Source organism: Pinus tabuliformis, chromosome 3_2 (assembly GCF_031772625.1).
Source record: "Pinus tabuliformis cultivar Carrire ecotype Pingquan chromosome 3_2, CPIR1, whole genome shotgun sequence".
NCBI classification, from domain to species: Eukaryota; Viridiplantae; Streptophyta; class Pinopsida; order Pinales; family Pinaceae; genus Pinus; species Pinus tabuliformis.
The window spans coordinates 107,883,458-107,955,546 of record NC_142302.1 but is presented as its reverse complement, the minus strand read 5'-3'; the positions used below and the strand labels follow the sequence as shown (position 1 = coordinate 107,955,546).

The 72,089-nt window shown below is 36.9% G+C and overlaps 1 protein-coding gene across 2 annotated transcripts; it reads right to left on the bottom strand.

Moving 5' to 3' along the window:
- Nucleotides 1-24,708: 24,708 nt before the first annotated feature.
- LOC149180069 (uncharacterized) lies at nt 24,709-46,459 on the bottom strand. 2 transcript variants are annotated; one of them, XR_016256893.1, is made up of 5 exons: nt 45,331-46,458; nt 36,984-37,451; nt 36,301-36,678; nt 36,125-36,192; nt 24,709-25,325 (listed from the first exon to the last, which is right to left on the bottom strand). XR_016256893.1 is itself a non-coding variant. In XM_089415883.1 (4 exons), exons 1-3 carry the CDS (start codon nt 45,901-45,903, stop codon nt 36,331-36,333), a joined length of 1,389 nt encoding a protein of 462 aa, XP_089272009.1. In that variant the 5' UTR covers nt 45,904-46,459; the 3' UTR covers nt 36,127-36,192; nt 36,301-36,330. The 2 variants fall into 2 exon arrangements, 1 of the variants encoding a protein (XP_089272009.1); XM_089415883.1 differs by lacking the exon at nt 24,709-25,325 and having other exon boundaries at nt 36,127-36,192; nt 45,331-46,459.
- Between the last annotated feature and the right edge of the window lie 25,630 nt (nt 46,460-72,089).

Genomic DNA, 72,089 nt, shown 5'->3' with positions numbered 1-72,089 from the left:
AAGAGTCTCAGCAGAAGCTTCAAGAATGTCTGAACATGAAGGAGAAATTCCTGTAGACATGGATCCAAAAGAAGAAGAAAGAGTCTTCAGAAAGGATTTCTTGGACCTCACTGAAATGGTGAGGATATTGTACCAAGAAATAAATGAGAAATTGGCTGGAGAAGGGTCCAAACATCCACATGAAGGAGAGGGCTCTTCAGGAGGTAAGAAGGATGATGATCATTCCAAGAAAGGACATGGAGGTAATGATGATCCACCACCCCCATCGTCACCTTCTTCCTCTTCATCCTTGTCTTCTTCTTCTGTGCATAAGCATAGATCCCCTGGAAAAAGTCCTTTTTTGAATCTTGATGTAAAATTCGAATTACCTATGTTTAATGGTGAAGTGAATGCAGAAAAGCTTGACAACTGGATTAGGCAGTTGGAAGTTTACTTGAGGATCTAGAATATGCATGATGATGCCACCAAGATTTAGTTGGCTTCTTTGAGAATAGATGGAGCAACATTGGTCTGGTGGGAGGCCAATACTAAAGAGGAGATCAAGAAATTTGGTAAGGTTACCTTAACATGGCTTGAATTTCTGTTAGCCATTAAAAAACAGTTTTATCCTCTTGCTCACATGCAGAAATCCATTATGAACTGGCAAAATTTCAAACAACTTAAGGGTCAGAGTGTCCAAGACTATACCCAAGAATTCAGGAGAAGAGCTCTCTTGTTAGGGGTAGATTTACAGACCCAGAAAACCTTGCTGAAATACATTGGTGGCTTGCATAGCTACCTTAGACACACCATCTTGATGTTTAACCCTACTAGCCTGGACGAGGTTTGTGTCCAAGCTACCCATTTAGAGGCAAGGGGAAAAAACACATTTGAAGAGGGTAGAAACAAGCCCCCCAAGGGGAAAAACAAAGAAAAAGCCTCCAAGGGAAAGGGCAAAAAGAATGCATCTGTCAAACAGGAGAGTGAGAAAGTGATTAGTAAACACTGTTCTAAACCAGGCCATGAGGAGAAAAACTGTTGGAAATTACATCCTGAAAAAAGACCTCAATTTAACAAATCCAAAGGGAAACAAAAAACTGCTGCTACTACATCTACACCACAGGATTTAGGGGATGATTCAGGTGATAAAACCAAAATTGTAGCCATGGGTTTGAAAAACTTGAAGGGAAAAGAAATTGAAACTCAAGCCAGCACTAGTACCTCAAACTGCCATGTACAAGCTCCTAATGAGGAAGAAAGAATTGAACTGTTTCATGTGAGGGTGATTTCAAAACATACTAAAATTGACACACTTTTTGATAGTGGGTCACAAGCAAACCTTATATCAGAGGACTTGGTCAAGCAGCTTAAACTTGAGACTATTCCACATCTGAAACCATATCCACTTGGATGGATTTGCAAGGATGCAAATTTACAAGTTTCAAGAAAGTGCACATTGCGCTTTGCAATTACTGCACATTTTATTGACACAGTTGAACTTGATGTGGTACCTTTTGATATAGCAGGAATTGTTTTGGGAAGTCCTTACTTGTTTGACAGGAAAGCTATCTTTCATCGCCATGAAAACAAATATCATCTTTTCAAAGATGGCAAGGAGTTCATTGTTAGAGCTCATCGCAAGAAGACAAATATAGCGACGGTGAATGCAGGACAGGTAAAAAGGCTGGTCAATTCAAGTAAGAATTTTGTTCTTCTTATGATTAAGCCCAAGGTTGATGTGAATCATGAGTCATTTGACAATTGTGATCCAAAACTTAAATCAGATCTATATGATGTAGTTGATGCATATCATGAGATGTTTCAGGAGCCAACAGGTTTGCCTCCTAAGAGGGAGATTCAGCATGAAATCCATTTGCATCCAAATTGTCCTCTTCCAAACATAGGCATGTACCGCATGTCTATTATGGAGAATGCTAAAATAAAGAAGCAAATCAAGGACTTGTTGGACAAGGGTTTCATAAGGCCAAATACTTCGCCATGTGGGTCACCGATTGTATTGATTCCAAAGAAAGATGGCACTTGGCGTATGTGTGTTGATTTCAGGGCCTTGAACAAGATAACGGTAAAGAATCGTTACCCACTCCCAAGGATAGATGATTTGCTAGACCAGCTGAAAGATGCTCGATATTTCACTAAGTTAGACTTGCACAGTGGATATCATCAAGTAAGAATTGAAGAAAGTGACATTTGGAAGACAGCCTTTAAAACCAAACAAGGACTCTTTGAGTGGCTTGTGATGTCGTTTGGTTTGTGCAATGCACCTGCAACTTTCATGCGGGTAATGGATGATGTCTTGCATCCTTTTCTTGATGATTTCATTATTGTCTACTTAGATGACATATTAATTTTCAGCAAGTCTAGAGAAGATCATGTCATGCATGTTAGGAAAGTACTTGATGTTTTGAAGAAGAATCAGTTATTTCTTAAAATGTCATAGTGTGAATTTGGAAAGACTTCTTTGGTTTATTTGGGACACATAGTAGGAGGAGGTGCTTTGAGAATAGATCCTGCTAAAATAGAGGTTATTGTGAATTGGCCTACTCCCAAATCCATAACAGAGGTAAGAATTTTTTTGGGTGCAACTCAATATTGGAGGAAGTTCATCTCTAACTTCTCTTCTATAGCAGCTCCTATGCAAGCAGTGACAAGTGTGAAGCATGCTTTCCAATGGGGAGGAAAGCAGCAAAAAGCTTTAGAATCTTTGAAAGAGAAGATTAGTTCAGCTCTTGTCCTTGCATTACCAGATTTGAGACAGCCATTTGAGATACAAACTGATGCTAGTGATTATGCCATGGGTGCAATTCTTCTACAGCATGGTAAGCCTATTGCTTTTCATTCTGAAACTTTTAATGGTGTTGTTGTAAATTATCCTACATATGATAAGGAGTTGTATGCATTGGTACAAAGCGTCAAAAAGTGGAAACACTATTTGATGGGCAAAGAAACTGTTATACATACCGACCATCAGCCCTTACGGTATTTGCAATCACAAAGCAAGTTACAACAGTCATGACACTTCAGATGGATGGGCTTCTTGCAACAGTTCCATTTGGTAATAAGGTACAAGAAAGGTACTTTGAATAAAGTTGTTGATATGATTTCAAGGCCTATTATTGGTGTTTTTACTTTACTTAAGAATGATTCCATTGTACATGATAGTTACATAAAACAATATGCATCTGATGATGACTGTAAAGATGTGTATGCTAACTTGAGTAAAGGGAATCATGTAGAGGAAAATGACTATCACATGCATAACAATTTGCTGTTTCATTTCGGAAAGTTGTGTATACCACAGGGGGAGAGAATAAATGTCATAAGAGAAGCTCATTCTTCTCTTATTGCTAGCCATTTTGGTGTAAGCAAAACAGTTGCACATCTACAGAGGTATTGCTATTGGCCTCGCATAGTAGATTCTGTTTCAAGATTCATAAGAGGTTGTTCATTATGTGCTACAAGCAAGCCTAGTAATAGAAAGCTTGGTTTGTATACTCCTTTTCTGGTACCTTCTAGACCATGGGAGAGCATCTCTATGGATTTTGTAGGAGGTTTTCCAAAATCTAGAAAGCAGCATGATTATTTATATGTAGTAGTTGATCGTTTCAGCAAAATGTGTATACTTATGCCTTGTAAGAAAACTATAACTGTTGAACAAACTGCTGAATTATTTTTTCATCATGTATGGATTCACTTTGGTCTGCCTACTTCCATTATTAGTGACAGGGATTCCAGATTTGTGGGGAATTTTTGGTCCAACATATGGGAGATGATGGACACAAAGTTGAAGAAAAGTACTGCTTTCCATCCGCAAACAGATGGACAAACCGAAGTTGTGAACAGAACCATTGTGCACCTCTTGAGAGGATATTGCAGCAAGCATCCCAAGCTTTGGGATGAACATTTGCACTACATACAGCATGCTTACAATCGTGCCAAGCACTCTTCCACAAACACCTCACCATTTGAAGCTTGTTTTGGTTACTTGCCAAAATCACCTCTTGATTTCATTCTTGAGAAAGATGACGCCATTGAGGGACATAGTGATATTGACAAAGCTCGTTCATTCATTGAAAGAATTCATCAAATACATCAGCAAATTCAAGAACAGCTTGAGAAGAGTCAAGGCAAGTACAAGGAAAGACACGACAAGCATAGAGTCGATCACAAGTTTCAAGAGGGGGATGAGGTATGGCTGTACATTAGTAAGGAAAGGATGCAAGGAGAAGGTAAAAAGCTGAAGCCTATTCGTTATGGTCCATTCAAAATCCTCAAGAAGGTTGGAAATAATGCTTTTCAATTAGATTTGCCTTCCTACATGCAAATGTATTCTGTTGTCAATGTGGAGAACTTACGTTTGTATGAACCTCCTTTGATTGCTGATCATGAAAGTGTTGTTCAGCTGCCATCTATAGAAGATTTCTCGCCAAAATTCTTAGATGAGCTGAAAGAAGATACAATCCTTGACAGAAAGACACGCACTTCAAGGAGGGGCAATGTAGATTATGTGTGGGTTGTTTTCAAAGGCAGCAAACTGAATAAGGCAAAGTGGATGGAGGTCGACAGAGTGAGGGAGTTGTACCCTCACCTCTTTAACAGGTAGTTGAAGGCTTTTGGGGTCCAAAAGCTTCCAATGAGGAGGCGTGATCAGGTGCTCATGTCCCAAGTGTCGTAAAATGCTCAAAAATGAAAGTGCTCAGAACTGGTTCAAAATTGAATGACTCGAAAGTGCTCGTCCTCCTGATTCCGGCGCCGCAACGGTTCGAAAAACGGTCACTGTATGAGAAAGTTATGCCAAAAACAAAATCGCCCAATAACCCTTAATTTTTGAATTTTTCAAAAAAAAAAAAAAAAAAAAAAAAAAAAAAAAAAAAAAAAAAAAAAATATATTCCACAAAATATTCCTTGGAATATTCCACAAAATATTCCTTGGAATATTCCACAGAATATTCCTTGGAATATTCCAGGGAATATTCCTTTTTGGGGAGCCAATCACAGGTTGCCACGTGGCAGGTCCGGAGGCTGCCACGTGGCCTGGGTGACGTCAGCAAAGGTATGCGGGCGCATATGTTTAAAATTTTGGTGTGGTTGTGAATCTAACGCACGACCTGTCAAACACAATTACAACGCTTTACCAATGCACCACACAGGCAACACTTGTTTAACGTGTGGAACAAACTTGTATTAAAGTTTCAATTGGTTAAGGGCGGGGCCCAAGGGGGCCAGCCCCCACACATATGACCATAGTGCGCAGAACCGGGAGCTTGTTCATAACCCACCAGCACATAACGGTTATGTGTTAAATATGTGGTCACATATATGTTGAAATCAATGGTAAACGGATAGTTAGCCCGAACAGTTTGGCTCAAACTCCGAGGTAAACCCAAAACCGTCGGGACCGTTCACATGTTATTTATTATAACTGTAGTTCATCCAAACCATTACGGTTAGTCTGGCAGAAAATTTTGGCGGAGCGCCAAATTTGGGCGGTCCCGCCATAATTGGAGGAGCTAACTGGCCCCAACTACAGTTAGTTGGAGTTTTTTAAGGCCAAACAGGAGGGAATCTTTAATGAGCCATAACTTTGGCTAGGAAAGTCCGTTTTGAACGAATTTTTTTTTTTATTTTGGGTATCTTCGACCTTCTAAAGCCATTGGTACAGGTTTGACAGCCATCTGAGGTCATTTGCAGAGGTTTTGGAGCCGTGGAATTTCTAGGAGCCACTAGGGCCCAGTATTGGGAGAACTGTATAGGGTTGCAGGTATCCATTGGAGGTGAACCAGTAGTCAATCCTGAAGGATTCAAGTGTTCTGAATCCGTTTTTACAGTCTATTCCACCTATAGAGACTTTTATTCAGCTGTATATTCATTTTGATCATTTAATTAAAATGAGGACAGGCCCATTTGGGAACCTTGGACCCAGCAGACGTAGCCCAGGAGGGGTGAACTGCTTCATCAACTTCTTTTGCATCTGTGGTTGATTTATTTTGCAAAACAAATTCGTTTTAGTGTGTTAAATAGTAAAAGGATATAAATCTGCTATACTTAAATGGGTCATGAACAGTTGAAAATTTCATTTGTTTCTTTTCTGCAAGACATGGACATATTTTAAACATGTATATTATTGAGTTGAATACCTTGCAAACCATTTACAAGTAGTTTCAAATTCAAATCAGGATGTACCAACACTTGATTGTATCCTGAAAATCCATCCAAGAAAGACATTAATTATGGGCCCGCCACTGCCTATAGTGTCTGTTCCATAGGTGGTAGAGGAAAATTATCTTTTTGGCAGGCCTTGTTAAGGTTTCGAAAGTCAATGCAAATCCTAATATCTCTGTTTTTCTTTCTAACGGGTAGCATATTGGAGATCCATTTGGAATGTCTGACGGGAAAGATTATTCTGGCTTTCAATAACTTATTGAGCTCAGTTTTTATCTGATTTTCTAAATTGGGGTGGATCTTTCTCAGCTTTTGTTGGACAGGTTTTTCATTATCGATCATGGGAATAGTATGTTGGATGATGGAAGTGTTGTATGTTTTCAGCTCATCATAGTTCCAGGCAAAAACATTTTTATATTGCCTCAAAAGACGAATATACGCTGATTTTTCTTCAGGGGTTAGGCCGAGGCCTAGATTAATGTTTTGTGGTTTGGCATCGGTTCTTAGGTTTACTAATTCGTAGTTCAAGGTTGAACTTTGGAGTTTTGAATTGGTAGACCTTTTAAACCGATCTTTCAAATCGTACAAGTCTTCTAACTTGACCACCGACTTAGGTATAGCATTGTTAGTGCTATGTTGTTGCAATTATCGATCATGTTGGTCTTTGTCAATTATTTGATTGGAGTAAGATCCTTCAGATGTGAGGAAATTTACAATATCAGGATCATCATTGAATACTCTCCAATTTGTGATGTTATCAGGAATGGATGGTCTAAAGATTAATTCTACTGAGAACCTATCTGGACTAAAATCTTTGGAAGGAATAAGCTTAGAAGCTACGTTAGCCAAAAGGTCTGCACTTGCGTTTTGGAGTCTGGGGATTGAAGAAATATTAAACGATATGAAATGCTCAGTCAGATCTTGAACTAAGGATTGATAATGTTTTAAATGACCTGATAAGCAATGTATTGTGTTACGTACTTGTTTAACCACAATCTCAGAGTCTCTGAAAACTTGAAGATACTTGATGTCTAACCCGATTGCTTTGTACAAGCCTTGGACCAAAGCCTCATATTCTGCTGTATTGTTGGTGCAATCAAATTCGAGTCTGCATGTAAGCATGATTTTATCTCCTTCTGGACTAATCAAAACGCATCCTGCTCCTGCTCCTTCGTTAGATCTAGAACCATCAAAAAATAATTTCCAAAACAAAGATTTATTTACAGGTTTATCTAAAAAATTGATACATTTCGAACTATCAGTTCGAGAAAAAATTTCGACTTGGGACAAAACGGAGTGTTCTAAATAGGGTGACGCATGAGCATTGAAATTGCTGAGGAAAGAATCTACCGAGTAATTGCCAATAATGCTGTTGTTATACGCTACTGGTTCATTCTCCCCCTCTAGCTCTGTTACTATGTACTTCTGGTGTAGCTCTCGTTCAACTTTTATTTGATTCGGTTTACCATTGTAGGGCAGCCACATGTGTGACCAGTCGGTTGCGAAGTATCCATGAAGTTTTTCTGACCAATCCCTGCTAAGGATTAAGCCATAGAATTCTGGAATATCAGCAACTAGAATGTCAATAACTTGACATACCTTCGGGTTGGATGACAACCTTATGGTTACTTGATTTAGTTCGCCGATCACTTCGACTTGAGATCGATCTAGCTGAACTATGCGCACAGCGGATTTCTGTGGTTGAACGTTTAACTTGGCACATATGGATTTGGGTAAAATATTCGATGAAGCACCAGAATCTACCAAACAATTGTGCACATTTTTATTGAAGATTTCATAAGTAAGGAGAAACGGGGGAGTGTGAGATCTTGATCTTCCTCCAATTAGAGCGATGTCATTTGGATCAATCTTATTGATCGCGTTAGTTGGAGGTCTTCCCATATTATGAGAAGCTTGAGAAAGTACAGCGGCAGGCAAAGGTGCTACTGGCACGGCATGTAATTCTTTCATCATTATCTTCTGTTGATGCTTTAACTTGCTCAGTTCGTAAAGGGTGATGTTGGCCCTAGTCTTCTTCATGTCTTCTATAATATTGTACTCCATTTCATCCGACACGATCAGTGTTTTAGATGGAGTTGTTTCGTCTGTTTGGACTGGGCTGGTTTGAGTCACTTTAGATGTTGTTTTCTTTGATGCGACTTTATCCTTTATTGCAGAGCTTGCGCTCTTCGGCTTAGGGATAGTTTGGGGAGGATCACGCTAATTTTTGCTTCATGTGCTAACTAGGAATACTTCTTGATCTTCTTCTTGTGGGAGGATGAAATCCCACATTCCTTGTAATTCCACAACTTCTTCGTCATCAGTCTTCCCTTCAGTGGCCATTTCCTCTTCCTCTTCCTCGGATTCAGCATTTGAAATGGCATTGGGTCGCTTTGAATCCGTAGAAGGACCTCTTTTAAAAGCTCTGTAGGGCTTTTTTGAAGAAGTTTCTGCTACTTGCTTTTTGATGTCAACCATTTCATTGGACATGGTCTTTAGAACTTTCTGCAATCCTTCCAAATCGAATGGATCCTTTGCTTGTTTCTTCTTGGAGTCTTCCTTGAAGGTGAATTTTTTGGATTTACGTTCCTCTATCGCGGATTTCTTTTCCAGAGCTATTATTCGTTTCTCTACTGTTATTGCTTATTTCATGTTATCGGCTAAGGTTGTTTTATTGGCCCTGTCCACGAATATTGCTATGTTCGATGGTAGAGCGGTGATATACCATTCACATCGTACTTCTTCGCTGGGCTAGGAAGCAGTAGGAATTTTGTTGAAAATTTTATTAAAACGTAAATTGAAATCCTTGATAGGCTCTCTAGTTTCGGCTCTAAGGTTGGATAGGTCATTGATTAACGTTGCCGTAGATCTGTCATCACCAAACTTGGTCAGGAATTGCTCCTGGAAGATGTCCCAACTTGTGATGGATCCGGAGGGTAATGAAAAATACCATGACCCGGCTGTTCCTTGCAGAGTATAAGGAAAAAGCCGAACAACAACATCTTCATTAGTAACCCCATTGAGATTAATGGAAAGCATGAAGTTGTTTATGTGCTCTTCTGCTAGCATCCCTGCCTCGGGATTAAATTTAGGCAGCCATTTCTCAGGATGGGCCGGTATTTGACTCAAGGGTGCAAGCATTAAGACTGCCCCAGGGTTATTCCATGGAGACTAGGCCATTGTTGAACTGCTAACAGAGGAAAGTGCAGAAGATGATCCATGTGGCTAGGAGGATGAGGATACTACGATTATAGATGATTGAAGAGGGGTTGTGGGGGTTCCAGTGGACGAATGGACGATGATCTGGAGTGGTGGATTGGATGGTTGACTTCGAGGTGAAGAAGTTGAGATGGACGATGTTGACGAAAGAGTCTCGCTGTCGGACTCTTTGGGTGATTTCCTCGCTCTTTTCCTGGTGGGGAGAGGTAATTCGGTTGGCTGAATGCCAAACTTTTCACTCTTTAGCCTGGTCAGGGGATGAGCAGGATTGTAATGTGAAGTCATGCTGCCTTGAGATTTATCAGACCTTTGAGGAGAAATGGAAAATCGTTGAAGTTTGTGAATCAGAGATTTGACTTCAGGAGGTTCGGCGGTAGATTGTTCTGAAATGTCAGGGTGGGTAGCGGTTGATACTCGAGCGACTTCTAACTCTGGATTTAAGTGTAATGGAGAAGTCGGGGGAGATGGTGAAGGCGATTTACTCTCATAATGGTATTCAGATTTGGATTTACTTGCCATTCATAGTTCAGGCCCTCCTTCTAGCGCCAAATATGTTGAAGCCCCGAAAATCGGGTCGACATCAAGGGGGATACCTGCCCGGTCCGAACCTTGGTTGGTAGCTCTTTATCGGTTTGGTATAGCGGGTCTGACTGGGGATAATGGGACCAGTTTCCCAATCTATGAGTGTGTGTGTGTAGAATTTGATGTTGCTGATCTAACAATTCCTATTTAAGATGTTATAATTCTAATTTTAATCTAATTCTATGCTATTGTAATCTAATAAACAGCACATCTAAATCTATACTAACCAGGGATGTAATTTTTCTATTATGCGATCTAAAGATATTTCAAATAACAATTGGTAATAAAGATCATTCAGCGATTATAAGAAAGGAAATCAATAAAGATGAACCACTTCGCATAAAAAGTTAGACGAAACAGTTGCGAAAAACATATCACATAATGAGCTATTCATACATTAAGCATAAATAAATAGTTATCACCGTACAAAAGTGCCAAATGATAACTCAGGCATTCATGCAATAATACATAAACAACTAAAAACTGTATATCACTTTAACATATAAGCAGAAATGGTCAAAAGATAAAAGTACCATTTATGACTAGTCCTACTCATAAGCTTCAAGCAACAATGATTTATCTCTCCTTGCTCTAACATCCACTAAGAGTACAGAAGTGCAACATCAGTAGCAGATATCAAATGCAAACATCAACAAATCTTGATCCATTCATTCACCAAAACCTCCTCTGAGCGTGCAAAAGTGCATGTTCTGAGGACAAGTTTTTGATAAATTTCTGGACCCTTCTCTAAATGCATGAGAAGGGTTTAAATACTACTAACTAAATAACTTAATTACACATATTCAGGATACGGTTTAAATGACCACCCTTTTTCTAAGCAAAACTATTTCTAAAAATTAAATCTAATATCTAACTATTTCTGCATTTGCTCCTTAATGTTGCAAGCATTCGGTATTTGCCTGGGTAGAGTCGGCTGACTGTCTTCCGCTTTTGGTTGAGCTAAGAAAACAGAAATGGTAAGAGCTAGCACCATCTTTTCAGCAAAATCGATGATATACTCGAGATTCATACTCTGACTATGTGGATTTACTGTGTATGCCCAGTAATAATCCAAGTTCAACTTGGTTAACCCTTGAATTGCTTCTGCCTTTTTCTCTAGCTTTTTATTTCCAGATTGTTCTTTACCATTGCTTTCTTGCATTTTTCGGGCTTACAAATGTGTGAGCAGTTAGAGGCTTTGCTTTTTGAGCAATTTTCTCAGCGCGCTAATCGCGCATCGGAAACTGCCTCCGTTCTTTGATCCAGGCTCTTCTGATGCGTTTTCCGCTTTTAGCACCTTTTTTTTCACTGGGTATAAAGCTTCAAAATTTGCAAAAATAATGCTTTCGTGAGCTCTTGACCTTGAGTCATTAAACTGCCTGTTGATATCAGCATCATTCAATACTCATTCAACCATGGTTGTAAATGAAAGATATGTAATGGATGGCTCAGCAGCATTCTGTGAATCTGCGGCTCTGTTGCATGCGGTATCTGTTTATGAGGGCGTCTTTTCTCTGTCTTTGAACATTGGGGCGTTACCCTTTTTCCTCATAGCTTCCTGCACATCGCTTTGGGTAACTTCTATTTTTCGTTCCTGCAGTTCACAAGTGAGGAAAGAGTAATGACAATAAAAATCGACAAGAAAGCCTTAAACTCTACGGATGTACAAAAACATGCCACCTGACGTGAATTGACTCTTCAAAAAACAAAAAACCATCTTTCATTAACAACTGTCATATAATTCATTAATTATCATTAAAGTGCGTATCTAGTTCTTGGTTTATGGAAAAATTTTCTTGAATATTGAGCCGGGAAAATTTGCGACGGAATGTTTCTGCGATCTGTATCGCATTTCACTGTTATCGCATTTCGCAATTTCATCGTGTTGTGCTATCGCAAGGTCGCGGATCGCAGTATCACAATATCGCGGGTCGCAGTATTGTTATAATCGTTATGTGTCTTTCCTGCAATTTTGCGATATGCGATATCGCATATCGGCGATTTTTAAGGTTTTCCAATGTGAGTGTTTATTAATGCATGCGATGCGATGGGGTTCGCGTCGCAATCTCGCAGTTTATCATTTTTACTCATAAGGAAATGTCCTATCCTTCTTTGCGCGATGCGATGTTTCTTTAAGGAGTAAAATACATGAGCCTTAATTGATTTTTTGAATTTTTTACTAAGGGTCCCCACTTACCTAGTGTTATTGCTAATACTAAATAAGGAGGGGGGTTGTTGGTGGCCACAACACTAGTTTAGGTCTTCATAATTGTCATTATGTATATCTTATGTAACAAGAAAAAAGAAGAAAGAAAAATATTATTTTCAAGCATGGGTTTCATGCTTATTTTAAATGGTCAACTAGGTCAATCATGCATTTCATGCTCCTAGGGTTTCATGCTTATTTTCAAGCATGGGAAAGAAAAATATTATTTCCATTCGCATGCATGCACTAATTATCGTTAAATATACATATCTTAAAGTTTAATAAAACCCTAGGAGCATGAAATGCATGATTGACCTAGTTGACCATTTAAAATAAGCATGAAATACATGATTGACCTAGTTGACCATTTAAAATAAGCATGAAATCCATGCTTGAAATTAATATTTTTCTTTCTTCTTTTTTATTGTTACATAAGATATACATAATGACAATTATGAAGACCTAAACTAGTTACATTTTCATCACATGCATGGTGGTGATTGACCTAGGAGCATGAAATGCATGATTGACTCGCATTTGTCTCCACTTCAAAGGGTCGCTACAAGTTTGGTAATGCCAGAACTGGTACTTGGATAATATTCTTCTTTAGTTCTTCGAAATCCATTTGTTGACCTTTTCCCCACTAGAAAATCTTACCACTTGTTGTTATGGCATGGAGCAATGTTGCTATTGCTATAAATGAGACTATGAACTTCCCAGGCACTGTGCTGCTCCAATGAAACTCTTGACCTCAGAAACATTAGTAGGCACCAGTCATTTCATGATGGCCTCCATCTTGGAAGGATTTATCTTTAGTACCCCTCAACCGATCACATACCCTAGATACATCGAAGAATGTTGTGCAAACTCGCACTTCTTAAGATTTGCTCGCAGTCAGTGCTTCTTCAATGTTTCCAGCACTTGCGTCAAATGTGACATATGTTTCTACTAAGTAGAATTATATACCATTATATCATCCAAATAGACTATCACAAATGAATCTATAAAATGGTGCATTACATCATTCATTAATCTCATAAATGTAGTTGGTGCATTACATAGGCCAAATGGCATGACTAACCACTTGTAATTTTTTCCTAGTTTTAAAGGTGATCTTCCATGTATCTTCTTCTTTGACTCGAACCTGGTGATATCCAAACTTCAATTCCAACTTGGTGAAGTACTTTTCATGCTACAATTGATCTAACAGATCATCTATCCTAGGCAAGGGGTATATGTCCTTGAGCATGATTTTTTTCAACGCCCTGTAATTTATACACATCCGCAAAGTCCCATCCTTCTTTGGCACAATGATGATGGGTGACCCACATGGTGATGTACTCGGTCCAATGACACCATGTTCCAGAATTTATTGCAATTGTTTCTTCAACGCACTTTCTTCTATAAAAAACTATTTGTACAGTCCAATATTTTGGCATTGGGGAGTCTGGCAATAGTTGCATCTAATGCTCCACTTCTCCCTTAGGTGGTAACCCTTTAGGCTCTCGGAACACATCCTTGTATACCTGTAATAACTCCTCCAATTTTTGTTTATGTTTCTTCGTACACCCCTCTAAGAATGCCTTGCCTCGTATTAATTCCTCTTTAGACTTTCTCTTAAAAATAATAAACATACTTTTCGTTGGAACTGTTCAAGTTCTTGGCATGGTTCGCACTTACCAGTGATATTTTCGACTTGCCTTTATGCATGTTGATGATGAAGGATTTTCCATCCTTGACAAGTCGATACTGATTGGATCTCCTCATCAATATTGCATCGCACATGTACATGCATGGACTCCCAAACTTGACTCCACATACATCAAGGGGAACCACATCTAGGTCTACTTCATCAATAAAATCAACATTGATATCAGATCTAATTTTACACTATTTTGTTACCTTCAACTTTGCATCCTTATTTACCCATCCCAATGGATATGGGTTTGGATGATCACAAAATTTCAACCCCAACTTCTTGACCAGCTCTATTGCAATGAGATTCACCTGCAATCCTGACTCAAATAGAGAATCAATCTATGTCTTATTGACCTGTATCTTTATATGGAAGAGTCTGGTCATTTCTCTCTCTTCTTGTTGTTGAAGGGTACTCAGATTCACCTCCTTCTATACTAATGTACAAATGATCTTCTCATCCACATCCGAGTTGCTTTCAACTTGGTTTCTTGAATCAATGGCCATCATATTCTACTTCTTCTTTTTGGGTTTTAGCTCTGGATGCAACTTCCAACATTTTTCCTCTGTATGGCCATCGATGTTGCAGTGGTTTCTAGGATCTTTGCACTAGTGTGTTGTGGTTGTCGTCTTCTTATATTTTCCCCACACTTTTCTTCTTTTTCCCCTCCTTAGAAGCTTCTTGTTTCTCCTTATGCTTCGATCCACTTGATTGCACTCTCTTCAAACCTATGTTATCCAGGTATTATGCCTATACATAAGCCTCATCCACCAATTTGGACTTGAAAAGCATCACTTGCTCATGCATGTGGCATTGAAGACCCCCCAAATATTTGAGTAGTGCATATGGGTTCTTTGGAGAAATACCCAACATTGTAACCATCTTCTTGAATTCCGTGGTGTACTCCTACATGCTTTAGCCCAGCTTTTCCCTGAAGTAATGCCACCGGATCCACTGGTCCTCCATGTACCCAATGGGATAAAACTATGACTTAATGAGGGTTTTTAAATCCTCTCATTTAGTCACTGGAGGTTCTCCCTCCAAACTCAGGGTTTCTGTGTGGCTCTCCCACCAAGTCAGTGTATGGCCCTCTAATTTCAGTCGCGTGAATGATATCTTTTTCCCTTCCTAGAACGGATGGGCATTGAAATAAACTTTCAGTTGCTGCAACCAGTGGTTCATCTTTAGAGCGTCGATCTCGCCATGGTACAGCTTGATATCAATTTTGGCTTCCATTTTAAATAGGGACTGTGATTGGTTCATGACACTCAAACTGGGTTGATATTTTTTGGGTCCTTTCTTTAACTAGTTCTCTGTTTCTCCTTGATCTTTTGATACTTGTTCTGATTTGTCCTCTGCATTTGAACACCCATCTTCTCCAAATATCCCCAGCTTGTTATTCAAGGCCGCCATGAGGAGGCTTACATTGCGGTTGATTTCTGCAACTTGTTGTTCTAATCGCGTAAACCTCACCTTTGCAGGATCACGAGGTTTGTTTACGAAATTTGTTAGTCATGATTAGGGTTTTATGATTTTTGACTCCGTCGATCTAGATCCCTGCAATATCCACAAAATACCCAAACAAAATTTCTCTGATACCAAATGATTCGTAAAGTGTGGTGGATATTCCACTGGACAATTCATCACAATAGATCTAATAATATTATATTAAAATTTTGATACTTTACACTATTAATGTTTTATTAAACTTTAAGATATGTAGATTTAACTATAATTAGTGCATGCATGCGAATGGAAATTATGTAGAAAAACAGAGAATGAAAAAAGAAGCTCACGCACACACATAAGACACAAGATATGTTTTGTGGGAAGTCCTTTCGGGAGAAAAACCCCGCTGGAAGGTGAGGTCGCTTTGCGCTCTTTCTCTTTCTGGAAATATGGTTGCGGGTACAAAAAAGTATTGTTAGTGGCCCATGGGCTACTACAGTGCATAAATCATCTCTATGTGTTCTACCTCCTATCTCTCTTGACTATCTTTGCTCAGCTATGGAACAAAATACTCTTGAAATAATAGAATGTCTCTTCCTCCTAGTGCCTCAGTTATAACATAGCCTGATAGCCTACTAGTCGTTAATTTTGACTACATCAACTCTTAACTAGAGTTACAATATAAATTCTTCTAGAGTCTTTTACATCATAATCACGTGGCTAGCCCATTTTTCATGAATAATGGGGGTTGACGCGGCATCCTCTCGAACTATAAGTGTGAAAACAGGAAGGTCAACTTCTGAGTGTCATAACTTTTGCATACAAACTTTGATTGACACGCTTCTTGCATCGTTGGAAATATCTATGTGTGTAGAATAGCATGAAATGGTGTTGCACTAAAGCGAAAAAGTTTTACCCCCAAAAAAACATCGTTTTATGCCTCAAATTCTCCCAGAAGGTTCCAGACCTCGTTTCGCCAAACTGGGTCCCACTGATAAAAACAGTGCCATGAGCTGATTTCTCCACTTTTTCCACTCCAAATGCATCGATATGGATGACAAACAATATAATGATCCAACCTGGATCAATTGTAGACCTGAATTGAGGGTCGAAACTTTGATTGGAGCGTACCTTAAAGAAGTTGACCTTTGTTGACTTGGTAGACTTTGTTTTGTTTTGAAGGGGATCCTTTGGAGCACTAACTTGGTGCTTAGATGAAGTCTTGGTCTAGATGTTTGAGTCTTGTATTTATCATTTGAATTGATTCTATAAGAAGAGAAGAAATGATTTCTCGATTTTCACCTTAGAGGGGTTTTGCCCTAGCTTGGAGCCTATATTTTGTGTCCATTGTCTTTTTTGATTTTCATGGTTTATGTTATTGATGATTGTTTGATGAAAGGAATCTAATAAAGAAAAATAAGAAGTTAACATAATTTCACAAGCTTTTATCAAGGATAAAGATAATTGTATTAATAGTTGCCCTACTTTATTCTCCAACATGGTATCAAAGCTAAGGTAAAGAGAAGGCAGCTTGGAGATCATCTTGTTGGCATAAAAGAAGGTTACTTATCAAAAGGAATCATTTTCTAAGGACACAAGGGCATAAGGAAGAATACCTCATCATATTAAGAAAGGATCAAGGTCTCATTAAAGGGAGGAAGGTTACTACGTCAATCTCTCATTGAAGGTCTCATCATATTAAGAAAGGACATCTATATTTCTCTCTCTTGAAGGCTCTTTGTTATTGAAGGATATCTTTGAAGACTCTTGAATATTCTTGAAGGAATCAAGATAGTTGAAGGAAGTATCATATTGTTCTCCATGTCTCAACCTACAAATCAAATGACTTCGTTTTGTAAGGAAAGCGACAAGCTCATTGGATCAGCAAACTTCCTAGCATGGAAGAAAAGAATTGATTTGGTGCTCACAGAAAATGAAGTCATGGAGTATGTTTTTGGAGAAGTTACTCAATCAGACAAAGAGAAGACTCAAGAATTACATATATATAAGAAGGGAGAGGTGAGGGCACAAAGGATTCTTATTGAATCCATAAAGGATCATACCATTCCGTTTTTTGTTGATTTGAGTACATCTCAAGAAATATATGATAAGTTGGTGAAATTGTAATCTATAAGTACATCAGGTTAGAAAATATCCTTCAAGAATCAACTACATAGAACAAGGATGTCAAAATATGAAGATATGTCTACATATTTTATGAGGATCTCACAATTGAAGGACCAGTTGCAAGGGCTTGAGGAAGTCATTTCTGATTCAAAGATGACGACTTGTGTACTAAATGTTTTGCCCCCTGAATGGCGTAGTTTTGCAACCAGTGTTTACTCAAGAAAGGATACTACTCCCTTTGATTAACTATGGGCTCAATGTATTTTGGAAGAAACAAGGATAAAGGAAAAGTATGACATCGAATAAAATGAAAAGTCTCAAGCCTTTGTTGTAAAATCCAAGAAGAAGAAGGGGACATTTGTAAAGTCCAAAGGAAAACAAGATATATCCAAGATACAATGTTATGGATGCAATGCATATGAGAATTAAGATGGATTGTCCAAACAATCTTCAAAACAAGAAAAACAACAAAAGGAAAGAGAGAAGTGGAGCTCACACAACTAAAGAAAAGGAAGAACTTGAGAAAAAATTGAAAGGTGAAGATCCCGACAATCTATACTATTGAAGGGAGTTCCATCTCTATCAGGTTCATTTGTAGTTTATCTTTCTTTTATTAGAAAGTAGTAGTTAGAGTAAGCATGCATCGTTGCATTCTTTATAAGAGTCTTTGTTTTATAAAGCATGGAATTATAGAAGGAAGCATATGATAGTAGAGGTATTAGAGTCTACATGATCAAATTTCTTTTGAAGAAGACATCTAGCTAGCAAGAATCAGAAGATTGGGACCATCTTGCACATCATAATTCATCCAAACATTTTCTAACATAATGTTAGAGGTAGTCATTTTGCAAAAAGGATCATCGAGATCCTCCAATGAGAACCATCATTTAGGAAATGTTCTTTAATATTTGGTAGAAACATTATGGCATGACTAGTATATTCTACTTAGTATGGAAATAGTAGTCTTGAAGGATGAAGGCATGTAGATGGTCGAGTTGCAATATGAAAGGAATAATTGAAGTCTTTCTCCTCTTAGAGAAGGAAATGTATCTTCTATAAGGTGAAAAGCAAGTTCATTTAGAGGATGGCTAGATGGTCATATGAAAGAAAAATTATGCATATCTTTAGTAAATCTTATCTAGAAGGTAGAATTCAGGTCTACAAGAATCTCGCAGAAAGAGTTGGTCGTATGGATATGTTTCGAAATCTTACATGTGATTACTTTATGCTTGGAAAAAGAAGTTTTGTATGCTTTGGAATGGCTAAAGATCAAGACTCTTGCACAAGTTGGCATGATTTAGACATGATGATATTGTTCAACATCAAATATGGTCTCCTAAAGAAAGAAAGAGAGTTGACAATGACAACTCCAAGGAAGAAGATATTGTAGCTTGCTCCATGGGCACTCTGATTAAAATCGAAAGCATGGAAAAAGACTCTTGTGCAAAATGGAGATAGACAAGGCAAAAGGATGTTGATCTCAAAGAAAACAAGTAGATAAAATATGATACTTTGACGAAAGGCCATCTTGTTGAGGTAATTATGATATTGATGTTTTGGTATTGGTTATCTTGTTGGTATATGGTTTTTCTACATGGAAGAATGTTGCATAAATGCATCATGGTTGTTAAGGCAAGTACAATTGTTTTTTTTCAACTCAATTCAATGAATACATGGATTCAGTGGATGACTTTCGTAAACCTTGGAGGCTTATGTGGTCAAGATTTCTATATCATCTTGGGATTAAAAGGTAGCAGTACAAAGAAATAATTTGATGTTTATGTTTCGATGATAATGAAGATCACTTTCATGATTTGTAGGAGCTATGATTAAGCTCTACTTTGCCATTGGCTCAATATAATGTCTTTGTTGATGATGATAAGAGGAAAGTGATATGAAAGGTTGATGCCCTGAACCCTGTCACCGATTTGGCTCCATTACATCTAAAAGATAATATGATGAGATGCAAAGAAAAAGGAGCAACCGTGCAACTACATGAAGATCTCCATAAAGAAATGGTAGTCGATGTATTGATGAAGGCACACTAAGAGCTAACTTCCCAATTAAAAGGAATTAAGGAATCTCCTCTATGCTTAGGAAGGAATAAGAAGTATGTTTGGTGAGGAGCAAGGATGAATTCCCCGATCAAGAGGGAATGAAGATCTCCTCTTTGGTCGAGAGAGTGATGTTAGGCGTTGAATTCTCCATGTGTCATGCACTAGACTAGGACTAATAGTGATAAGTCTAAGTGAAAGCACTGGGAAGGAGAATGGAGGATCGGATAAGCTTCTAAGATTAATACTCCTTGAGGATAGAGAATTCAAGATAGGAGGTTGACCAACACTCTCAGGAATGGACAAGTATCCAAGACGAGTGATCAAAGAAGACTAATATTCTTTGAGGATGGCTAATCCAAGATAAGAATGGTCATAAAAGGACATACCTAATGAACATCTGGATGGGATATGTGCCATAAGAGGTAGTGTGGTGTCTCACGTAAAGCCTCCCAACATTATGCTCTAAATAAATAGAGCTTGTCATGTTAAAGTCTTACTATGATGACAATGTCAGTTATGATGTTGATGCTTAAAGATAGCATATCAATCTAGCTCTTCTTATAAGAACTCTTCAGTTTGAGAATATCTTTGCACTGGTTGTACAATTATGAATACCTCCCTAATTAAGGAGTGTTCGAAAATGTAACTAGTTTCAATTTTCATAATTGTCATTATGTATATCTTATGTAACAAGGAAAAAAAGAAAGAAAAATATTATTTTCAAACATGGGTTTCATGCTTCTTTTAAATGGTCAACTAAGTCAAACATGCATTTCATGCTCCAAGGGTTTGTCAAGTCATAAGAATAATTGTCATGAGTCAAGACAGTCGGTTAATTATATAAGACCCATTTGGCCAAGTTGTAACATGTAAAAGTAATTATTTGAGTTTAGAAAGTCAAAACAACCTCCAAGACCAAGTCGGCCTAAGAGGGGTATTCAAACTCATGAGAAGCATATATATAGAAGCTTCGACCTCATTGGCACACACTGCACAAGTTCAATATGCAACAAGAAAAGAAGACAATCTAGAGCGAGAAAGTGAAGGAGCTAGAGAAGAAAGTCAAAGCAAAGAAGGAAGACCAAAAATGTAAATTGTGTGATCATTTTCTCTCACACATGCGAAGATTCTAGGGATTTTGCAGTTGTTGCGACGCTAAGCGTTATGGGTCAAAGTTGCAAACCTGAACAGAGGGTCGAAACTTTTATTGGAGCAAACCTTAAAGAAGTTGACATTCATTGATTTGGTGCTTAGAAGAGGTTTTGTCTTGAATTTCTCATTTGAATTAATTCTATAAGAAGAAAAGAAGTTATTTCTTGGTTTCCCCCTTTGAGGGGTTTTGCCCTGGCTTGGAGCCTATATTTTTCTGCCTATTGTCTTTTATGATCTTCATTGTTCATGCTCTTGATAATTGTTTGATGAAAGGAATCTAATAAAAAACGATAAGAAGTTAACATAAGTTCACAAGTTTTTATCAAGGATAAGGAGAATTGTATTAATAATTGTCCTACTTGATTTTGCAACAATGATTACATCTAGATCTTATGTTATGGGGGCGGCGTGGTTTAAATGCAAAGTAGTCTTCTAATACATTGTTAAGGATCAATTGAAGCTCTACGAGGTCTGGAGCATTAACATTCCCGTGTGCTCTCTTTACGCGAGGACATACAAGGTGGCCAAAAAAAATACTTCGAGACACCACTTGCAGGTAGAATTAATGCTTTCTCAAGGATAGACTCCACCATGGAGTGTTGGCTTTGTTAAATAGGGTTAGCCGAGGAGCATTTTTGTTGGGTTGTGTTATATTTTTTCCACGGCTAGCTTCCCTAGCTAACCGAAGGGTTAGAAGGGGGGCAAAGCCCCCCTTTCATTGCGATGATTGCGCAACGAGGGGGCCACGGGGGGGCAGTGACCCCCTTGTCCAAGGGGTTTGAGTGGGGCGAGTAGCCCCCCTCTACGGAGTCTGGGGAACACCCCAGAGAAAGTTTTTTGGACCCTATAGGTGGACCTACCTATGGTTTTGTGCACAGTTTTCACACATGGTTTTGGGCTTGATGGTTTTCGGGCCATGGTATTGGATGCTTCGGCATGTATAAATATGTATTGTAACATTGAAAGAAATAAAATGAAAAAAACACTCCCAGTTTTTAGATCCAGGGGAAAATCTCTGTGTATATTTGTTTTATGTGCTATGCTCTCGCTATTATTTATTTTCTGTTTTTAGAATTCAAATGCAAGTAATTTCCATACAGGGTTAAAACCTACAGCATTTGCATCCGTATTTGTTCTTCCCCGCTAGAATTTTCAGTGGAATATTTGGACAATTGTGGTAATGGAGAGTCAAGACGTTGCAAGTGAAATGGCTCAATGGAATAGGTCTATGGCGATACAATTCAAAATTATAATGGTCATCTATGATCTAACCAATAGGAAGTTGGAATTTATGGAAAAGGAAGGGGACAAAAGGTCCAAAATGGTGAATCACAAGCTAGAACGAATGCAAACTCACATGGAGAGGAGGCTCAGTGGGATGGAGAAAGAAATTCTCTTGTTGAAGAGCAAGACCCAAGATGCAGTGTGAAGCTCAGAGGAAAATCATGTTGACGACCCTCTAATTTTGACATCGAATTTGCTAATTGTTGCTTAAGGAGAAATTGAGGGAGCTTGTACAAACCATGCTAAACAAGGGATATTTGGAAACAATTCAGACCCAAGCCCCTCTGGAGCAACTTAATAAAACGTGATGAATGTTCTACAAATTTGAGTTATTTTTGGAAAAGTTTTATAAAATTAACAAGCGGCGTAATATTGTGGTCCAAAAACTCTATGTTAGTAAGAAAACTATCTTATGGATATATTGGAATTTTAAAGCAACAATGTTACAAAAGAATGTAAATGGTTCTAGCCATAAAAACCCAACTTTAATAAAATGAATAGCCGTTATGTTTAAAAACCAAATTATTTGAAAATATAAGATTATCATATTTTTTAACCCAATGTTACTAATAGTCCAACAAATTAATTTTTTTAGACATTGAACTTTTTTAATTTATTGTATCAAAAATATGATTTGCAAATTATATAAAATAGAGATTGAATTTCTCTGATTTATGTCAATACATCATACTACGTCAACTCCGACAATTTTGCAAATTATAGAAAATAGAGATTGAACTTCCGACAATTTTGCAAATTATAGAAAATAGAGATTGAACTTCTCAGATTTACTGATTTACTTCTATACATCATGCTATGTCAATACATCATGCTAGGTGGCAAATTATAGAAAATAGAGATTGAACTTCTCAGATTTACTGATTTACTTCTATACATCATGCTATGTCAATACATCATACTAGGTCAACTCCGACCATTTTCTTAATTTTTTAGTTGAAATTAACCAAAACTAAATATTGAACAATGTATAAGCCCTAATACATAAGGTTATAACTCGAAATTTTCTTTAATTTACATTATGGTATACCTCGCAATTTCGGTAGATTTTTCTTAAATTTTATCGAAAGTAACCAAAACAAAATGTTGAACAGTGTGACTTAGGCATGTGACACAATAACTTTCAATTTAAAAAGATAAAGGTAACCTTTCATTGTCAATTTAAATAACGAATTAAAAAATGAAAGGAAAGCACAAAAAAGGAACCACGTATCAAGAACCAAAAAAAAATTCAAAGTCTTAAAAGAACAAGGTAAGTTTTTTCATTATTGTTAGATATTAATATTTAATTCTTAAAAGAACAAGGTAAGTTTTTTCATTATTGTTAGATATTAATATTCAAGTCTTAAAAGAACAAGGTAAGTTTTTTCATTATTGTTAGATATTAATATTTAATTCTTAAAAGAACAAGGTAAGTTTTTTCATTATTGTTAGATATTAATATTTAAGTCTTAAAAGAACAAGGCAAGTTTTTTCATTATTGTTAGATATTAATATTTAAGTCTTAAAAGAACAAGGTAAGTTTTTTCATTATTGTCGGAGGAGAACCGTGTAATGGATTTTCGATCCATGCAACGTCTAGTTTCGGATGGTAGGATGACTGAGTAAATAAGTTCTTATTTCATCTCCTCAATAGGATCAACGCTGGGATATTTGATGCGAAGAATATCATACTTCGTCTTGTCAAACACCACCAACCTAGAGCTAAGGACAAAGTCAGCTGGATATTCTTCAGAAGCTATACACTTGACTTCACGGCTGAGGATGAAAAGGCCAGTGTTACCTCTGATCATTTCTAAAAATAATGTCAGTAACCAAAAATATATTTGGAGCAACCAGAATTTGCATTGATCACACGAGTAAAATGAAAATCGCCTTAAACAGGACTCTGAGTTGCAAACATTAATATCCATTAAACTGCCTTCACATGAGGCGTAGCCATAAAAATTTTGCAGACTGAGAATTCTGGATCCGGTCATCATTACAGGAATGGAAAATTCATATAAAAAAATTATGCAAGCCAGACATTTACATCAGAAATTATAAATAATCACATCTAGTTCACACCATCAGAAATCAATCTGCAACAGAATCGCTAGGTAACAAATTTCATCGACTTTTGAAGTTATGAATCAAAAGGTCAAAGCCAATAATTAAATCATTTTATTATGACGTCGAATTTCTGTTAATTTGAAGACAGAAATTTGCCAATTTTTAAAATTAGATGTATAAAACTCGCATATCAACATATTTGTCTAACTGCATTGCTGCATGCAGGAAACATTAGTTTTGTCATAGATATATGTATGGTTGGAGATGGGAATATGGAAATATTGGAAAGATCTGTGAATAATAGACAAGTAGCAAATTGCATGTGCAGCGCATTCGCGGCAGTAGTCCTTTCCTTCAGGTCCAAGGCCCTCCTAAATGAGGGCATCCCAAAAAGAAATCGGTATTGGTAGTGATATTAAGACACTATCCAAATTTAATATTAATCCTTTTTGCGTAGCACCTCTTGGGTCTTGGTACGGTTTATATATAGACGGTATTCCATCTATTTTACACACGGTCCCCGCAGTGTCCATATCTCCTGAGGCTGTTGTTCCAGCCATCTTTTCTTTGTAAATCTACCACAAAAGCCAACCAAGATAATATGCATGAAGATGTCAACTATGGAGCAAAGTAGTCTCTAAAGTGAAACGCATAACCCATTGAAACCAGTGACAGCACAACTAGTCATCATCAAATATGCACAACACTGAAGTTTTGAACTCGTACATGAATAAAATGGATAAAACGACGACTTTACAAAAATATGCATGCAAGTTGTTGATGCTCTTTCATCCGAAAAGTGCATAACAATAAGCATTACAAATTTCAAAATATGAATATGTATGCAAGTTGCGAATTGATGCTATTCTGCCGAAGGGTGCATAAAAAGCATTAATCCCTACCTTCCAAACACCCTATAAAGACCTGTTACCCTTGTTTTTCTTCCTTGGCATAGCTATGCCAGCGTGAGCCTTCTTACAGTAGCAATATTTTACATACACCACTCATAATTACCAATCAGACTGGCATCACGCTTCCATGAGAAAAGCTTCCACAAAAAAAGGCTTCCATCAAAACATTTATCAAGTCTCAAGTTCTTGAGTGAGCAATGGAATAAAACAAGTCTAGTCAGAAAGAAGAAATGGCCTGGCGAAAGTTTAAAGGATTAAGCTGCGATGCTCGTAAAAAGTTGCCATCGGGACCTAGTAAACCACCCTTTTGAGGCAGTATCAATTTTTTAGAGTTCCTGGTATCTTGATCTGGAGTCTGCATTTCTTTCATTCTTTTCACAAATTCAAAAAATTCAGCAACCTGACGAGCATATCTGTGACAATAAAAGACATTCTATAGTCATAACCAACAACCCAATAGGGAGAAAACATGATGGACAAAAATGCCCAAAGCAAAACAAAATTTACAACACTTGAACAGGAATCAAACAAGCTACATATTTTCTTCTGCTAATGTCCCATGAAAACATGTACTATGGCACCACAGACAATTATCTAAGAGATTATCCCTCAATAGGAAACCTGGAATGGAAACACGGTATCCAAAACATTCGAGGAAAAGATAAGAGGCAAAATGGAACCTGCACCTGACCTTGAGGAACCAAAACACAAAAGGGCATTTTTATACTAATTTTGAATATATGTTAAAATAACAGCAATTCCCATTTATTACAAAATTGAACGGAAGTTTAACACAGGTTTGACCCAATGCTTGTGTCTGTCAATAGTTGCATATATTTGGTTATAATAGAGCAGATGGGCCTGCTGAAAGCAATGTGCAGCAAAAATAAAAAAAGAATTAGTCAAGAATATAGAGAGTTCAGTCGTCTCACTGGCACCATACAATGGTAAACCACATGGTTCAAAATGGCCCAACATATCCAATTTAATGTGTTTGAACTCGGTTTTAACATAAGCTACTAATGTATGTCAGTGAATGATCTCCCACAATGTTCAGTTGCCTCTATCTAATTCGCTTTGGTATTCAATTTGTGGTTTGGTGAATTTTAAAAATTCTAGCACCATTACAACTACAGGTAGCACAAAATGAACTTCCTACTTAATGCACAAATGGGCTTCTGACAAATTCTCATTCTGAAAGGGCCTAGATGGCAAATGGCTAATGAAGATGACAGAATAAAGACAATTTATTCAAACGTTTGAAGGCTTTTTCTTCCACTAGCCATGGCACTGGTCGACTTGTAGCTAAACAGCTTAGCAGTCAAATTCTTCTAACTTCCTACCAGAAATTCATGTGTCCGGGGCAATCTTCTTTGTCCAAACCTACAGAAAAAGTTAAGAAGCTTCAAGTTTTACAAGACGTGGCAAAGGAAAATTCACCAAGCCTGGATTGGTTGCGCCCTGTGAATTTTATTTGGCTCTTTGGCCAGTACTTTCCTGGATGTGCCAAGTGACTCTTAAAAAAAGCCAGATAGGGGAGCAAATAAATGCAAAGTTGATCTCTAAAGGGACATGAAAAGAAACTGTAAGTGGTCAGCAGTCTTTATCACTTTGCTTAATGTGGCTACTTGCATCAATCATACAGCTGCCTTAAGTGTTCAACCTCTAAGCAAACAGGTTTTGTTAACGGCCATTTCATCCTCGATGATCTTGTTACCTCCCGAGAGAGTCTTCAGTGGGAAAAGGAAGAATAGGTAAAAGGTCCTGTTTTGACGAGGCATAAAACAAATTTTAGTGTGATTCCATTCTTGATATGACATAATGGCTAAAGCAGTCAGAACACGTTCTTCAAATGCCTCTACTACTTTGTGTTAGTGGACAGTTGTCAGCAGTGGCTCTGCTTCACCAGTCCAGTGGATAGGGTTTCCTTTGGCCTCTTGTTTATATTTCGTTGCAGTCAATGCTCTAGGATATCTTCTTGCAGTTGCTGAGCTCAAGAAGAAATTTGAGGAACTCACTTCTCAGTTATGAGCAGTTACTAAGTGTCCATTTTGTTGATGGCTCGGTTATCACTACCAATCTACCTTGTAACTCTGTTAAAGGCAACCTATCTTATGGTTTTGTTGAAAGTGCAGAGCTATTTGATGACTTTACATTTTTGCAAAAGTTGCTAGAGCTATTGTGAGGAAGGAAAAGATGGGCATTCATCAGAGAGCAAAACGGTTTTCCAGTGTAGCTTAACATCAAATGGAAACTCATCCAACTGTGGTATATGGAAATCCCTGTTGGAAAGAAAGCTTCAACGTTGGGCAGCCCAAGACGTTCCCTTTTAAAGCTGAATCACTATCATGGTTAGAAACCTGGCTGCAAGTCATGTTTTTACTCTTCCTGTCTAATTCCTAATGCAGGATAACAGCAATGGATGATGCTTCTTTGACCCTTTCTCTGGGAGAAGCAGAAAGGCATGAAAAGGGATCTATAGTTGGTTTTCTTGAACCTCTAATTGCTGTCTAGAAAGGATGGAAGGATTGGACTGACAGATATTTGTATTCAAGGGATCGTGTCAGTGGCAAAACGTGACCTGAGAGATACTTGTATAGAATTGCGTATGGTATCACACTTGTAGAAGATATACCAGAGCAATATGAACGTTGCACTGTGAGCTCAAAGATTTTAAGATATCCAGTTCATTTATTCTTAAGTAGATATGGCAAGCATGTCAGTTGGTTTCCCAACAATTTTGTTATGATGACTACAATCAATACTAGAATATTTTAGTGTTTCTTTGTGGCCTAAACAACTACCTTGTCGAGCAAGTCTTGGTGATCTCATGACCACAGTTTGGGCAGGCCATAAAATTAGTGACCGGTTTCTTGTATTGATTTGTATATATAGGGGAGACTCTCCCCTCATTTGTGCATCGTTCAAGAAGTTAAAACCATCTCTTGGGTACTAATTATCTACCTTATATCTCCATTGTGCTTTAACCATGGTATCAAAATGAGGGTTTTGACTGCTCAACTGTATCAACATGCACATTGGCGTCTGTGATAGTGAAGACTATACTACCTGTAACTGAAAAGAAGCTCTTCATTTTGCATGCGCTTTGTGCATGACAGGTGACAGTTGGCCAATTCACTCTATCCGGTTATTTTACATATAAAGGCATCATCAAATAGATATGTGAAGATCATGAATGCAATTTTAACACCCATGTACATTGTCATTTTATCTTAGACTCTGCTGATGACCAGCAGAAGTGTGATTGTTGTGGGAGGCCAACATAAGACACAATACCTATGAACTGCACAAAGAAGATCTATGTAAAGACTGCCACTAAATGCAACAACCTTGTAGGCTGTCACACTTGGGGAGCCTATTTTGGCTCTATTGCACCACGAAAATAATGGGGTGAAGATACAGAGAGGTCACCCCACCTCCTTATACCCATTAAGTTCATTTCCTCTTTACTACAAAGTCCCTGTGTTGTGTAGAAAAGTATTGACCAACCTAGGAGAAATTGTTGAACCAAAGGTACAACCATATACAAATGAGGGAGGAATCCCCTAATATTTGTAAGAACCACTCACTAAACCCAGCATTCACTCAATTACTGTGCATGCCAAACCACCTACACTCGGCCCAAGAGGTTAAGCCCACAGTTAAAACATTGATTTATTCTAACATTCCCATTGATGTTTATTTGGTGAAAATACATCATTACATTTGAAAAAAAATATATTGCATCACTTTCGGCTCATATAGAAGTTGACATTACACCACCAGACAAGGAAGGTATCATGGTACTTGTTTGTAAAATCACTTTGTACTTTCTCGACAAAAGAGGGTGACTTGGGTTGAATCATATCATTGCAATAAAGTGGTCAGGTGAAGAAATGATTTGATACCTGGCAAGAATTGTGGGACACAGACACAGGTATGTGGTTAACCTAGGCAACTCTTAATCAGCCTCAACAACTTCAGGTGGTTGATCTACCTACTTTTACTGTAATTTGCCAGATGGTCCTCAATGAATAATCATTTTAGTTAAATTTGAATAACCGAGGCCCTGAGTTGCAGGAAACTCTCACCTCCCCACTCCCCCCCGCACCAACAATGTTTTGGTACTAAAACTGTTTCAGAATTTAGAAGCACTCCAGAAAGGGTCAGAAATGCCTATAGATATTTCAGAGTGATTTATTGGCTGTCTCTAATTTCTAAAATCTAAAAATAAAAACACACATTGCTGAAGAAAATTCAAAAAAGAGAATACGAACAACAGAAGAGAAAAAAGATACAATTTGGTAATTTCCTGCATTCTTAGCATCTCTCTTTCATTTCTGAACACAACAATAACTACAACCTAAATAGCTACCCCCATACCCTGCATACAAGGACAAGCTGCATACTTTGGCAGAAATCAGCACCTGACAATGCCCAAATGTTGATACTGAGGTGGGTAATTTGCCAATTTGGCCTAGGACGTTTGAGATATTTTCAATAGGATTTGAACTTAAATTGTAGCAAACTCCTAATGGTTATAACCCTAATTTTATTGTCTCGAATTTCTAATAGCTAAGTAAATTTTGCATAATTCATTTTACATTTTGCATATATAGCCTAATCAATAAGTCTAATTTTGGGCACAGCATTATGACATGCTATATGCATAATATATTAATGAGATTCTTTATTAATCTGTTCCCCATGTTTATTATTTTACTTTTCTTGATATATATATATATATATATATATATATATATAATCTGTTCACTGTGTTTATTATTTTTATTTTTCTTAATCAATTGTAATTTTAAAATACACCATATACACACACACACATTTATATAATTGTATAGTTTTTAAATTTGTCATTTCCTAGTTTCCTATGATATTGGGGGATCAGTTTTCGACACTGTTCTTGTTTTGAAAACTCTACCTAATACCAAGTTTTGTAGGACCTATTTTGAAGAATTGGAGATCCGAGATGGCCTTATCAAAATCCATTTATAAACTACCAAACCAACGAGTAGTATAATAAGATTTAGCTAACTTGTTCTATGGCATACCATCCTCACACAAATGGGTTGTGCAAGACTGATGCAACCAGAGGTGTGATGTCCCAAATCTCACCAACTCTGGGTGGCAACCTGCAACTTAGTGGTCTCACAGAATGTTGCTAAAATTCCTTCATAATAAACCAGCACACAATCATGGGGCAATGATATGGTCATGTATCAATTGTCAAAATACATAGATTACAAATTACACCTCAGGAGATCATGCTCTCTACTGTCTATAAGTGGATTTTTATAACACTCTTTTCTGTCCACAAGTGGACTCTCTAACACTCTAACCTTTTTCTACACTCTCACTACTAACCTACACCTAATGTCCATCCTGCTATTTATGCCTCTTAATTCAGCTTCCAATTTGACTCTCTAGATTTTTATCTTACTCCATCTCCATCTTCTTTTGTCTTCTTGCATCTCCATCTTCCCTTCATACTTCTACATTCCATGTTGTCTTCTTTTACACTAATCTGTGTGTTCCTCATCACATTGCTTTGGATGTGTACAACACCTCTCTACGACATGCCCTTGTACCTTGTCATCGTCAACACAATCATTGTGACATCATCTACACATTCCATCATCAAGTCTTGCATGCTTCCCTCCTCATCAAAGTTCTCCATGACTCCAAACTGCCTTTGCATGTACACCTCTTGTCGCACCCATGCCATTTCAACTACACTTGCTTCCAATTTATTTTCATCTCCTTCTAGTGCATGCTATTTGCACCCAAACAATTCATGAATGATCCTACATCAACTTCCCCATGCGAGAAAAAGACAACAAGTCCCCAAACTAACTCAATATCATTTGTGTTGCCATTCCCTTTACAATATTTTTGCTACCGTAGTTAGAAATCCATGTGTTGTCCTCATCTAGTTGTTCATTCCAATTCATCAAACATTATCTGGACTCAACACTCCTCACCCTGAATGTCTTCACTTCAAGAACTCGCTCAATCTCCTATTGCTTCTTTTTCGACAACTGCTTCCTTTATTCCATCTTTGTTCTCTCTTTTACATCATCACATGCAACAATTTATCCTTGTACATACTCAACAATATTGATGTTGGACACCTAATCCATTAGGGTTATGGTGTGGAATGTGAGGGGAGTCCAAGGGACCTTGGAAGTTGAATCTAATGGTCATGGACATTGTATTTATATGTCTATCAACTTAATGAAAAGAAATTGACATCTATTCTTTCATTATGGTTTGCACAGTTCAACAATGGTATCAAAGCAAGCTAAGCCTAATCATTTTCCAAACCCTGTTAGCTTTTTGTTCTTTCCAGAGCTTGTCAACATTGCATCTATCATTGCTCTGCTCTGCATGGAGTATAGAAATGCTCCCCTTCTAAGCATTGTTGAGCGCTTCACTTCGAACCAAATATTCAACGTCTTAAATATTTGTACCCGGACTGAACAAGCAAAATTTCGTGCAATAAGCCCATACTTTGCGCTGCCCTAGATGTGATCTTTACTCTAGAAGGCCAATCCAGGGACAACTTATTAAAAGTCCTTTCATATAACAATTGGTCCAGGTTGTCATTGTGCATATTGGCATCAACCACCAACTACTCCTACGAGAGTTTCAGGTTTGAATCTAGGGCCAAGATGTAGACATAGAAGCCCAAAACATCGCAAAGATGTGCATGTCATAGTGCACCATGGATTTCAACACCACGATCCATTTTCTTACACTCTTCAGAGGCTCAAGAGTGATCCAAGCAATGTCAACATCTATTATGCTACCCAAGCAGCATCTGTAAACAAGTTCAGTAACTACCTCTTAACAAATCTAGCAAGAAGCTTTGGTAGGCTCCAGTGAGCTCTTCCTACAAAATGTATGGGACATGGTGAGCTAGCTCTTGGGTGGTTAGTAACAGCCTCAACTCCGAAGCATACAGTGTCCACAAACAAGCTTTGCTTCTTGAAATGGTCGAGACGTTGATGTGAAGGCAACAAATCAACTCGCATTCTCTAGGTTAGCTGATAGAGGAGGCAACTATGGCCCACCGAAAAGCCACACCATTTGCTCTGCCAAATTAGGTCGAAGAGACCGAAATCCCACTTCTGAGGCTATGAATATGTTCTTGCAGGCAGGGTAGCCAAATGGTTAAGGAAACCCTATGGCTCCTTAAGAGGGGTTCCAACTCTTAAAAGCGTTCAACTTGGAAAATCATCTCCCATGGGTGCGATCGCTAGACCCTCTAAAATCCATTATCATTGCACCCGCCTTGTGCCACATGTAACAACTTTCGTTAGAAATATCATCAAAGAACACCATCGGGAAGAGCAGCCTAGAGAAAGTGGCAATCACTCTAATTTTGTTGACATTATGTTGTTGTTGCGAGAAGAGGATAAGTTTGATGAGGAGGATATGATCGTTATTATCTGGGAGGATTTTTTCACAGCACAAACATGATGGCTTTGTTGACAGAGTGCACCATGGCAAAATTGGCGTTGAACCTTGAAGCTCGGAAGAAAGCTTAGGAAATGTTGGATGACGTAGTGGGGCACCACTTTAGCATGAAGGATTCAGACATCCCAAAGTTGTCGTACCTCCAAGCAGTGGTGAAGGAAGTGTTGCGAATGCATCCCATCTGGATCACTCCTACTATGGGCCTATCTTTCCAATGAACATGTCAACATGGTTGACAGAATGTGTGTTCAAGCAAACACTTGGTCGAGAACATAATATACATGGGCTAGTTCACAACATTCTCTCTCTCTAGCTTTGTCCAAGCACAAGGGTATGCTAACAATGTGATTGATAGGCTCTGGCATAAGATGAAAGTAAAACTTGATTTTTCCATAAATATTTACCAAAGTCCAAATTATGCCAATGTCTCATAAAATTACGTGGCAAGAAAATGTGTTTATAACGCTACATCAGGGGACACTTATCAGGGAATTTTATCCTCCCTTTGTTGCATCAATGTTTTTTAACATCAGTCACTTAAGTTAAACAAAAACACTAGTGTATTTTTTCACTGTAAGGGTCCATGGGCTTATGGAATCACAAGGTGACAATTGACTTGCGACAAAACAACATAATAATGGTAAATAGAAAATAGTGATTTTTGTAAGTTTCCTTGTTAAATTGCTTTGTAAAATAGTGCATTTTTGATAGAAGCCAACACCCTCATGTAGTTGGCCTATGAAGGATCATAGTTTTTTATCATCTTTGTGAGCATTGTAGAAATATTATTGTCCTTTCACAATGAGGCTTCTAGTTTTGAAGCCCTATTAATGCAAGCATGTACAAGCGAGCCTGAGCAACGGATAAAACCAAAGCCTCAACACTGAACTAGAATTAAATTTGTAGCCAAAATCAAAGCCACGAGTGTGATTCAATTTGTGGTCATCTTCAAACCTCAGTCAATTTGCAGTCATCTTCAAATTGCCATCTGTGACCACTTCCAATCAACAAAAGACAATAGCTTCGCCAAATTTGGAAATGTTCTGGGAACCATTGAGCCAAGTTCCAACAATTTGTCGTCAACTTCAAACCACCATTTTGTCAATTTATGGCCATCTTTAAACCATCACTAGAGAGCACTTCCACTTCGCAGAAAACTTTTGTATTTCAACTCTCTTCTTAGACTCACATGGCACCCCTTTGGACTGGGGGGAGGGGGGGTTGTTGTTGAAAAGTAGCTAGTGAAGGTCTTCTTTGACTTATGACTTAGTCAAAGAGACCACAACGAATTCTTCTTTAGCATGCTCGAGTTCATAAAAATTAGGACGAGTTATGACTTATGCATGGGAGTGGAAGGCTCAGTTTGGTGTCTTTTAGTGTGCGTTATCTTTGGAAAAGGACAAGCGAGTCTTAAGTTCTAAATTGAGGCAAGACGAGTTACATGAGTCAATTAGACCCAGTTAACTCATCAATCACTAGTTTGAGTTCCAAAAATAGAACTTGCCTGAATTAGCTAATTTGATTTGCTTATAAGGAAGACGAAGGCACAATTTGTATCATTATTCTTGAGCATGAGTTTGTGTGTGGAGCTTGTGGGAGGAAGAACAAGCCAAGGAGAGGCTTGTGCGAGTTTGATAGAAGGCAATTTTTCCTTGTGGAATGCGCTAGAATTTAGGAGGTAATTCCTAAGAAATAGAATCTGCTCATACACTAGAAAATAGGAACTAATTTCCTGGACTGGCGCAAGGAATTCAGAGGTCAGCCAAGCAAGGAAAGAGAGGAGCAGCATCACAATTCTTGCAAGGGTTTCAAGCTTAGAACAAGCAGGGAAGACAAGAGTGTTTTCTATTGATACAAGATTATATTGTAAGAGATCTATTGCTCAAAATTTCTATCAATAAAATTCTCAAACAAGCAAAGGGTTTTCCCAGTTGTGTTCCCTATAAAAATATTTTGTTTTGCTATTGTGTGATTGTGTTTTATTTCTGTTCTATTCTGCTACAAATAAGTAGAGAAATTCTGTCTTTATGAATAGAAACTAGTTTCAAAATTATTCATTGAAGCAGTTGCGGAATTTCAACGAAATTCCACATTGGACACCTGATCCGTTAAGGTTATGGTGTGGGATGTGAACCATCACGGAAAGTCCAAGGGACATTCGAAATTGAATCCAACTGTCATGGGCATTGTATTTATATGTCTATCAACTCAATGAAAAGAAATCTACGCCTATTCTTTCATTCTAGTTTGCACAATTCAACGATTGAAAATGGGTGATATGTTCTGGTCACCCGGCATTTCAACTTCAAATGCATTATCTCCAATTTTTCTTCAAACTTGGAACTGCTCCTCAGGTTCAACCTAATGTAGGTTCCTTTGGGATAGTTTCTTTCCTCAGATGCACCATCTCTTGATCACCATCTACAAATAACATAAATCATTTTGTGGGCATCCAGATTCTATGCTTTCCTGATATTTCATGTCATTCTCCTATAATTTTTTTTCGATTTGTGCAAGGTTGCAAACCCCTCTGTAAATACTTCCACATCACAGCTCCTTGTCTTGTCCACTGCAAAATAAAGTTTGCAACTCTCTTTGGATTCCTCCCATACATAATTTAAATGGAGAAAACCTTGTCAACCTGTTAACAGAGTTGTTACATGAGCACTGTTTCTGCATAAAAACCTGATCCTACTGCTTTGGCTTATCTTCAACAAGACATCTCAAAATATTTCCCCAAGTTTGGTTCAATGCCTCTGTTTTTTTATCAATCTAAGGATGATATGTTGAACTAAATTGCAACTCTGCCTCCATATTTTGCCACAATGTTCACTAAAATGACTTTAAAATCACCTAACACAGTGGTTTAGGAGGTGTCATCGTATCTACAAGTCGTGCTCTTATTTTAAAACTCAGTACTTGGGTGGTTGGTGACCCTTAGTCATTAGTAAAATTAAAGATAGGTGTTCTGTGTTTTGTCATAAAATTGAAAATGCTGATCATGTAAAGTGGAAATGCAAAGTTACCAAATCATTTAAGGCTTGGATTGTGTTGTTCTTTCTGTTTCTCCCCTTCAACAGAATGGGCTATGAGGATATATGGATGATGCGGCAGCTAAGTTGGAATATGTGGGATGTGCTCATATTGGCAATCATGTCTTTCTTATGGAGATGATGTTGCAGAGCAACTTTTCATAAGGCAAAATAATCAGTTCAACCTGGATATGAAAATATTAATGTACATGTATATATTGATTTATTATGAAAAATGTGATGCTTTGAATATAGAACTAAGGGTGTCACATATAACAAATTAAGTGAATCATTGAATTCCATCAGGGCCCTCATCTAAGACCTTCCTTAGCAACTTCCTCTACTTCTCATCATCAGATGAAGCTTAATTTTACAATGACTAAGGGCTTGCTACTTCATCAAATCAGGATATACTAATCCTGCCCATGCATATGGCACTCCACTGTGTCCGCTAGTTGTGAATACAGACAAACATAACAGGGAAAGAGATATTCTATCTTCCCCCCTAACTATTTATCTTAGGGATCAAGAAACCCAATATGCAAGAAAAAGCATAATTAAATATATTTAGTATCAAGCAATTCCATTCCTCGAGAGGTCAAAATACTGTGCTTTTTTCTTTATATCAAATTTGTTATTCCACAATGTATGAGTAAACACCAAATCGATGAAAGATTTCTTACCCTTGCTTTGCTTCAATGTCTCTGCTGAAGTCAATATTGGGCTCACAATCCAGCACTAATGTTGGAACCTGAAGTTGACATGTTTGCATTAGAAGCAGCCAATTAGCATCATAAAATATATAGCAACATTAGCATGCAAGTTGATTATAAATATAACAGATCAGTATTTGGCTTACCTTCTGAATACTGGCATGTACATGATCTCCTTACAAAAGAAACGTGCGATCTCTGATCTCAGGATGTAGAGACCTATCAATATCAAGAGGTAATTGGCTCACAGACAACAACCCATGACTACCACATTGAGCAGGGAAGAGCCAGTTCTCATGCTTTTCATGCAAACCTCTCAAATAATCTAATGACACACTATTTTCTTCTTCTCTCTTTCGTAACTGCAAACGTCTATGGCATGTGTCTGGACTGGCCCTCAAGTAAATAAATCCATCAGGAACAAGCCCAGGTAAAACAGAAACAACTGGATCAAACCATGAATCATAGATGCTAAGCTCCATCCCATTCATCCACTTTGCCTCATGAACAACTCGCACAAACACCTGGTATATTCAAGACCAGTAAATTTGTTTCTAACTTCTTGTTTCCAATGCTAAAATGTCAACAACTGCACTAAAAGCAGGCACTAGAACACAAAGTAGATATGCAAAAACAAAGAAAGCAATTAGACTGACTCAGGACAGATACACTACAACATCGATTTACTTGTAAATTTCTTTATCTATGACAGTAATAAAATTAGACCTGAACAAAATAGAGTATGAAAACTAAGACTCTCAAGTTACTACACTGCATAAATGTATGAGAGCCTATTGACCTTTCTACCAAAATGAACCTCAAAACATACCATCCGATCACTGAAAACACTTCTTTCCATGAGTCGTAGAGGCTTTAAGCTACCTGCAGACTCTCGCTCTTGCATCACCCTCGTTACAAAAACATAATTCTGAAATGTGTAGGCATATCGTTGAGGTTCAACATAGAAAGCATCCAATATATTGAAATGATCAGGCCCAATATCTTGAAACTTAGAAATAAGCTCAGGAACCACCTCTACAAGGTCACGTAACTCAAGTGTCTCATTCGCAATCCTCTGTAGAAATGTGGTTTTCCCAACACTAATATTACCTTCCACACAAAATGTGAGCCTCTTTTTCTGCATTTTTCTCTCTCCATCCTGCAGGGTTTCTTCTTCCAGCTCTTCATCCACACTCTCCTTGATGTAAGATGTTATACTCTCCGCATGGTTCTTGTGGATGATCCCAATGGAACTACGTAGAAATTCAACCATCTTTTCACTGCCATCTCCAAGGAACTGTACAAATAGTAAGAGGAGAAGAATGTCAAGCCAATCTGAAATTGACTGGAGTTCAAGAAACAATTTCATCTGCTAATCATCTGCAGTTTAATGTGCAAAAATAAGGTAAATAGTAAGAAATGAATTCATAACAACCCACTCCAAATTTATGCTGACAGGACAAACCTGTGTTCGTTAGGGAAAATGAACTTTAGAAAAATATCATTCTACATCTTGGTTCCCTCACATTCACTTTACAACTTATGCTCCTGCTGGCTCTGCTAATCATAAGAATTTCCAGATATAAACTGGAAGAAAACAAGAACATACAATTTCATTCCATGTAACTGAAATGCCATGTTTTGCAGCTATTTTCCCATAACATTTCCAAATGTACGCTGAACAACTGAACACACCTACTTTGTTAAGGAAAATGAAATGAGAAGAAAAATATCAATCTACATCTTGATTTCATCACATTTGCTTTACCACCAATGCCCTATATGGTTCTAACTTCTAGATAATCATAAGAATTTCCAAAAATAAACTGGAGGCAAACAATAACATACAGTTTTATTCAATGTAACTAAAATTCCATTTTTGCAGTCATTCCCATAGCATTTCCTATATGGAAGCTGCTTGAAATCTCTGGAGATCTATGTTGCAAGGGGACCCATCCACACCCCTACCCCCCACCGAAAATAAAAAGACCTGTACTGCCATTCTAGTGTTTTGGGTATTTGGGGAACCCTGGGGAGGTAGCATCCCCAAACTGCTGAGGAACTCATAGGGACTTGGGGACTTGCTGGCCATCCCCAACACATTCTAGCCAGATTTGTAGGATGTTCAGAACAGATTCCAGGAATATTCTGAGCACATTTCAGCTATAGTCGGGCCATGTATCTTCACTTTTGACAATAGGCACCGATGATTGAACAATATTATAATTTTCCCATCAATTTTTTGTATTACACCGAATCTAAATTTGCTGTACAAGTTGTAGCTCAAACCACGGGTTTTGTATGGCAGATTTTGATTCGAGTTTCCGGTGATTTAACTATTGTCTTTTCAGCAAAAGACATTACAGCAAGCAAATCTGCTATGTCAAAAGGCCAGGAAATGCAACATTTCAAAGAGCTGATCCTTGGGGTTATTGCTCTTATTCTTCTCATTTTTTGAGTCATCTCAGCTTTTCCACATTGTAAATGGATTTCCAAAAGTCATTTAAGTCCAGTTCATCCACCATCCCAACCTCAAGCATTGTGAAAAGTTCAAAAATTTGTGAAAAGTTGAATAAATCAGATAGTAGTGACCCAGATTGGTTACTAAATGTTTGAATAAATTCCTAACAATCACATTCTTAATCTGAAACGTGAATCTAATCTCTTTACAGAACCATAGTGGTTTTCAACACAGCTGTAAAAACCATAGGAGGGACTGCCTTTTAAGTTTTAGGCATTATCATCATTGACAAGAAATTTGAGGAAGAAAAATCGCTATAGAGACAGTTCTTTGTCTTATAGATCCTCCATGGATCTTATTGCAAATTGAAAATAGATATATTTAAGTTTCCTAAAACTAAACTGCATTTTGCTTATGTCTATGGGGCCTGGGCCAATAATGGAAAATGCTCCAGAATTGGCAAGTGTGAGGGATGTGCATAGTACTATAGTATATGCCTGTTATGCTTACAAGAAACTATGAATGTTTATGGTAAATTCTAAATTTATTATTATTATTGACATCCCCAACCCAACATCCTTTGAAAAATTTAACGGTGCACTCTATCCATCCCAGGGACACATCCCCCTGTCCCTGCCATTTCCCCATCCCAAAAACAGTGCAACGTAACTGAAGATAGTTTGCCAGTTTTTTCCCACCAAGTTCCAGAAACTGAATTTATTTTTCTATACTGTTTTAATGTTTTCTCTTTATTTTCAGTATGGGTGCACCCTACAACTTGTAACATTGATAAGGTGAGAAACAAATAATGAAAGAAAAAAGCAAATGTATCTGTACTGTTTTCAAAAAATATGCTATTCCTATAGTCCTACGTCAAGCTAGTTAGTTTGCAATGCATTTATAGCAGTTTTTCCCTTAAGCATTAATTATTGTGTCATGCCATTTCCCAGTTTCCTAGAAATTTGTAAGTGACATTTTTTAAACCTGTACCATTTCCCAATACCATATGCACTTCTTGATTCCAGGTGGCAAGAATCACATTAAGTGGCAATGCTTTGCTGTTGAATGGTTGAGTTTGCATGGTGAAGTGCAGATCTTAAAAGAGTATGGATGGTAGCTATCCAATCGTCCTAGCCCAAACTGCCCTGTAATGATATTGTACCACAACTTGATTCTATAAAGATTTACAATCAATCCAGTACCACAAAGATGACACCATAGTTCATGGTTTTACCATACAGCAGATGACACAACAACTCATATTCTAACTGAACTTATATCAAATGACTGAACCTAGTGATAGGTTGAAGTACTTTGTCCACTTAAAAAGCATCTGATACTGGCCAACAGGATGATAATTCACTGGTGAAGTCGATGGAATGTTAAGCGACCACCAGTGTTCCATTCCTTTTATGCTCTCAATATATTTCTATCTGATTTGTTGGAGGAGAGCCATTTCAGAGGAAAGGGGTAAGCAGAATTCAGGAAAGATTATCAGATTATGGAGCACATATTCTGATCTTAACTCTCTAAACAATAATTCAATGATCTAGGCAGCAATATTTTAACATCTATTGTTGTTTTGTTGACTTCAAGAAGGTCTTTAGCTCTGTCCCCAAGGCAATGGTTCTCTAAGAGCTCTTTGTAACATCAGAGTTTCCAAGATTCTTATCACTTCTATTGTGACAACTCTATGAGACACTGACACAGTAGTTGGCCCTTCACAGAACATGCATGATCTCTTAGGATTCATCTAGATAACTATTGTAGTCAAGCAGGGGTGCCCCTTCCCCCAACTTTATTCAGAGCTTGTATTGATGAGGTTGAGGAATTCCTTAAGAAGAGTAACCTTCCATAAGACAGCTCCCTTCTACACATTGTCCTAGTCTCATTGCTTCTCTTTGCCAATGATGTAGTCCTCATAGCCTCCTCTCTTGAGGGGGTTGTAAACACAGTTAAAGGGTCTTGCATCATTTTGTAATTGTCACCAGCTTGTGGTTAACATCAGTAAAGCTAAAGTCACAGTCTTCAATGCTACAAAAGATGCAATATCTAGGTTTCTTTTCTTCTTTAGAGAGACCACGTTGAGACCACTATGCCTACAATTATTTAGGTGCTCAGTTGACAGGTCCCACTTTCAATTTGAGCCCAGTATACCGTTTGTGTCTATGTTAGAGTTACACATCCCTAGCAATACTTGAGTGTCATTGTTTCCAGACCATTTTTGGGGCACTCTGTTCAAGATGCATGTCTTGAGACAATCATTAATAAAACTGCTTTCTATGGTTTAGAGATTTGGGAACCCAGCCTTAGGTCAGACAGTTGGGCTTTTGTTGAGAGAGCCCATACCCTATACTCCAAAGTATAATATCACTGTCAGTGGACTATTCCCAATGCATTGTCAAGGTTAAATTTGTGGCTCACACCCTTTGTATGAACCATCCCAAGCAGAATTTTTCTTTGGGATATTAGCATGCTTTACTAAATTGTGGTATTTCTAGAGGACCCTGGTGCCATGGCTATAAGCACAACATAGAACATACAATTTTGTGTTACCTAAATCAGATACATGCCTTGGTGTTTTCAAATTGCAATTCTTAGCACTCTATTTTAAGAGAAAGAAAAAAAAAGTTGTCAAGCTAAAGCCAGCTTTTGCCATATTTGTAATTTCCTACAAGCAGATGGTTTTTCTTTAACTTACATTATTTTTATGAATTTGAACACGCGGAATATTACGTGCACATTGATTAACTGCATACATTAAAAACTCCTACTAGAGGAGCAGATTGACTCAGCTCAGTGAGAAAAGGACTTGAGATGGCTTATTGACTTGCCATGAGCTCAGTGAGAAAAGGGATTGAGTTGGTTCATTGCCATTGATCAGATCAAGTCACTCAGCCAAGTAGTCAAACCCTAGGTTGCTCACTCAACCAAGTCGGCACCAAGCGTGATCCCCATTTCAAAAAAGAAAAAACAAATCTAAACCTATCTCACCTCTTCAAATGTCTCCCTCACTTCATTTACTCAGTGATTGCTTAGATGTGATTCGTTAAAGGTTTTAATTTGACTGATGAGAAGACACAATCTGCTGTTGGATACAATTTCACTGTTCAGAAAGTAACCATTTGCGATCATTGCCTACCCATTGGTTTGCAGATTGAAGAAGGCATTTGTGAATGCTTGCACCCATTCGGATTTGAGTTGTTGCCCATTTTGTCTCATTCTAACAGAAGTTTCTCAAAAAAACTGTTCTTGATGTAATTTTGCCTATTTGCAACCTTCGACACAATTGAAATCAGCAAACTTGTGAATTTGGACAACTACGGTTTTTTTTTTTTTTCTCGGTAAAAACTAATTCTATTAAGAGAAAATATGGTACAAAATGACATTACAGCCAAGAGAAGCAAGAGAACGGGCAGCCGGAAAGGAATGACGATCCACCTCGGCCCCTGAGAGAAACTAGGAAGAGAACATTGCTAAACAAGAAGTAACAAGAGGAACAGAGAAACAGGCGCAGAAACAGAGGATTCTACCCAACGTGGGTAGGATCAACTATTCGACATTTTTTCCCTTTCTTTTTTCCAACTTTGACCCAATCAAGATGACTCTGCTGAATTGGCATGATTTGCAAACTAAGCTGGGCTGACGGAGAGGACTCCTTGTCTGAATCCGAGGGAGAGGACTCATGAGTTCTTTTCTGTGAGTTTGGAGGGACCGAAGAATCCTCACAACCAGTCGAAGGCGGATCTTGAGCCTGCTTTGTTTCCATTCCTTCTGCATCCCCTGCCTCTTCATCTGAGCTGGAATCCAAATCATCCATAGGAGGAGGATCATGAGGCTTCCAACTTTTGGATTTCGACTTAGGATTGGCTTTCTTCTTCTGGGCAGGCCGCGAGGGACAAGAGTTCTGAAGGTGCCCTGTGTTATGGCAATTTCGGCATCGAAAGGCTGTGTTCTCGTAGTCTAGGGACTGGGTCCAATGGAAGTCTCCAATTTTGAGATTAATCTGATCCGGTAGACCTTTGCTCATGTCTATTTCTGCACAAATTCTGGCGAAGGTGTATATGCCTTTTTCCCCCCTAGAGGTGTCTGTTGTTAGAAAGCGGCCTAGAGAGTCGTCGATTCCTTGGAATACAGCAAAGTGCCATAGATGCGCCAGGAGGTTAGGAAGTCTGACCCAGATGGGAAGCTTTGTGATGATCGCTGAAGAAGGATCGAAATCGGGGAACCAAGGGGTGAGGAATAGTCCTGCTGAGCCCCAAAACCATGGGCCTTCAGTTAATGCTTTTTGGTAATCTTCGCTGAAAGCAAAAACTACAATGAAGAAACCCTTTGAGCAAAGAAGAACCTTGCAGTTGTTGGTCCAGTGTGAGTGGATCCATTGGTAGAGATCCGCTGTGCGAGGCCATAGTCCATTGAACCTGCAAATAATGCCATGCTCTGCATATTTTTGGATTTGATCATCCAGCGAAGGATGCGTTATTTCAATGGAGGGGGTTTCCTCCAGCTTGTCCACCAAGAACGGTTTAGGAGCCTGAGCTGGTGGAGCAGCTTTCTTGGGCTTCTGAGCATGGACTGCATCCTTGTAAGAAAAAGCCGCAGCTGAAGATGACTGTCCCACAGCTCCCCCTCTCAAACGGAGGGTAAGAATGATGGAGGCATTTCTTCTAATGTTGTAAAAAGAAAGGGGATACAGATCCTCAAGATGTTTACCTTCGCAGAGGAGTCGTTGAGAAGCGGAGGGAATCCCCAGCCTAAATTCCAGAGATTGCTTGAGGTTTTGCACTAGATCTGAAGCGCTTACCCATTGTAGCAGAGTTTTTCCAGAAAGGAGCCTGATCTGGATCTGGAACGAGGCTGAGAGATCCGACTGCTGCTTTCCATCGCTTATCTTCTCCATAGAAAAGCGGGCTGTCTCGATTTCTTGCTCCGGAGCTGCTAAGTTGGCATAGGCCGGGAGCATATTGGGGTATGTCTTCGTGACTGGCTTCCTTCCAGCTACTTGCATTTGGATAAAGATCTTCATTGCCTCCGCAGCTTGCCCAGTCTGTGCAGATCCTGAAATCACTGCCTCCTTGCCATGCCCATTCTGCATGAACCCCGAAATCATTGCGTTCCACGAAGCCATTTTCTTGACATCTCGTTCAGGCATTTCGTCAAGCAGTTCGCATGCAATCTTAACCCTTCCACATTTTATGAACAAATCCAGAAGGGCATTCGCCACAGGCTCAATGCGACCTTTGGGGAAGGAAGCGAGGAGACGGGGTCCATGGCCAAGCCTGGAAATGAAAACAAACGCCCGAATCTCATATTCCAGATCGAAAACCACATTCGCGCTCTCTTCTTCGTGGATTCGAACGAGTACCTTCCTGGGCTTCTCGTCCTCTCTGTTCTTACAACTGTACCGGAAAATCTCATTCTTCATGCCCCCGCTGAGATGCGCGGTTTCCATCTTGTTTGCGCCGAGGGATTGCAGAGCCATTGGACAACTACGGTTTTATTCCATGCCCAAGTACAATTTGATAAGGCCTATCCTCTTTGATACTTATAGCAGTTATTAAGGTGTATTTAGGGTAGTATAATTTCACTTGTGGTGACAGCCCATTTTTGGGGTCAAAATGGCCTAATATGTACATTACTGTTCAGTGTTTATATTAATAGTTAAACGAGGCATTTTCTAAAGAAGAAAGAAATGAATAATATTTATATAATAGGGTTAACCAAAAAAAAAAAAAAGACAAAACAAAACAAAATTAGGATAACAGTCTCCTCAGGTCATCAATGCTAATAAAAAGTAGCCCAGGGCATCACGTGTGCATTCGTACTTCAATTATAGCGGAAATAATGGAATCTTCTCCATAAAAACAGAGTAGGAGAGCTTTGCACAGCAGCTCAGTTCCAGCACCCAGTGAAAGGGAGAGGCTGTGAAACCTTCTTACTGTTTATCAACTCTTGTCTCTTGATAACACAGACACGTGGTGCAGGCCATCGTATGTGCATTCTTGTTTCACCTGTAGGAGAAATAATAAAATCTTTTTTCCCTAGAGCTAGAAAACTTTGCAGAGCTCGGTTCCAGCAACTAAGATGGAGGAAATGTGAAGCCTTCTTACTGTTTATCAACCCTAGATAACACAGACACAAATTGACTGGGAATTAACGAGATGAAGTTTTACGATGTCTGAAGTTGGCTGAACATTTTTCATGATGAATGACATGCACCTAATGATTCTAACTGGTGAATGAAGCTCTTCCCTCTTTGTTCCGGATAGGCCATTCCAGCAAACAGAAGTAAGCGGCACTTTCCAATTTGGATTATTACAATGAAGCAAATTCGACTCACAATTTACTGAAGCTACCCTTCCGCTAAGTTGCCGCGGCTGGGGAAATGGTCCGCTTGCTTGGGCAAAGAAAACTACGAAGGGTGAAAACATCCCTTTTGGGGAGGGGAATGTTAATGGGGAATAAAAACACCTCGATTTTGCCGACCAGCCAAGACCTTTCGTGTTGACAATTGTAAAGAGGTCAAGAGCGGTTTTTCTTTTCTTCTTGGGCTGGCAGAAGGCTCTGAGAAAAGGAAGCCGGAGTAAACCTGGCGTGAGTAGGCCGAGAGCATAGAGACTTTGAAAGAGCACCTCAGAACTTCACCTTTAAAGAATTTTGGGAAAAAGAAAAGAACAGGGGAAAAAACAGGGTTACAGATATTAAGCCGCCTCACCTTGTCTCGGTAGAGCTGCTTGAGGTCTGAAACTCGGCCAATACCCTTCTGTACCAGTTTTTGCATATTACGAGGCCCAATGCCGGGAACCATTTGAAGGTCTACCGTTTTTTGCCCTGTTGTCCCTCTCCGCCTCTGCAGACGAACTTTGTCACTATGCAACCCGCCACCACCCGCAGCAAAAGACATATTATCCTCCTCATCCTCGTCATCCTCCTCGTCTTCTTGCTCTTGCGGGGCTTGAGAAGTCTGGCATTCTTTTTTGAGGCCATGGGACTCTTCTATTTCAGAAGCATTGCTAGCAGGTCCCTTATTCGAGCCCCTTGCAGAGCAAGTGCAAAGCATGCGAAATGGGTATACCCTTTTGCTGCTACTGTTATGAAGTAGAAGAACCCGTTGCTTTTGAAAACTGGTCTTCTGAAACTGCAAGTACGAGCCGGAAGGGGACAATCTGTACTCAGAGGGTTGCTGCCACAGATATTTCCAGTAGCGGTTTCTGGCATTCAGTGGCTTTGAGCAGGCCAGGTTGTAGCCTTGCTGCAACATTCGGGCTGCACGTATGGTATCTCGCATTGAAGCACAAGAATAACAAACCGACGAATTCTCCGGTCGCTTCCAAGATGAATAGGCAGTTGTGGTGAGAGTAGTGGCGGCGTTAGTAAAAAGACTGGTTAAGCCCGTTGATCGTTAACTAATAATTTGCATCATTCAGCTTATTTTTCCCTTGCTGCTGCTTCTTCTGACCATAATTCACACCTGCCTGCCTATCATTCATTTGTCCATCATCAAAGTTTCTACAGAAATAACCCCAGAATTTCGCTTGAGAAGGCGCACATTGTTTTTACCCATACTGGCGGACTGACATGGCGGGAGCAGAGTTGATAAAAAAACTGAAGATAACGGCGCTGGGGAACGCAAGTTGGTTAAAGAAGATGTTGCTGCTCCAGGCTTCTATAGGGTAACGTGAGGTAGGGTAGGGTTTCTAGGGTTTTTGACTCCCAATTCTCGCAATTCTTGGAGGGATGGTCCCTCCCTGTTCTTTGGGTCATGTTGCAGATATCTTGTAACATCGCGTTAAAAGTATGAATCTTTATGTATGAGGTTGAACCACCCGTGAGTCATGCTTGGAAGTAAGGTGTCTTACCCACTAAAAGGCCTTGGTATAGTAAATTATCTCCTTGGAGAGAGGTCTGTTAAAAAAAGGAGTTTACATATGGGGTAAAGTGAGATGTCTCACTAGTGTTCTTGAAGATCTTGATCGTGAAGATCTCATGTCTCACTTGTGTTCTCAAATAGGAAGTAGAATTAGCCATCGACAATGTTAACAATGGAGTGATATTCTAATGCACCTCATTCCATTGAGAAGTATTTGTTAGTATTGAAGTGAGTGGTTCATTTCACTCGATTTACCATGTTAATATTGAAATGAGACATATTTCATGGATTTACCATGTTAATATTGGAATGAGATATAGGGAAGTGAGGTAGTTCACTCTGTTGTTAAATGTTTTTAATGAATAGATTTACCATATTGACAGTGGAGTGAGTAGCTCACTTCACTGATAAATGTCTTGAGTGAATAGACTTGCTATGTTAACAATGGAGTGAAGTGGTTTACTCCATTGGTAAAAGTGAATAGATTTACCAGAGTGGCTCCCTCCATTGATAAATGTCTTCAATGAATAGACGTACCATGTTAATCACCCCACTGATAAATGTCTTGAGTAAATAGACTTGCTATGTTAACAGTGGAGTGAAGTGGTTTACTCCATTGGTAAAAGTGAATAGATTTACCAGAGTGGCTCACTCCATTGATAAATGTCTTTAGTGAATAGACTTACCATGTTAACAGTGGAGCTCACTCCATTGATAAATGTCTTCAGTGAATAGACGTACCATGTTAACAGTGGAGTGAAGTAGTTCACTCCACTGATAAAAGTGAATAGATCTACCATGTTAGTACTGAGCTAGGCATACTGAAGCGAGGTGAAGTGAGATGTAGCACTGGAGTGAGGCATATTGAAGTGAGGTGTAGCACTGGAGTGAGGCATATTGAAGTGAGGTGCCTCACTCCACTAGATTTACCATGGTAGCCCTCGCGTGATGCAGATTGAAGGGAGTTGCCTCACACCATTGATCAATGTAAGTGAAAATTCTACTCGAGCAAATGGTGTCACATAAGTGTCTCACTCTAGGGTTTTGAATTGAGAAAAAATTTAATATAAATAATTATTTACAACATAAAAATACAATTAGAACATGAATATTGAGATTTTTAATAAAATATGAACGAAAATATCATATCCATTAGAATAATTATATTTACAAATCAATATAAAATTAGATAAGTTTTTGCTTTCTATAACTAATTACAGCTTCACGAAAATTTAAAATATCACTTATAAAAATTCAAATTTATAAGAGTATAGTATGGCACATAAACAGATTTGACATGTTAGTATTGGAGTGAGGTGCTCACTCCACTCATCATTAATAGTGAAGATCTCATTCCACAACAAAAATACAATTAGAAAAATAGTTAAGATTTAATAAAGTATATACAAGGTATAAATTTACATAATTATACTTCCCAGCCAATTTAAAATTAGTTAAATTTTGTGTTTTCATAATTGATTACACTTTCATGAAATTTAAAATATCAACTCTCATAAAAGATCAAAATTTATGGGTAGAGTATGACACAGAGACATCCATAAAAACATAAGGGGTATTGAAGGAAAATGCTATTAAAATTAAAAGGATAGTAGACATGTGTTGAAGTTGAAAGCAAGGGAAGATGCCATTAAAATTAAAAGAGGTGTGCCACTTGCATAGGGATATATTAATGTGTAACTAAATTAAAAGTAGTATTAATGCGTTACTAAATCTTTGACATGGAATATGTTAACGATAAAGGTAAATAAAATGAGAGTATTAGTGTGAAATAAATATGAAATGAAACCTTGAGATAGGATAGTCCAGAGTAAAGGATACTAGTGTAAATCGAAATCTTGACATAGGAATCTACTAGAAGTGAAGGTGGACATTACTAAAAAATAAAAGGGATAAGTAATTTATAATAAAATTTAAAATAGCATTAACATTGAAATGAAACAAAGAGATACAATGAAAATCAATTGAAATTACAGTTCCAAGCTTTGAAGTTTCATTCTTATAAAAAAAATATTCTAAAGAAAAGAAGATAAAAACAATGGCAAAAATCTGGTTGAAATATTTAAGAGAAGGTTTTCTCTCAAAATTTGAGGTTAATTATGGGGCAAGGTCTTCTATCCAACCGTTGGGCTATTGGAACATTCTTTTTTTGGTGCTCAAATTGTCATGATGTAGGGCATTTTTTGACTTCCAACATGGAGCCGCCTATTAAAAGGACTTCATCCATAATATGGGTAAAAAAATCCAAAGTTTCAAAAGGAATAAAAGACCATGCTTCAACTAAATTTGATAAGGATCTATCACCAACAAATCAAGGGAAATTTTGCGTTGGATGTCTCTAAAGTTGGAAAAGAGAGGGATCTTGATTCGCATGTCATTTAAGAAACAAAGAACTTAGATATTGGAAGAGAAGGTGCTTGATTCTCCAAGTAAGTATGCTCATGATTTCATATCTTCTTTATATAGGTCATGTGGATAAAATAATAGGTGTAAAACAATAGGGGTTGAGGAGAGTGGTATAAATAATTCTCCTATGTTAGAAAGCACTAGAGCCACACATTTTCCATTAGGGCGCTTTGATATATCGAAGGCCCATGAGAACTCTAACCCTTTAGGGCGTATCCCTTCGTTAGCAAATGAAGAAACTCAAGAGGTCTTGAAACCTCAAAAGCCTATCAATATTCTAGGTCTCTTTATGCTTTAAGGCCTAGGAAAGCTCGAATCTTGGAAGATAAAGAAGAACCTGAGGGGGGTTTGGCATTGGATGTAGAACAACACTCAAAGGTGGGGAGAAAGTCTCATTGTTTAGCCAATCCTCGAATGCAAAGTCTTTGCAGACTTCTTTATAATAAAGGAATGTAGGGTAAACAATGAGGTGGGAATATATAAAGGAATGCATGACTGAAGAACGGTTAAGGTTGGATAAAAATATATAAAAAAAAAAGCACCCTATGTTTAGAAATATTTAGTCAAAGCCTTTGAGTAGTTGGAAAATGGATGGCATGGAAAATTAGAAATGGAAATAAGGTAAGAGTGGGTGAAGACCCTTGGGTGGGGTGTGGTGGAAATTTTAGGTTGTCTAACCCCATGCTAGAGGATTTGCATGCTTTAGGGATACATTAAAAATTAAAAGATGCCACAGGTTTAGATGTTGGGTAGGTCTAGCAGTGGAAAACAAGAGCAGATTAAATCTGCTGGATGAAAAGCTTATCAAGTGGAAACAATTTATTGATAAGATAAAGCATAGTGGTGTATCTCAAGGATGAACTAAAATGGAAAAAAGAAGAAAACTTCAGATAATTACACAACAAAAATAGTTTATGAGGTAAAAGTGGCAAAAGAGAAAAAGGGTGAAAAAGTTTGGCGGTGGGAGGTGGTCTTCAAAGTCGAAAATCCACTGAAAACCATAGTCTTTCCATGGTTTCCTCTAATGAAAAAGATACTTATATGGGATAATGAGTAGAATATAAATTGGAATGGCCCAAGACGGTGCGTTTTATGTAAGGTTCATAATGAAACTGTGGACCATCTATTTGTTCTATCCCTTAGATATTTATGTTGAGAAGTGCAGCAAGAAAGTCTCAATTTGATTTTGCCAAAAAAATGAATTTCCATGTCAACAGACAACTTGGATGCAGTTAACTTGTGTGACATGGCTCTTGTCACTCAATTAGCTCAGTAAATTTGAGTTAGAGGACTTGGAGTTCAGTTAAGCATGTGTGATTGCTAAATTTTAGTAATCTAATTCAATTATATCCACTTGAGTTTAGTTAAACTAGTTCTAACAATTGGGGGAACTAGTGGAAGGTCAGTTGTGCAATGGGATAGTAGTCTAACTTAGTGATCATCTAGTTAACTGATCAATCAGCCTAAAATAACTAGTGCATGCAGAGAATTCGAGTTCCCAACTATGGTGGAGATTTCAAGGCAGTGTCAAAGTAGTTGTAAACTAGTTTGATTGTACATGTGTTGCATGTAGTCAGATGATCAACCCTTGGGAATTGCGAAAACAATTGGAGGAAAATTCCTAAAAAATAAGGGCTGATTCTCTAGGATTTGTGCAAGGAAATAGGGGCTCAAGCAGAGGCAAAAACTGACTAAGTTTGGGTGAGAGCTTCTCATTGAGTAGAGAGACAAGTTATTCATTTGTAGTTTGAGCTTACACTGAGCTAGCAATTGTAATACATCTATATTCATTTGATTAATTCAAAGAGTCTTAAGGGGTTTTTTCTAGTTGGATTCCCCAAGAAAAAATATTTGTGCATGTATGTTATTTCTTATTGCATGTCTGAGATTGTTGTTCTAGATTGTGAGTTGAATTCTGCAGATTAGTAGAGTAGAATTCTGTCTCTTCATTTAGATTGAAATTTCTTGAATAGTTGCAATTCTATCACCAAATTTTTACATGGTATCAAAGCAGGATTCACATTAGAGCAGGAATTTCGAAGTTGTTTATCAGGAGGTTCGAATTTGCAGGTTCAGTGTAGCAAGATCTCTTCAGATTTGGGAAGATGACCTTCAACAAGTTTAGATTAGAGTATGCCTTGGAAAGCAACTTGAATTTCATTGTATGGACGGATGGCATGGAGGCAGTGCTTTATTACAACAAATTGTTGGAATATGTCAAGACAGACATTTCAAAACCAACATCACGGATGCCCAGAACCTAGCCCAATGGAAAAAAGATGTAGCCAAGGCAACGAGAATGATCTTGGAGGGAGTGTGAGACCACATTGTCTCAAATCTCCATAGAAAAGAAACACCTTTCGCAATGTGGAAGGCACTGACAAATCTATTCCAGAATAGTAGTGACCATAGGAAACTGGCCCTCAAAGACAAACTTTGAAATATTAAGATGCAGAAGAATGACACTATTTCGTAGTATCTTAGCATATTTACCCAAGTTTTTGATGAGCTTGGAGGGGTTGGTGTGAATGTTGTAGAAGGTGACCTGGTGAGCCTAGTTCTTCTAGGCCTTCCCAAAAGTTGGCATAGCTTCCAGGAATCGGTGAATGGGAGACAAAAATTACTAAATTGGGAACACTTGTGGCCTGCTTTGGTACAAGAAAAGATCAGACAAAATACCAGAGATGGAACTTCATCCAAGGGAAAAGATGAAGAAAATTTTGCATTAGTTGGAAAGGGAAAGAAGGGCGAAGGCAAGAAGTCTCAAACCAAACCAAAATCTAGCTAAGGGGCCAAGAAGAAAGACTTGTCCAAAATAAAATGCTTCAATTGTCATGAATTCGGGCACTATGCTACAAAGTGTCCACACAAAATGTCTGGCAAGAAGAACTCTAGAGGAGCAGCAGGTGAGGCATTGGCTTCACAATTTGAGCTAGACTTCACCCTTATCACATGCATGGCCAAAACTATGATGGGGAGTGTGTGGTACTTGGACTCTGGTGCCTCGTTCCACATGAAAAGTTGTAGAAATTTTTTCAGTGACCTAGAGGAGAAATATCTCCATATGCATATTGAGCTTATGGACGGTGAAAAGTACAATGCTACTAGGATTGGTACATTAACCTTTCAGAGGGAGTTAGGATCTCCTCTTTGCCTCAAATATGTCATGTTTGTTCCAGGCCTAAAGAAGAATCTCATCTTTGTAGTAGTTTTGGAAGACCGTGGTTATGATGTGATCTTTAGCAAAGGGAAAGCATTCTTGAGACACATAACCACTGGATAGGTGAAGCAGATCGAGGTTCGGGTGAAGAAACTGTACAAGTTGGATGTGGAATATTATGATGCATTAAACAGTAAGGTAGAGGAAGTGCAGAGCCACGATGTCGTTGAACTTTGGCACATGAGATTGGGCCATTTGCATCATGGCGCCTTGAATATTATGTAGCAAATAACCCCTGGCCTCTTGATAGGAGCACTTGAGCAGCAACATGTCTGCATAGGTTGTACCTTGGGTAAGTATGTGAAATCCACATTCCATGAGCGAGACAACAAAGCACATGTAGTCTTGGAAAGAGTCCATTTTGATGTTTGTGGACCTTTCTCAACAACCTCCACTGCCAGACACAAATATTTTGTTATTTTTATAGTTGATTTATCAAGGAAGCGTTAGATCTTCTTCATGCAGAAGAAGGACGAGATGTTCTCAAAGCTTGTAGAATTCAAGGCACTAGTTGAGAAATAGACCAACAAGAAGGTGAAGGCTCTCAAGAGCAACAATGGAGGTGAGTATGTTTCGAATGACTTCAAGGAGTTCTGTGTGAAAGAAGGCATTCGAAGATAGCTAACAACACCCCACAATAGAATGGGGTAGCTGAAAGAAAGAATCAGAGTATTGTTGGAGCAGTGAGAGCTATGCTACATGACCAAGGCCTACCACTACATTTGTGGGTAGAGGTATGCAACACAACAACCTAATTACAAAACCAGTGTCCTCATCGAATTCTTGGTATGATTACACCAAAGGAGGCTTTCTCAGGGAGAAAGTCGGATGTGTCTCACATTAGGATTTTAGAGCCTTTGTTTATTGCCATGTCTCTAAGTATTCGAGGAAGAAGCTTAAGACGACAACAAAGTTGGGAGTTTTTGTGGGTTACACCGAAACTCCACAAAATTATCGTGTGTACTTACCTTCCCTCACAATGACAGTTGTGCGAATGGATGTAAATTTTGATGAGGAGAAAGTGATGTGGTGCTCTCTTGAGAGGAAGTTTCATATCCCACCAAAAGAGGAGCCTCGGGAAGTTGTGGAGTAGCCACAAATAGAGGAGTAGAGAGTGGAGTCATCCACTCAAGCATAACCATATAGAGAAGGGAGAAAAAGAACCAGGGAAATTGATAGACTTGTGTAGGATGCAAGGGAGAATGTGGGAGGTCCTTCAAATTTGCGCAAGTAAAGGAGGTCAGTTGATAGGTACACTAGCTACATGGCTCTAATGAATAAGCTTGTAGAGACTGAGCCATCCTCTTTTGAGGAAGCAATAGAGCAACTTGTTTGGGTTGATGCAATGGTGGAAGAATAAGAATCCATCATGAAGAACAATGATTGGGAAGTGGTCCCAAGACCAACAATAAATCAATTGTGGGTTCGAGATGGATTTTCAAGTTAAGCTTGCAACAGACAAAAGAATAGAGAAGTCTAAGGCCAAATTTGTGGCCAAATGATTCTCTCAAGTCGAGGGAATTGACTATGAGGAAACCTTCGCTCTTGTAGCAAGTTCTTCATCAATTAGATCAATTCTTGCACTGGTTGCACAGATGGGGTGGAAGATCCACCAAATGGATGTAAAAACAACATTTCTCAATGGTGTTATTGAGGATGAGGTGTACATAGAACAACCATAAGATTTTGAGACATTTGATCTGGAGTCTCATGTGTGCAAACTCAAGTGAGCATTGTATGATCTCAAACAGGCACCCCGTCTTGGTACACCATGATCGACAGTTATCTCACTAGTTTGGGCTTCACCAAAGTGAAGCAGATGTGAACCTCTATCATATTTTGGTAGAAAGTAAATTTCTTATCATTGTTTTATATGTTGATGATCTAATATTAATAGGTGATGAGCAAATGATTAGCTCTTGCAAGGAGGACCTTGCAATGGAATTTGAAATGACGGACATGGATCTCATGCACTACTTCCTTGGGGTAGAAGTATGGCAAGGCAATGGGGAATTGTTTGCATCTAAAGGAAAGTATGCAAACAAGATACTACAAATATTTTGCATGGAGAGTTGTAAACCCATGGAGACACCTTTAGTGACCAACTGGAGGAAGGAGAATGCCACTTCAGGTGAAGAGGTGGATGCTACCATTTACCAGCAGTTAGTGAGTTCACTGATGTATATTGTGAACACATGACCAGATATGTGTTATGCAATCAACTAGTTGAGCCAAGTTATGGTTAGGCCAACCAAATTACATTGGAAGACAAATTAGCATGTTTTACGATACCTAGGAGGTACTACCTAGTATGGATTATGGTACAGACGAACATAGGGGGTGAAGTTGTGTGGCTTCACAAATGCAGATTGGGCAAAGAGTCCATTCGACTGAAAGAGTACATCAAGTGGAATTTTCAGTGTTGGGTCCGCAACAGTTTTCTGGTACAGCAGGAAGCAAAGATTTATGGCACTCAGCTCGATAGAAGCAGAATACATAGTTGTAATTCAAGCAACATGTGAGGCGATATGGATGAGAAAGATACTTGTGGTACTGTTTGGTTAGATGATAGAAACAACTATAATCTATTGTGATAATCATAGTTGCATCAATCTCTATGAGAATCCATTATTTCACGATCGATCCAAGCATATATATATCCAGTATCATCATTTATGGGACTATGTGTAAAGGTAGATAATGTTGCTACAATACATTCTGACAGAGGAACAAGATGTTGGCATTTTGACAAAGGCTTTGTCAAGAGGGAAGTTCGAGTTCCACAGGTGCAAGATAGGGGTGGTTGATAATCCCTTTTTTGTTGAGAGGGAGTGTTGAGAAGTGCAACAAGAAAGTCTCAATTTGAATTTTCCTTAGTCAATTTGAGAAAATTCGAATTTCCAAATTAGTAGACAACTTGGATGTAATTAACTTATGTGACATGGCTCTTATCACCCAGCTAGCTCAATAAATTTGAGTTAGAGGACTTGGAGTTCAGTTAAGCATGTGTGATTGCTAAATTTTAGTAATCCAGTTAAGTTATATCTAGTTGAGTTTAGTTAAACTAGTTTTAACAGTTAGAGGAACTAGTGAAAGGTCAGTTGTGCAGTGGGACAATAGTCTAGCTTAGTGATCATCTAGTTAACCGTTCAATCAACCTAAAATAACTAATGCATGCAGAGAATTCGAGTTCCCAACTGTGGTGGAGATTACAAGGCAATATAACAAGCAGTTGTCAATTAGTTTGAGTGTACAGGTGTTGCATGAAGTCAGATGATCAAACCTTTGGAATTACGCAATCAATTGGAGGAAAATTCCTAAAAAATAAGGGCTAATTCTCTAGGAATTGTGCAAGTAAATAGGGGCTCAAGTAGAGGCAGAAATTGACTAAGTCTGGGTTAGAGCTTCTCATTGAGTAAAGAGATAGGTTATTCACTTGCAGGTTGAGGTCAGACTGAGATAGCAATTGTAATACATCTTTACTCATCTAATTGATTCAAAGAGGTTTGAGGGGATTTTCCTAGTTGGGTTCCCCTAGAAAAAATATTGTGCATGTGTGTTATTTCTTATTGCATGTCCGAGATTGTTGTTCTAAATTGTGAACTGAATTCCACATATTAGTAGAGTATAATCGTGTCTCTTGATTTATATTAAAACGTCTTGAGCAATTGCAATTCTATCGCCAAATTTCTACAATTTCAGTGTGGAAATAAATATTGTAGTTGACTAAAGGAATAACAAATGGGACAAGGATTATTTGTTGAGTTGTTTTGAATGTTAGTTCCGTGGCCTTTTTATTGTGAACCACAAGGCCTTGCTTTGTTTTATCTCATGGAATTTATGGCTAGTAAGGACCAAAACACTCTTTCAAGGAATAAAAACTCATCTAGGTCAAATGGCTCGTCAAATTAAGAGTGTTTATGGTGGTGGTATAAAATCTCTAACTTCAAAAGTCCCAAAAATTTTAAGTGAACTTGTGACCAACTTTACAAGGGCCATGGGCTACTTTTATGGTGCTTCTCAAGGGAGCCCCCAGTACTTGTGGCTCATATTATTATTATATATCAAATATGTGGTAGGTCATGACACTAACAATATAGTTGAGCTTGTGGCCTTTGTTGAAATGTGTTGCAAATAAGGAAATTATGAAGCTTCAAATATTTTAAAATTCTAAATTATTGATAGAATGGGAAAATGAAAAATGGAAGATGACCAATTTGTTTTTAAGCCCAATTATCAAAAGAGTTGAAGGAATTAAAAGAAGGTTTAAGGAAATCTCCTTTAATAATATTTATCAGAAAGTTAACATGAAGGCTAATCAATTGTTAAAGGAATCCCTGGTGATACAGGAAGGAGTAATCTCTATTCAAGAATATGGGGATGATGTTTTCAGTTTTTGACTCAGAAATATCTCTTTTCCATTAATCTTATGGAGAAAGTATCTCATTTTTAATGTTTTTCTTATATATAATTTAGTAGTAATTAGGAAAAGTCTAGTAGACTTGTTGACCAAAGCACAATATCCAATGTTTAAATGCATGATGTAGCAAGAATATTGTATTAAGTAGCTTTGGTTGTAGACAACATTAGCTTTTGTTTTAGGTCAAAAGTCTAAGAACAATGTATATGTTGATTTCTTCTCAGAAATATCAAATATATGTGTGTGTGTCATATTTAACTTGATGGGAAGAGAATTATCCCATTAATCGTGTTTCTCTTAACTTAGGCATCACAATTTTGAAAAACACAAGGGAAGGCCCTAAAAACATCTTAGAAGCTCGATACCCAAAATTGTGAAATTTGATATTAATTGTCAAGTTTGTTATCATAAGGCTTCGAACAACCACATGGATAAATGCTTGCTCCTTAGCCAACAATGGTCTCCATTGTGTCATGTTCATGTACTATATGGGGTGGCTTTTGTTGATTTTGGCTTTTGGTGAACCACTTTCCTTAGTGAAGATGTTGTCTTGCTTTGACAACCCAAAAGAGTTTATATTTTGTTGGTGAGTTTTATTCAATTCATTGTTCATGAAATAAAGCATTTCACCTTAATTGGTACAGTCAAGAAAGAGTTTTGTAGTGGTCAAATGTTCTCCCACCTCTAATGTATCCATCAGAGGTGGAAAGTATCGTTAATGCAACTCCATATTAAACACATAGTGTAACCCAAGGAAGGATGAAAGGCTCAATTCAAAAGCATTATCACCCAAAATTAAGGGGAGCCCTAAGCTTTATGGGCACGTGAATCACTCTTTCTACATATGCAACCATAGTTTATGAACAACTTGAAACTTTTGTGTAATCTAATGTTGATCTTGTTATTATTGGTACATAGTGTTGGTTCTTCGCATATTATTGTGAACTTATTGTTAGATGCACTAGACCCATTCAACAAAATTGTTTTCTTTGGCTACCTTATTTTTAATTGTGTATGGACTTTCACTGCATTGATGTAATGAGCATAACTACATCAATTGGATCCCATCATTGGAACCCCACACATGCATGAAAAGTGTTGTGGTTGATAAAATGGTGAAGAGCTCTATTATAGTTGTGTTGAACATATAAAAGGTTTTCATCCCACATGCATTGATTCTTAAAGTTGTATATTATGAGGATATGTACAATTATCATGTTGACTACCTTCATTTATCCATCAATTTAGGAATGAGAGGTAGTAGATTTTGTCAGTATGGTATCCATCATGGGCCAAACACTCAATCATAAGATACTTAGGAAAATGTTGTCTGTATTAGAGTGAATGGCCTTTAGCCGCCTAAAGTGAATGTAAATATGCTCAAAGAAGATATTAACAATGGTTTTGGTTATGACACTCTTCTTGCAAGGTGTTAAAAGTTCCATCGTAAAGATCCAATCAACAATGAAAAAAACAAAACCATTACCCAACATAAAAATACTTGCATTATGACTTCGAAGACTTATCTAGTGTTGATCTATAAACTCTCATGGATATTCCATTGGACATCCCATCACAATAGAGCCTCTAAGTTTTTGCAAAACTCTATGAGATTATTCTTTGTTATGTAGTATTTGTTTATTTTCATAATTGAATATTACAATCATAGTGCCGAAATTAGTGAAATGAAATGAGAATGTAACAAAATACGTTACATAATAAATACCCCACCATCCACACAATGAACACAAGATGTTCCCTAGAAAACACAACTAGAAGTTGAGGACTATGCCTTTACTCTTTGATTCTTACATATAAAATGCAAATATAAAGAAAGATGAGTTCATTGCGAAGTTATAGTCATTGTTGCTTGAAGCATTATTGCAAGGTCTTCTACTTCCTCTGTTATACTCACAATATCCCACTCATTTGCTCTGCTCAATTATGAAATAATGGATTAATATAATAGGAATATAACTTCTTCCCTTCCCTTAACATCCTAATATTTAACATGTCTTAATAGTCATCTAAGGTTAAGATTAGAGTTTTTGCATGCCTCAACTCCATATCGAGGTCAGGGTATGGACTCTCTAAGATGTTGTTGAAAGTCCACAAATGACTAGCTCCATGTGTGTGAGCACTGGATGACACGACGTCCACTTGGAACTATGATGGTTAAAGCTTATGTTAATTATGATAGGCATAAATTCCTCATATGTACTTTGATTAAGGTTATCCTTGAACTATTGGAGATATATTGTCAAGTAGCACAATATTGAAGGGTTTTGAACTTTTCTCACAAAGGTTTGACCTAAAAATGATGATTTAATGCCCCAAATGAGCTCCAAAAGTTCAAGGACTCCAAATGATCAAAATAGAACCTGCCCTTAAAATGAACTTGACAAGTCCATAGCTTTAATTTTTCCACTCAGAAAAAAAACAAAATAAATGGAAAATATATAGTATTCCATTTCATATTAGAAGTTGAGTGAACAAGCGTACAATCGTTACTTCTTGATTACATGTTTAATGATGCCGCATGCAATGCATATTACATATATTTGTTAATGCCCCACCAAAGCTCTAACTAGTATAAGTACTCTTGTGGCACTATCATTATATTATCTACTCCAAAGTGCCATGCCACCTCAATGCAGCGTGCTTACGAAACCATATTTTGATGCTTCATTGAAGGAACACAAATATGGTGAGAATGGCGCAAAAGTCCATCGTGGAGATGAAAGTTTGAAACTTGTTTACCTCTGACCAACATTTTGTATATATAATGGAATCATGGTAATCATCGTGCAATTAGGACCACATTCATGTTTAGTGCCCATAATGTCCCGCTCAATTTGCAATGTTCTTCTTGTACTCTTATTTTAATGGCACTATTAAAATTGCTTGAAACTCTTTTAATCATAATCATTTTAGCATTTACTCTAACTTCAAATAATTAACATAAGATTTCTATCAATATTTAAAATAAAAAAAATCAATTTCTATTTCATTATTAAACTACAATTATAGTATTCAAAGTCCTATAAAAATAAAAATAAGGAAATGCATATTGTATTTACACAATTAAATTACATTAATAATATGTATTTCATTTTTACCCTTTATAAAATAATTTTTAACCTTACCCATTTTCTTTTACTCCTTTTTAATTTTTAAAATTAAATATCTCTTATTTTACTTTTATCAAAATATTTAAAAAAAAATTTACCTACTTACATCAAAATGCTTAAATGTAACTAAATTGAAATATGGTAGACCTTATTATCACACCCATCACAATTAGAAATGTAACATAAAAAAATTTCAAAAAATTAAAATTATATATATATATTTTTTAATTAATAAATAAAATGGTTTTTTTTTGAAATTCAACAATACAATTTTTAAAGAGATTTTATCTTTTGTTATTTAAAATGTAATTGTAAATGTATAAATGAATTCAACACTCTGAAAAATTTGTGAAACACTTCAACTTTACAAATTAAACAATTTAAGCTTATAATTAGTAAAAATCTTTACCCAATTTTCAACAAAATTAACCAAATATTCACACAAAGACCATTTCATTTGTTAATTAAACTAAGTAATATACAAATATAACTTATTATTGATAATTTTAATATTTTATAAAATTATAAATTTATGTTTTAAAATGAATTTAGAATTAAAATAAATTTTATAAATATAAATATAAATCTTAGTTTAGATAATTGAGAAAAACAATTATTATTTTCCTTTATTAAATTTAATTTTTACAAATAATATTTTTAAACTCATAAAAAAATATAACTTTGGTAAATAATATTTTTAAGTTTATAATAAATTATTAATGTAATGATTTCAAACTTAATTTTTTAATTTTTAAAATTTAAATAAAAAAAAACTCCAAACTTCTCTTTAAAAAAAAAAATCTCTAAACCATATAACTTGAAACAATTACCAATCTTAAAAATAAACATAATATTTTTCAATAATTAAAATCAAAATTTTATCACCATACCATAATTACAGATAAATCTTAAATAAATCATAATCACAAATAGATTATAGATAAATGGAGAGAGGAACGCTTTAATAACGTATCGATTTCTACCAAAAAGTGAGTCAAAATTACTTAAGTGCATGCAAAGTCACTTTAATCACAAAATGATTTCAACAAAAGTTTCTCATAATTAAGGAGTGGACGTAAAGGCACTAAATTACGAAGTGATTTCTACAAAAGTTACTCAAACTTACTTTACTTTCTGGTTTATAGAATGGTGTATCAAAATTCTGGTAGGATTCATGTACAAAACATTTTTTACTATATTATTGTTAAACACCCTTTACTAAAAAAATAGTTAGTTTGCCAATATGGTTATGAAAAGATAACAAAAAAAAATGGTGAGCTGGTAAAGGCTGATAAAAAATTTGCCAATATGGTTATGAAAAGATAAACCCAAAAAAATGGTGAGCTGGTAAAGGTTAATAAAAAATTTCACATGGTAAATTGGTTTTTAAGTGGTTATTATGGTTTTTAGATTATGGTAATTAATTTGCTTATTAATATTTGTTAATTTAACATTAACAAATATAAATTATAATTATAATGTTTAATTTTGAAATACAAATATTTGTTTTTAATACATTAAAAAAAATATTTTTCAAATATTTGATTGGACTATAATTTAATAGTCTTATTACAACTTTCACATAATATAATGTCATATAGAAAATTGCTTCCCAGTGAAATTTTGGAAAACCACAGGCCCGCTCAAGGCAATATTATTTTCATGGTTGTTGTTTTCCAACCGGAACCTCACATGGGAGGTGCTCCAGCGAAAAGGATGGGCTGGTCCAGGCCGATGTGTCATGTGCTGCCAGGCTTCAGAAACCAATGCCCATATGTTCTTCCACTGCCCAGCAAAGGCGCAAATATGGTATGATCTCTCCGTTTCTCATGGATTTCCTCACAACGTTTTCTCTTCTGTACAGGAGGGGTTTATGTGGTGGAGTGCACAGCGTCCAAAATGGAGATCTCTTTTTATCATCACGTGCTGGTGTCTCTGGAAGTGGAGGAATGCCTGCATCTTCCAGGATTCCAAGTCTCCTATTGCCTCTACGCTGGTTGTTATATCTGCTATGCTTCAACAGGCTTGAATAATTTTGGACCCGCTCTTTATGTTTTCAGTTATCTGGATCTATCTCTTCTTCTTATATGTCAATTGCTGCACCATGCGGAACTTTTTTCATATCATTTTGGAGACATATTTTCTCAGCTATTTTGTTTTTTCCTGGATAACCTCTTATGGTTCATGTTACAGGCCTGTATCAGAAGGCTTATGTGTATTGGTTCTATATGTACATGCTCATTATATTTCCTGAATATAATATATCTTGATTTTCTCTCTGAAAAAAAAAAAGAAGAAAATTGCTTCATATTTTTCTGCCATATTTTCTAAATACAGTTACAATATTTATGTTATGGGTTTTAGATATTTGTGAAATAATTTCTGATTGTTAAGTTTTATTAAAAAAACCGTTTATAATTAAAATTCTTGAAAATAACTCATACTTGTATAACTAACATATTTACCATTATTTATTACATACCATAATTTAAACAAATATTTACATATAAAATAAATAAATATACCTACTACAAATTAGTTCCCATTATATTTATATATTTTTCAAAATTTTAATAAATAATAAAAACTAAATTATCAATATTTATTATAAATTATATTAAAAAAAATAAAAAATAAAAATAATACACAATAATAAATTTGATAAATTTGGCAATATAACTAAAATTGTATAATCATTTAACATTAAATCCTATTAAAGAAAAAAACCCTTTCCATTAGGAGGATCACCTCTAACTAATCAAAATTTGGGCGAGAAGACATCAAAGAAATGTATATTGTTCTTTCTGGATAGCGATGGAATATGAAATGATCGAAAAGAGGTGAAGTAAGAGGGAGGTTGAGGAGTTCAGAGAACCATAAATTTAATATATTATGTGGTATTTATTGTTTATGGTGATATGTGGTAAAGAGGAAGACCGCATGGTAATTAGATTTTTAAAAATGGTTTTGTGTTTTAAATTTTTAATTATTATAAGTAAATGTATTAGGAAAGGGATAAGCACTATGAGTGGGTTAGGTTTATTTTAATGTTTAATTACATGTTTTATGAGGGGGTTATGTTTATTTTAATGTTTAATTACATGTATAGTGGGATGTAGGTGTATAAGTACATTTCATGATGTTTTTGGAAATTATTTAGATAATTGAATTTATGTTTTGTGTATTTTTTGCTAATGTATTATTAGTGTATTAAGTATTTGAAAGGTAATAATAAATGTGTTAAATTGCTTTAAATTATTAAGATAGGGTAAGATTATGGGAAGAGGTATATTGATTTTAATATGTTATTTCTAATTTAAGATATATTGGTCAAATCATTATGGACAAATACACTAAAAATTTACAACATTTTTTTATCATTTAGTAAATCTTTTATTGATGGAAAATGGGTATTGAAGTAGGTAGACTCATGGTTGAAACAAATATTCTCATAATTCAAGAAGATTGAATGGGTAATGAAGTAGGTAGACTCGTGGTTGAAACAAATATTCCCATAATTCAAGAAGATCAAATATGCTCTATCGATAGTTGAATGGTGGGGATGTCAAGGTGCATGAGACTTGGATAATAAGATGGAGAAGAGTATTGCCACTCTTTTTTAAAACCACGAATGTAGCCTATAAACAAAAGTTAAGGAAACCCATAAAATATAACCAACACACTGGATATATCAAAGAAAACATGCATAGATCAGTGCATCATTCCAAAGGGAAAATTGATTTGCAATGGATCATTATATGTTTGTTGTCTATTTTGGTACTTTAGGGGTGCAAAAATTGGAACTATTGCGTTATAGGGCCTATTTTAGAGGTGAAATATGTTTTGGTGATTGGTGAAGCCCATTTAAAGTATTAAATGGTAATTTTTGGGATCAACTTTGTAAACAAAGTTCCAACCTCTCGATGTTGTTCTACACATTGAGAGTTTTCTAATGGAGTGAAAATCACCTTACTCAAAGCTCATATATGAAAGTCATGTCTCCCACAAGTTGACTTATCATGTTGGCTAACATGATACGAAGTAGATGCCACTCAACTCACATTACTCACATGTATAGAGCTAGTCATGTGTGGATTATCAAGAAGATTCTAGAGGGATCCAAAACTCCAACATCAATTGGGATTGAGCCATTCAAAAACCCTAAACAAAACTCTATCAGGTTGTATTAAACACTAGACCATTAGGAAATAAAGGTATTACATTCTTATTATATTGTTTATTGTTCCATAATTGAGTAGAGCATTTGGGAATGGGACTTTGGAACAAAATAGAGGAAGTATAAGATCCCATAATAGCCAAACTAACCACAATGTACATGACAACTCCACACAAAGTATCTTTTTCTTCATATTTTCATTTCATAACTGAGAAGAAAAACTATAGCATAAGTCTCACCATTTGATTGGGTTTATCTTATCTTAAATTTTTCTTAGATACATATGTTAATTATATAAATAATATGTTGTTTACTTAACTTCTTTTATTTTTATTTCAATGTATTCTAATATTCAATATATTAAATCTAAATTTAAAATAAATCATTTTTTTTTTTTCCGAGGAAAAAAGCGAACTTTTTTATAAGTAATAAAAAAGTTACAAGCACATGAGTAAACATTCAAAAACCAACTGTGGTATTGAGACCTACATCAGTCCCAAGAAGAGAGAAACATCTTCTCTGAATATCACCAGGCGGCATATAAACCAAAAACATTCTTCACCTACAACCAGCACAGGATCTTTGCCTATCCCAAACAGCCTAGTCATAATAGAAAATTGTCCATATCCAAAAAACGTGGGTCTCCTTTCAAAGGAAAACAACCCACATGAAACCACCAAGATCTCCATATGTTCTTGTCCAAAATTTAAAATAAATCATTATATAATATAAAATTTCAAAATATTATATAATTTATTATAACAAATTAATACAATTAAATCGCCATAATAATTTATAAATCAAAAACTCTTAAATTAGAAAAGAAAAGAAAGAAGACGACGACGACCAACCAAAACCTCCCTCTTTTCAAAGTGAAGTCGAAAAAAAAACTCATAACCAGCATATTGAAAGGTGAAAATAAGTTCAGTGAGTTGTTAAGGGGTTGTTAAGGCATGAGACTTATAACCAATTTATTGGAAAGGTAAAAACAATAATAATTTTTTTTGGTTGATACTATATTATATATGATTATATTATTTATTTATATAAAATTTAAATGAACTAAAATTTTAATTATTATTAACAAGAACATTTTTCAGGGAAATTAGAAAAATTAGAAAGCAAGGCAGCAAGTTGTTTCAATAAATTGTTTAAGCGTTGATAGGAGAGTTATGTTTCCTTTCAAAATAAAGTGAATGCGGGAGAGATTAGAAAGCGAGGCAATGAAGAAATGAAGGCATACGGAGAAAAAGATATTAAGAGACCAACCGTCTCTTTATCAATTGATCCAAAGAATAATATGATCCAAAGAATAATATGAATATGACGTAATATTTTTGAGGTAGCAATAGGCTTAAAGTAATAAATGATATGATTGTTGGTTTAGAAAAGGACAAACCAAATGGTGATGAAAAAATATGAGGATATGATTATCGATCCAGTAAACATCAAATAGTTTAGAGGAAATATGAAAAGATCTCAAATCTTAATTAAATCTTCCATGCAAAAAAGCTAGATGAAAATAATCAATGACGGGACCTACTTATCAAGGAAAAGTCCAACTTTATATCTCATACATAGAACATGTCAAAATTATTGTACCTAGGAGTAGGTGAAACGAGGGCTTGCATCCCAAAAGTAACTCTATCTCATGAAAATACATTATTTTTTTATCATCAATGATGGAATAGATATGTTTTCATTTTAGGGAAGATAGAAAATATTTGTTTATTTATTTTCCTTTTTTTAGTTTTTCTTATATGTTTTATAGATTTCAGAGATCAATAATTGCTACGTCCATGGAATATTTGTATTAGGCAAATTCACTTGTGTGGATCACTTTTTGTTAACTCAACTACATAGCTTGACCTTGAGAATGTCAATTGAACTCATAAATTCTCAATAACAAAGATGTTTTAATGACAGACTCCAATAAAACTAATCCTCAAAACTAGATCTAATATAACTTTACTAGAGTGGTTTTACTTATTTTTTTCATTTAAAAAACAAAAATATTATCAAAATCATTAGATTATAAAATATAGGAAATAATCATTATATCAAAATAGATTAGATTTTAAAGTGAAGCTAAACACATTATAATTTTTTAATATTATAGTTTAGTATTAAGATTTTTTTTAATGTGTTGTAAAACATTTCATTAAATTTTTGTGTTAGGGGAGGAATATTTAAATTATAAAAATTAATTAAGTTAAATGCTTATTATAATATTGACTTATTTTAAATTTTGGTAAATAATTTTTAATAAAATAATTAGTTTAGTAAAAATTTATTAACTTTAACTATATATAAATATAATTAATTAAGTATAAGTAATACTAAAAATTCGATAAAATTTTATAATATTACAAGATATTTAACTTTAAAACAACAATATTATAATAATCAATTGTTATAGTTCTGAGGGTTATCTTAATTGGTTGAGGTCTATGTTACCGTTTAAATTAGCAAGCGACCTAGGAGGGGATCCTAAAGGGCAGCTACTAGGTCAAGGGCAATAATGGAGCGAGAGCCCACTATTACCTCAACTAAGGTTCCCTACTCTTTACGAACTTTCACTGATGGGAGGAGACCCAGTATAAAGTGAATCACTAGATAAATGAGTCAAAGAAAGGGTGAGGAGTGATTCCTAAGGCCTATTCACAAGAGAGACTCAATTGTATGGTTTGCTTACTTGAGAAGCAAGGTATAAGGCTCCCTATAAAGGGCCAAGGGGATTTCAAGGGCTAGGGTTTGAGGATAAGACTTGTAAGGAAGATCCCTAGTCCTAGAATCCTTGTAAAAACTTGGTTCCCAAGTGGTTTTTGTGAAATTATCTTCAATAGGTTGTGGGACCACACGGGACCAAGTGGACCTGAAATTAGGTCAGGGGATGGAATTGATCAACCAGGGGTGTGCTTGACCTAATTGAGGGGGAGAAGGGGATCAAACGAGAAACTTTCGGTAATTTTGATGTAATAATCCTAATGAGGTCACTAGCCAAGGGAAACTAAAGGCAAGAATCAACCTTAGAGCTAGGGCTTGAAATATCTCAAGATCCCACCATCGAAATTGCTTCAAATTTGGAGGGCCTCTAGAAGACACGACAAGACAATAGTGGGCAAGAGATCGAAAGTTTTGGGTGGATGAATCATGAGAAAATTTATGCCCTATGTCATCTATGGAGGTTAGGCATAGAAAGAAAGGGAGAGAGGTGAGGAAAACTATGCTTTTGAGTGATCACCTATGGAGGATTAGTGCCTTGTCCTTTGGGAGAGATGGAGTCAAGGAGAATTTAACTTTTGGAATGGATTCACTTAGTGAAGGAGGCCTTAGAAACAACATTTCATGGCATTAGGGCATGAGAATAGATGCTTCAAGGTCTTTATACTTCGATTTGCAATATTTGATGACTTATCAAGATAAAATTTTGATACAAAATATCTCTGGGAATATTCACTCATTCATACATGGCCCATGACATGATGCAACACTATAAAAGATCAAAATTCCACAATTTCGCATTAGAAAAAAAATAAATTTAAGCCTAGTATAACGAAAATCCCAGCAACATGCATGTAACAAGAGAAAATAACAAGTATAGCATTTAAAGAGTACTTACATGTAAGAAAGAGTATATCCAATCATCAACATATGCTAATAATGAAGCTCCAAGACAAAATGAAAGAGATCCAAACATCAAAATTCATCCATTCATCCAAACTTGCCCTCCAAGAAGGATAGTGAAAATATCACAAGAGAAGATAAACCAATCCAAGTGATGATGATCAAAATGAATCATCTCACTTCTATTTATACACTCTCTAATGAATTCTATTTAGCTAAATTGACCTAACTAAGCTCCTAAAATAAAATAATGTGCATAATAACAATACTTTCGATGACAAGCCCACTAGATAGCTCAACAATACATGAATACGCCTCTCAAGATGGCCAAATGATCAATAAAGTAAGTCGTTGGGCCTTTGAGGAGGCCTAATAAAGTCTAAGGGGTGCCATGATGCAGAAATTGATTCCCAACATAGTGGACAAGGGGTTGGCCCCTTGTTTTCCAAGTAAGAACATGTGGTGCTCCCAAGTGGGCGTGGAGGCACAAGGACATCCTCATGGGTCTCCAAGTGGATCGAAATGCCTGTAGACCATTTGTAATGGCTAGGATGGTGACGTAAGCCCCCACTCTACAATGAGAGACATCCTCTAGACCTTGGAACATCTGCCAAGTGTATGGTGCAAGTGTGGAGTTGGTTGGGCATGGTGAACGAGGTGCATCATCCTCATCCAAAAATGTGGAACACGAGCAATCAATGATCTGTGTTGGGGATCCATGAAGTAATATTTGCTATGGTGGAGGCCCATGGATCTCAACTCTCACCCTACAAGTGTCAATGTGGCCCGCTAGAGGGCCAAGACCGCGTATTGGGAGACCAAGCCCCAAATGAAGACCCACCTGCAATCCTGCATAATATCTAATGTGTCCCCTTACCCTCCAATGCAACAATTCATTAGAATACTCAAGTAATAAAGCTTACAAGTCATGGGATCAATGGGGCACTTCATGGTGGCATGCCCTTCCATAGTGGGTTTAGCATGTACAAGTGTATCCAAGCTTAATAAGGGGTTAATAAAGAACCCTATTAGGTGTTTTCAAGTACCTCTAAAGGGGGTGACATGTCCATGGTACATCCTTTAAGTGGTAGGCGGAAAATGATATAGTAATGGAATGAAGTGGGGATTAAGGGAATCATCTAGAGCACATGTCAAGGTTCATGGGTAACTATAATAAGGGAAACCGACACCTGGGTATGTGAGTGTAGGAGGGAGCAAATCATGGTACATGAGTTACCCTAGCCTTTGTTTTTCCACCCTTCTTCATATGCCTTTTTACTTTTATTTATTTTTCTTCATAACTGCTAGGGGCTCCAAGGGATGAGAGTATGATGTGTAATATGTAGAAGTGGATACCCCCTTAAGGTGGGGTGGTTCATCACCCACTAGGGGTTGGGACAATCACATGTTCCTTAATGATAGAGGGGGCTCATTTAGGGCCCATAGGATTTAGGGTGATGGCCATGGATAAGGGGTAGATCTCATGTTTGACTTTTTCCCACACGCTAAATTTGTATGTCCTGGCCATCTTTTGCATTTTGTGGTACATTTCCTATTGAGAGTGGCCAAATTATGCTTTTTATTTTCTTTTTAGTTGCATCAACCTTTGGGGCATCGCTCTAGGCCTAATCCAAGGTGTGGACAAAGGACAGGGAGGCTAACCCTATGTGGACCTAGTGGACACATGTGGACCAAGATGGGAAAATAGATGAATGCGTCTAAAATGAGTGGAACAAGATTGATGTAAGTGGTATCGGGAAGTGGGACCACACAACCAAAATTGGGATTTCCCATGTAGTGCTAACCCAAAATCCAAATGGTCAGTAAAGGAGATCCCATGAGATTAGGATACACGGGTAACCACGAAATTAGGAAGTGGAGACAAGAATACAAGCGTAACCCACTCTTTCCACTGACAAACCAACACCCCTCCCCCCCTCCCACCAATTCATGCCCAAAAAGCCCATGAAAAGTAAACAAAATTACTCAACTTAACCAATGAAAAGTCACACCTTTGGGGTTGAGAGGTCCATCTTCAAATATACATTCATAACAGATGGGTGAAGGACCACATGGCTGTCTCAGGTGGCAGAGAAAATGGCACATCGAGTTATCTGAGGGCTACAAGGGGCTGTTGGCTGCTAGCTGAGGGCCATCTAGGAAAAAAAAAATCTCATGTTCATACTATCCACAGGTGGTGGGTAACAATCTCATTGCTACAACACCTTCCCATTGGGAGGTCACAGGTTCAATTCTCCTTGACCTTCAAGGTTAGGCTTGGATTAGTTTGACCATGGGGTGTGGTACCTTCAGGTGGACCTACCTTGATTTATCGCAAGAAAAAAGGCGAAAATAATAATCAATCGTTATTATAATTAATACATATATGTTCTATACTGAAAAGTAGTACTCATATATGTATATGAAGCATCATACACTAAAAATCATTATATAATCTCCAAAATGAAGTGATAAGAAGAATAACGACACCATAAGCAATACGATACATGGCTATACTATCACCGATCAATGCAGAGGGGGCACATCTCTTATAGGCAAAGAGTAGAGAAGACTTCAAGGATGATATTCATCCACATTAGCTTGGATTTGCCTCTAAATGAGGCCACACGAGATAATGATGAAATAGTTATTACATAAAAAGGATTATGGCTATTAAGAATGCAACCAATATCATTCACATGAACACCTTTGATGAATCAAAACCTTCAAATTACTAAGCAAATAAACAATCGAGGAATAATGTGAATATGAAGAGCAATAAGGAAGTCTCTTTGAAGGAATAAAGAACTTGGTGGCAAAGATGGAAACACAATACCTATTATAGTCTATGAGGTAGAAAATTTGAAGGAGGAAAGAGAGAAGGCAATAAAGCTAGACTTTCCTAGATACAAAGCCAAAGGTGAACCTACCAAGTACATGCTTCATGGGGGTGATACACCTAAAAGAGCTTACTCAAGGCATCCAAATTCAATGGTTTTTCTAGATCCTAAGGTTCCTTGGTAAACAAAAGGTCAGCATAGTCTAGAAATTGGAAAGTTGGAGGATAAGGTTTCGAGAAAAGGGTTGCAACCAATGATGATAAGAAATTAAAGCACATCATCTTAGGCACATGGTTCTTTAGGTGTTAAACCACTATATACTCTCTCACTTTTAACTTATATTATACTAATATGTAAAGGAGATGATAACATGCCACAACGACTTTCTCTTAAAGAAAGACAATTCTCTCTTACACAACATCATTCCAGAGTTGCACCAAGAGGTGTTTAACTACGAGGACTCGACCAATTGAGCTAACCCTCATAGCTCTCAATACATTATCTCGCTTATAAATGAAGATTAACACAATTTCTTTCTAATTCAAGTCTATCTTTCAAAATTTAGTTTATAAGTTAGAATAAGATATGATGAGGGAAAACCATTTTTTTTAATTACAAAATTATCTATTTTTAACATTTATTTATTAAAACGTTTTTACATTTTAAATATATTTTATTTAAAATTTCAATGTTGAATAAACATTATTTAATAAATTGAATAAATATTAATATAAATAAATAGCCCAACTATTATTTCTAAATAAATATAATTATACAGATAAGAAATATCTCGAAAAAAAATATTTATTAATATACTTTAAGACCAAATACTTGCAAGTGGGCTTGGAATTTCAAACTTATCTTGTCTATCAAGTGGAAATTTGATAACAACCATTTGTTTTTCATGTCTATCACTTATGTTTTATATAAATTCACAGGGTTCTAATTTTTATGTGTTGTTATATGCAATTTTGCTTATTATGTGTTGTTAAAAGCTTTTTTTTTTAGCAATAGGGATGTAGGCTTTAATGTAGTTATCATTAGAAAAAGAAATCATAGTAACTCACTACTTTATAAAATATATATCAATGATGTCCAAATAAAAAATGTCACTATTTTAATATTTCTAATCTTTCTAAGTATTCCTTTTGTGTTTGTAAGATTCTCATTTATGATAAATAACTTAAATATTTAAACATCAAATTGATAATTTCAAAATATTTTTACCAATAAAAACTAACATTTCATCCCATATAATTTTGTACAAAAGTTCAAATTCCGAGTTACCTTTTGTAAACTTCCCTAACTGAGGACAAATGTTGTAAATTTGCATTGAATGCATGTCTCTATCGAAATGTAAGGAAATCGTAACAATTCAATTTTTTGGAAACATAACACTAAGAAACATACTTTTCGAAATAATGAAGATGTGTCTTTATCCCCATACAGGACAAAGATAGCAACGGAAAAAAAAATTAAGCGAGAAGACAACACCCTTCCCCATGTGGTAGCCCCAACATAAAGTGAAACATTGAGAATGAGTAGGGATAAGTGTTGGACCAAATTTCGAGAGAGAAGAAACCACAAATAATATTGAAAAATAAAGTTGGTAGGGCAACAATCTCAAAGGGGAGTAACTCTCAAAGGGGAGTAACCCTCCACCCTCTTCCCTCCTATTTGGACTTTGACCAACTTGGCTACTTTTTAATGGTCTTTACAAATAAAATCACCATTATATGAGAATCATTATTAGAGAATTACCAAA

Coding starts and splice junctions, on each gene's coding strand:
- LOC149180069 (XM_089415883.1), bottom strand. CDS start 45,903: ATGCGAGATACCATACGTGCAGCCCGAATGTTGCAGCAAGGCTACAAC. Junction 37,452..45,330: donor AGCAGCTCTACCGAGACAAG/GTGAGGCGGCTT, acceptor CTATTTGTACAG/TTCCTTGGAGATGGCAGTGA. Junction 36,679..36,983: donor GTGTTTTCAGTGATCGGATG/GTATGTTTTGAG, acceptor TGAATATACCAG/GTGTTTGTGCGAGTTGTTCA.